This window comes from Cupressus sempervirens, chromosome 11, assembly GCF_028749045.1.
Source record: "Cupressus sempervirens isolate cs-2001-9-10 chromosome 11, ASM2874904v1, whole genome shotgun sequence".
Classification (NCBI taxonomy): domain Eukaryota; kingdom Viridiplantae; phylum Streptophyta; class Pinopsida; order Cupressales; family Cupressaceae; genus Cupressus; species Cupressus sempervirens.
Window position 1 is genome coordinate 614570931 of NC_143128.1, and position 72089 is coordinate 614643019.

Genomic DNA, 72089 nt, shown 5'->3' on the forward strand with positions numbered 1-72089 from the left:
AGGTATCATCTCCATTTTGTCTATCATGATAAGTTGTCATAGGTTTTTTGAATGAATTTATTTTCTTATGTGTATTTCTTCTCATAGAATGAACTTAGCCGAATCAAGCTGAACATGTGAATGCTTGATGACCCGGTTCAAGAATATTGTGTATATAGAGGCCTTGTACATTCTAGTATAATTTCTCCCTCATATAAGGTCACTTATGGATTCAGGAAATGCAAGATGCATTTTCAAAGGGTGTCTTTTGTTAGTTTTGAGACACCAATAATTTTTGAAATAAATAATTTATCCTCAGCAAGATATTACTTCAAATTGTCATAATCTGTGACTTTTGTTGACAGGTTTAGACATCTCTCTCACAAGTAGATCATTGAAGCTAATTACAGATGATACCAATCCAGATAATACATGCTCAAAGGAATTGTCTACTATTAACATTAAGAGTGGATAAGAATAGGTAGTTATTAAAACCATTTCAAATGACGTGGTGATGTATGAATTCCCATTAAATTTCTCACATAAGAATTATTAAGATGTTGAATTGAGATCTCCAATCGAACATGTTCATGGTAGTGAAGCTTGCAGCTCTAACAAGACTTGTCATACTGATGAATTAGGAGTACATCTAGAAAATCATCCTAGGTGGAAGGGGAGACATAATGAGAGTGAATCACAAGGGAATTTAATGGTGGATTCTACCAAACAAAGAGATCATAATCAACTTCTTTCTAGAATCAGTAGTAAGACTCTTGATCATGTACATGTGAGAAACAAAAGATCAATTTTCCCTTAAGGAGATCATGTTTTCTTAGATACTTACCCTCAATTCTTTTTGATCTTTTATTTAGGGTATTTTGAATTACAATTATGCTAATAAAATTGAATTTGTATTGGAGATGCAAGAACTAGTAAATAAAGGCATATTTGTTAAGGTTGTTAAAAATATCAAGCAGTGGAATTCAAACTTCTTTCAGGAAAATCTTGTGTTTCTATTTCAACTAAAGAAAGTATTGAGATGTTCTCATTGATTATAATTTTTAGTATATTTGATATAAAAGGATGGTCAATTATGTCTATGTTCACAATCATGACATTTTTAGACTACTAGTTATGATATACAAGTTGAGTTTCTTAAACTTGTAAGAGATAGGGATTATACGGGGACTCTTAGAGTTTCACGATCTGGCATGGGTCCTTTTTCTTAAAGATATTCAAAAATTTTGAAACCTTTGAAAGAGATAATACTGACATTGACAAAGCTAGATGATAGTGCATCAATAAATTAGTGCATTTTGTTAATTTTTCTTGCGACTTCGCTTCAGGTATGATCTAGAATTTTAATGATACAACTATTAGTGATGTTATGACATGAAGGACTTGATATTTTGGTGCATCATTTTCTTATTAATAAACTTGTGCTATATCAGAAATGCTATCATAGTACAGCATGATTATTTTATCTCTAGCTTAAATAGTTCAGATTTCACTAAGTTAACAGACTAAATTACTGTGATGAGGTCTTCAAATTAAATGATAGCGTATAATTTCTTGAACAAGACCTGAATATCATATTCAACTCATTTTCTTGATGTTGTTACACCGAAGGGAGATTTAAATGCCTAGAGCTTGATGACTAGAAAAAGTCAAAAATTGGCCATTAATGTATTATTGCGACACTAAAATATTTAAAATGAGATAACATTTATTCTATATGTCATTTTAGCAATCCAACTTCCCATTACAACTTAGTCCATTCTTATTCCTACAACCTAGTAATGCCTTTGATATATAGTGGGCATATACAAATATGCATGTCATCTTGACATGATAGCTATGTGTGTTGTATATTATAACAATTTATCTGTGGTATGTCAATATTATTATACTCTAAACAATGGAATTCATCTCTAATATAACCTATGTGAATATACTTTTAGTATAATGTTGTGTTTGACTAATATTTATTGTACCTACACTAATGATTGACAAAGGCAATACAAGCTCTAAATAGATCAATCCACAAATGATACAATTTTTATTATATTATCCTATTCAATAATGTCTTTGACAAATGGTGTCATCTATAATATATGCATGGTGAAGAGAAGAGATGCATTTGAAAGAAGTCACCTCTTATTCTAGTAATAATCATAATGATTATTATGATAATCACATATTATTGATTACCTTATTGGTCATGCTTTAGTTATATAATATATGTATGATAGTAATGCATGACATAGCCTCTTAACTTCTTTGTGATGATATTTTGTAGGTGGGGAAAGGTGTGTACATGAAAAATATCAGAGGCATGATCACTCAGGGTTTCCATTTCCTACTCATAGAATGGTTGATCTAAGGAATTATAACCATGAATTAGCTAGTAGGGTGAGAAGGAGTCCTACTGACACTAGTACTTTTCACCAGTTATTTTGTTTATATCTTATGTGGTCTGTCAAGGAAATTGTTGTTTGTATTAGTCTTAGTTACCATCTGAGGTTTTTGGCCTATATTGTGTTGTATGAAGTCACCAATGCTGGGCTGTACATTGTGTTTTTCGAATTTTTGAATTATGATTGATCAAATCTTCAATAGAACAATTTATTACTTAGAGATATATTTACTTTCATTATATACACCAAGTTTGTTGTGATTCATTTTCACTAGCTTTTAATAATGAAAAGGCAGTTGATTTCTTGATAACTGATTAACTTCACAAGGGAATAAGTTTTCTTTGATGATATTGAATGTCTTCTTTTCATTCATCAAATTTTAATACCAAATTGTAGATTGATCCATTTAGAAGAATGATCATTGATGTGAACTTATTCTGAGCTTATGTTCACAATCTCATCTCTATTTTAATGCTCTGTAGTTTATCTATATATTGGGTGACATATTGAGCTTATAGAAATGTATGAATATTTAATTTATCTGATAAGATCAAATTTTAAATGGTTTGTTCATACATTGAATATATAAAATAGTGTGAAAGTATATCCTTCTATAGAGTTCCCTGTTGTACTAGAGGATGTAGAATTGACTGGATTGAGCTGAAAGAATGGTACTAACTAAATTAAGCCTTACGAATTTTAATCAATTCAATGGATCAGTCACAATGGACAATGGGGAGGGTGATTTCATTCCAATTAAAAGGTTAAGGTAGATTGGAAGATGGTTTGAGATTCTAGCAAGTGCAGAATGATATATATACACACACTTTTGAAGTTTTCATCCTTAAGAGAAAGTGATTTCATTTTTGAAGTTTTTTATCCTTACTATGATACCTTGCAACAGGGATATGCAAAATCTTTGAATGCTCAACTATGAGGAAGATTTTACAAAATAATTAGATTATAGGCTAACCTCACAAGTTTGCATACTTAGAAATGACCCAAAAAAAGGAACACAACAATATAGATTGATTTGATTTCTATCCCAAAGGGTGTGGCTGGTCTAGAGACTAATGTAGCAGGATTTACAAGTCCCAAAAAGCTTTCAAAGAAGTAGAGAAAACTACAACTTGGGATATTATGACCAGGTGTGTACTTATATGTCCTTCAAAGTCTCATTCCTTGCTCAATTTTGTACCAAGAAGTTAAATGATTATATTCTGACAAAATATATGTTTTTGTTGTTAACAATTGAAACTTTTTTACTTGCTTTAGTTGTCATAACTACTGTGAAGTACCCTTTATTCTTTACTGATTCCTTCTATGGTCAAGCTCTTCCCTGTATTGGTTGCATTCCTCTACCCCAACTTGGCTAGAAAAATGAAGAGAACTTTTTAATACAATTTAGAAAATTTTGATTGACAATCATGAGACTCATTTTCAAAGGCAATGCATGGATCTTCTCAAGAGAAGTCATATCTATCTATGAATAATCCCTGTTGAAGAGCTTTTGACTGTTACCATGTAATATGTCTCCATGCTCCTAATTATGGCTTTTAGCTCCTTGGCTACTACTTTTCCTTTCCTAAGAGCAAAACCATGCCTATTGTGACAGTCAATCTCACTCTGTCATGGTGCATCAAAATCCAATGTACTTCTTCATATCCACTCTCTTAATATTTTCTCTCTGATTGATGTTCTTGATGATTGTTCATCACCTTCATGTCATTTTCATGACTACAAACACATTACCATTTGTAATGCTTTTTGTTCATTGGTTTCTTTGTGTTGACAGTGAATACCACTATTTTAATCCTTTGCATCTTAGACTCTCCTTGTATTAGGAGTCTATTTTCATGCATTGTGCTACTATCATTTATCTACTTGTAAACATTTATCCTCTTTAGTTCACTACCAACACCATGGCCATCTTTGGTATACAATTGCATCTTATACCTTAAAGCTCAAATACTTTCAAATGGAGCCTAGGATCTCTTGACTGCTCTTCTTCTTGTGATATTGCTATCAGGATTCAAGTGTGTAATCTTGAGACAAACTCATCAACCCATATTTTAAGAGTAGGAGTTCATAAGAATCCATCTTTGATGAGAATGAATGGAACACTTAACACTAATTGCATCTAGGTACTTCACTGATTGATAGCTCAAATACAACATGTGCTTGCTGCTTTTTGTTTGGTTAATCTACAGGTCATTAAAAGATAAAATTGATAAAAGAAAATAATGATCCATGCTAATGCTCAAAAAATTAGTAAATGGGTTAATACAAGAAGATTTTGCATGGAAGATTTCATGAATGATCCATACATTGTCTTGAGTCATTATGTCCTATTTGAAATATATGAAAGGGCTACTTGTTATTTAAAATATAATCACAATTTGTTTTTCAGCAATGAAATTCTTTTATACTATTTTGAAAATAGTTTTGCGTTAGCATGCCATATGTGTAATGAACTCCTTTGTTTAAACTGAAGTGATCTCATACTCTGATTTTCCTTGCAAAGAAGTTTAGTATTATGAGTATATTTTGAGGATTCACCTATAGTGATCTCATACTCTGATTTTCCTTGTAGAGAAGTTCAGTATTATGAATATATTTTGAAATATTATTTAATCTAGTTTTACAGTTTTTTGAAATACACATGTCTTCTCTATTCAACCTGTATATATTTCTCTCTTCACCGTGAGACTCTCTTCTCATTGTCCTTCACATATACCAAATTTGCGATGGCTCCTCTACATATATTACTAGTTTTTAATCCTCAAAATTATTATCTCATATTTATGATTATCATTGTGATTCATTCCTAATGAGTTTCCTCGAAGACAAAACATATACTCCATATTATTTATCATCCGCTGCTTTGTATTAATGATGGTATTGTGACATTCTTATCATCGTCTAAAGTTTCTCTAAATATTTCCGTCAAACATGCCAATATATAGCTTTAATATGTTTCTCCACACTGTGCTCGATGTTTCCTATATGTTAATCTTCAAACTCGATGGCACTTTAAATGGTTGTTTCTTTCTAGACACACATATTATATTCCATTTGAATGCTGATGGTTGTATACTATTCCTCCTCTATTTCTAATCACTTTTTTATATTCAACCACTCCACTTTCTATTGGGAAGATTATATCAATTGCACTCTTCTGATGGTATATGTGTTGCTTCCTAAATATTTATTTTTCTTTTAATCTCTAAGATGGACATGTGTATGATTTGGCACTGTCTAACTCATATGCTGAAAACAAGTTATGTTTTAGTTAGGTTAGTCTCTTATCTGTGACTGTATGACTGAATAATATATTGTTTCAAGTTTCAAGGTTGCAACATCAACCTACTCAACTAGGTTTCAACAAGGCTCTTTACTTGGATCAATGAAAAATCTCACACAATAACCAAGGCAATAAGAAAAAGGTATTCCCAAAACAATGCTCAAGGTTCAAAAACCCCTACCCACTCCTTGGGTTTACAAACTTTACACAAAACTCAGTTTTTACTGTCTTAGGACAGTCAAATGCATAAAGTCAACTTTGTTTCAAATAACTACTCAACCCACACCATAGGTTCTATCAACTCTAAAGGCATTAAGGAAAACTTAGCATTTACCCTAGGCTCTTTTCACCATCACCACCTTCATTGGTTTCACCAAAACATAACTCTTTGATTAAATAAAATCAAAACTAGCTTCTTGCTGTCCTCTTGGACCAGTTTCTAGAAATCTCATCGGCTGACCCCTTAGATGTACAAATTAATTTTTTTGGAAAGATAAAACATTGTAGGTAACTTCAATATCTATCATCTCCCAAAATTTTAGCATCCTATTCTTTCATTTGACCCCTCAATCATAAATACTTCAGATTGGGTTTGCTGTCCTAAATGGTAGTCACTGCACATTGCTGCACCTCAATGGTTTTATCCTTGTTCTAGGGCTTCCTCTACACACCAACAGCATGGAAAGGTTTTCCAACACACCCTACCATCTCCCTTCTTGTCTTATTTCCTATAGAAACACCAAACATGTGAACAAAGCCAAAAACCCATTGTCACTATTATTCTCTGCCACTGTCATATTCAGAAAATGACTGTCATTTCAGTCACAAAACTCCTTCAAACCACATGCTTATGAGTACATGGAAACCTGCACAAAAAATGGCAAGGTAATATACATAATCCCCCATCCCCTTTCCAAACATGGGGTCTTGAATGCATTAAAACAAAAAGATATTACATTTCTTTGCCCACTATTTGCCCTACCCAGGGTTTATGACAGTTTTTAAACAAACAATGATATCTTCTTCAAATGAAAACCAAATCGAGTGCCACAAAGATAAAAATATTCTTAATTCATTATAATTTCATTCTATAACTTTTACAACTAAGAAGGAATGCATTTGATGATGGAAAACTTATCAAAAAATGACTGTAATACGTGAAATCTAGAAATAACAGTGAAAGAACAAAGGTTTTACAGATCCAATGAAAGGTATTATCTATGATATATGTGAGGTGCTCTAGAGATGTATCTGTCTATATTTATGGATATCAGTAGAGAAAATTTAACATATGTGCAACATAAAATACAATCTAACTTTCTTTTCTTTGAGGGTGTCAACAAGAAGTGAGCCTAATGTTGCTGAAGAAATTGGTTGTAGTTGGTATTGGGGAACGACCTACCGTATTTATCACTCACACGTTGTCTTGAAGTCTCATTTTTAGTATATAGATATTCTCCTGATTTATGTTCTCATTGTATTTTTAATTTGCATTCTTGTTGCATCAGGTGGTGCTTTATATCTACTAGAATGTGATAGTAATGCTTGCTTGGCCTCAGCTCTTGATTAGCTCTTTTTCTGGTTACTCACAAATAGGTAATCTGCAAAAAAAATGTAGAAAGTTCAAAACAGAGTAGGTTGCTGGGCAAAACTTGTTTGAGTGGCAATTATAAGTGCATATTTGAAAGAAATATACAAAGGTTAAAGACACTTTTTAGAGTGTTACTATTAATTGTCGTGGACAAGTATACTGTATGTAAATTCTAGTATGGTAATGTTGATTTTGTAATTCTCAGTCCTGGCAGTATGCTTCTGCTGCGTATATGACTTAATATGGTAATGAGTAGACTTTCCAACATTTATATTACACTCAATATTAGAATTTTGCACACCTTTAAGATTTGATTTTGTTCTCAAGATCGGGAGTAAACTGAACCTAGTGATCCACCTAAACCATGAAAGCCATTGTTGGTCAGTCTTCCTATTTCTTGAAGGATAATGGGAAGGTCCAATGCTGGTAACACAAGATGTAAAAGTAGAACTTTGTAAATAGAAAATTATTAATGTAGAATGTTTAATGAATGTTTATGGGAAGGTCCAATCCTAGAAATAACACAAGTTGTAAAAGTAGAACTTTGTAAACAAAAAACAATTAATATAGAATTATAATTTGGAATTGTAGGTTCATATTTATTTAGTTTTCTCTTTGGAATGAGACAGAAGAAGATTCAAAATATATTATTTTTTAACATTATTTGGATAAAACGTTGGGATGACTGATATGTGCTTAAGTTCAAGTTTAATGAAACTTTGTCAATGACATACCCATAACATACAGTTATCATTACGAATCCAATGCCATCATATTGATATGAGCAGATACTGATGTCAATGTGTTAAAGATTTCCAACATATTTTGTCTCATAAAAGCTTGAAAAGTGCTCAAGTGCAAGATGTTGCACATTGATGTTTTGACTCTTAAATATAAGTTTTATGTGATTTTTTGGTTATCAATTTCTTTGGAATTCTAATTGAAAATTTGGATGGCTTCTAGCTAAATCAGTGAGCTTGAGTTGAATCTATGAAACCATGTTGATTTGATTTATTTCAAAATCACATAAATCAAATCAACTCAAATACGAGTTGATTTTCAAATATAGGTCTTCCTTGTCCTGTAGGTCTTCCTTGTCAACTTAAATAGAGACAATTTTGCATCTAATTCTAATTCAAATCATATCAGGACTGAAATTTGCATCTACTTCTATTGTGATAATTTGATTTCCTTTGCCCATTTAAAGAGCTAGAATTGGCAAATTGGTCTTTACTATAGTACACAACACACGGTGACACCAAAATACTATCATGAATCTTGTGTCTCATTTGTATAGCTTTAAGGTACAATTATGGACTTCAACCATAATGTGCATTGAAGGTTTTAAATTTAGTTATTTTTGCAGTATCTTGATTTTTCAACATTTTGTTTCTTGACTATTCACATTTTGGGTTGACTCTACATTTTTCTCTTTTCTCATTCATATTAACTCTTTGTTTCGTATGATGATGCTTTGCCCATTAATGCTCGTTACTTGGAGACAATCAAAACATACGAGAACAAGCCAGCTGACAGTATTCTAGAGCATACTGACAATGACTATCTATCACGAGTATTCTTCATACCTCTATTGAATAAAATTTGTTCACTGTTCATGTAGATTTAATAAAATGATTTTTGTTTTAAGTTCAAATTTTCAAACATATAACGGTCATTTAGATTTTGGAGGGAAGTATTAGTTTTAGACTTGAACCTTTCAACCCAATGATGGTTGAATTGGTTATATTGTGAAGTCTTATATATGTAAGAGGGAGTCGATGTTATAGATATAGAAGAGGGAGTTGGGTGTATGGATTGGTGTAATACCACAAGCAATGAAACTTCAATTTCTGCAAGATTTCCTTGATCCTTTGGAGTCTCAAATCAAGTTGGTTTTCTTTATTAATGCATTGATAGGAGTCTCAAATCAAGTTGTTTTGCTTTATTAATGCATTGGTTTTCCACATTGTGTTAAACTTGCTGCTGCACTAGTTGCAGAACCAGTGACTTCTTTTAACTATTTACTTTATGCAATAGAATTTAAGAATAATGGAAATCATTCCATGAGTATGGGGGCTCGATATTCATGGAATGATCAGAATTGACTGCATGTATTATAAGTTACTAACCAGGCACATGTAGGATTAAACAAGATAAGAGTGATCTCAGTTAAACAATAGCATGACAATTGAACTATTCGTCTAGGACTCCACATTTTGCATGCATGTCTACCAGGGTAGTTGCAACTTAAACAAATATATTCTCTCAATATATCTATTTTGTGCATATCTAGCAACCATGGCTTTTGATGACCACATTACGTTTAGGCATCATGTCAAACAGTTCACATGACTTATCTATGCTTCCATTTTGCAAGCATCTCTCCCAAGGCAAATGCTACTACTTCATCTACACCGTCTAACAGAATCCTTTATGCTTTCATGGATGCCTATAGCATATCCCAAAGCTCTCATTCAATAGTTATGAGATGATCAATCAAGAGGAAATAGTTGAGAGCTTAGAGTGACACAATTTTCAGATGATCATATGAAATGAAATGGGCGTGCGAGTAGATAGAAACTAGAAAGACATTGTGTATAGATGAAGGCATGAAATGGATGGTTTTCAAGCACTCAAAATAGACACTCAGCATTCAGTATGTATCATCATTCGAGATCAAATGGATGTGTGGGATTATATGCATAGTGAATAATAAAGGAGGGAATTGAACCCTCCCTAAGGCTCACACTTGTTGAGGTCCACTTCAGTAATGGCCCTTCCTGTGAAATTGCTATCGAAAACCTTTCTAATGAGATAATGTGTTATGAGCTCTTCATCGGTGGGATGGAACGTGAATCTAGGAGGTAGTTATGCATCACCCATATCATGACTGTAACTAAAGTTAAGAGCCTCTATTATTGAATTCTCTTCCCTATCACCCATATTCATTTCCTTTGCAATTCATTCTTCACATGAGAGTCTTTTTATATGATGATTTATTGTCAGTCATGTCCATTCACTACCAAACAATTCATATTCTACAAATTTGAGACGCTAGAACTTTTGTGGATGTGCAGGCCATCGGAACATACTGTAGGGAGGATGACAAACTTATTCTCAACTATCAGACTCAGGCAAGTGATACAAATTGTAGAATCTTAACATATGGTTGTTCAAATTCTGTATCTCCTAAATGATTTCCTTTTATCATATAACTTGTTGTGCATAGTACCAAGTTTTCTTATTGTATCGGGCATATTAATGAAGAAGCATATTAGTTACTGTCAATGTTTACGACAGTTTGATTAGTTACTGTCGATGTTTTTCAGGCATTCTATAAAATAGTTCACATCCCTGCGTATGATATAACATTTTTCATGCATCTTGCACTCTCTCATCCGGCTGATGATGAATTACGGAGAGTGATTTGAAACGATGATGCTAAAAAAAACACACAATCAAATCCAAAACAAACTTGCATTACAAATGGATTGTGGAAATCTGATATTGTTAATTTTGCATGCATGTCTACCAGGACAATCACAACTTAAACATATAAATTATGCATGTCTACCAGGACAATCACAACTTAAACATATAATTTATATGTTTCAGTTGTGATTGTCCTGTAGACATGCATGCAAAATTAACAATATCAGATTTCGTAAATCCATTTGTAATGCAAGTTCGTTTTGGATTTGATTGTGTGTGTTTTTTAGCATCATCATTTCAGATCACTCTCCGTAATCCATCATCAGCCGGATGAGAGAGTGCATGATGCATGCAAAATGTCATATCATACATGAGGCATGTGAACTATTTTATAAAATGCCTGAAAATAATTTACACCTAGGCGTTGGTAGAAATTTCTACCTTCATTGGTTGAAATTTCTACCTTCATTGGTCAAAATTTCTACCTTCATTAGTCAAAATTTTCGACCGTCATTGGTCGAAATTTCTACCTTCATTGGTCAAAATTTCTACCTTTATTGGTCAAAATTTTCTTCCTTCATTAGTCAAAATTTTCTACCTTTATTGGTCAAAATTTCGACCAATTCCTAGCAAAACTTGCACCATGGCTATGGAAGTTTTTCAACCAACATATTGGTCAAAATTTCGACCAGAAAATTTTCAACCAATGGGTTGGTCGAATTTGGTCGAAGTTTGGTTGAAAATTAGGTCAAAATTTTGACCAATAATGGTCAAAAAATGGTCTCAAATGTACTAGTGACCCCATCCTAATTTGTACTAGCACTCAAGGCATGGGAGAGAACATACAATTATCTTATTAGGTTCATTGTAATCCCCATTTAATGTAAATGTTATCACTTATTAAAAACAAATTACAATGGGTTTCTCCAGGCAGCCTCTTAGGGCCCCGACCCCCATTGCAAGACACTTCCCAACACTACACATAGATAACCTACCCTAGGCTCATGAAATCACAAATCAAAAATCATAATAAAATCACCTCAATCCTATACAAGCAATTGAAAACATCATAAGATAATCCACAATAATCACATCAATTCTCAATGAGCAATTGGAAAACATCCAAAAGATAATCATCATAACCACAACAGTTCTCCATGAGCAATTGAAGGACATCAAATGATAAATCACAATATCCATCAGTCCTCAATGAGCAACCATAAAGCATCCCAAAATAATATTGATTGAAGACTCCAAAATGGTCAAGTCAAACATGTCACAATATGACATCATCAAGAACAAATCATCCAAAACATCTCGGTCCTCTCAAAGCGACTAGAAAGTAAATCAAATATAACTGATTGATGACTCAAAAATGGTTAAGTCAGGTATCTCATATACATACACCTCAGCTTCACACAAGAAGACTAGAAAGCAATTACAATAGTAAATACAACCATAACATAGAGCATACCATCACATCACCGTGGTTAGGTTTAGAAAGATCGAGAACAAATCATCATAACATCACAATCGCATAAACCCCAAGCCTCTGGTAACATCCTATGACTGGTCAAAGCTAAAACAACCCCAAAACATAGACAATACATTGAAAAACATCATAGTCTCACAATTGTTTTGAATTGAAAGCACATAGTTTTGAGTTAGACAATAAGGTTTAAGTTTTCCAATTTTCATATATGTGAGTTTCAAGCTTAAAAGATTACATTTTAATTCTTATAGGTTAACCCATTTCCCGTACTTGAATAAAAGGTACTATTACCCAAATTCGATTTAAGTAATTTTTTACTTTTTTTCCAAAATAATCAAAGATAATTATTTATTTAACACATATCAATTTTCAAGTAGAAGAATTTACAATTTATTAAAATTGGTATTATCAATAATTAAATAAATTAAAATCCAATTGAATAACTTAATTATCAATTAGACTTAATTAATAATATTATAAATATCCAAATTAATTTCTCAATAATTATCAATCATAAAAATTAATAAAATTAACAATAATTTTATTAATTAAAATTCACTATATTGACATGCATTAATATTTAAATTAACAAATAATAATAAAATCTATCAATAAATATTATTAAATAATAATAAAGTTTACATTATAAAACTTATTAATAAATTATTATTAATAAATAATAAATTTAATAATAAAATCTATTAATAAAAAATTATTAAATAATAATAATAAAATTTATTTATAAATCATATTAATTAAAAAGTTATCTAATAATAATAACTTTATATTATATAACTTTTGAAACATTAATAGTACGTAACAATGTAATAAGTTTATAAATTTTTTAAAAACTTAAAACACATTCCTTTATGAAATAAGGCCGCCGGTTTTATCATAGCTGTGCGGCAGTTTTAAAAGCAAATCGAAGGTACATTGCGAGTAACGCAGTGCAGACCTGCGTTGGGAGCCGCGTCAGCAACCTAGGTAAGTGGTGAAAATAAAATGGTAAGTGGTGGGGGTAAAACCCTCCCACTTATATTATATTTTTATATTTTTATTTTTGTAATTTATATTTATATTTAATTAAAGCATTTAAACAATACCTCTCCAAATTACATGAGAGAATATGCATTATTTTATTTTATTTTAAATTTTTAATAATAATAATATTTTAAATAGATAAATAATTTTAATTAACTTTATTTTAAATTTTAATACGAATTAATTATATCTCTTTTTCATATTTATATTTTATTAAAACTCAATAAAATAAAATTCAAATATTATTATAATTATTATTTTTTATAACAATTGCAACTATAGCTTAATAGGAAAAATTCATTTAACCATCTGAATTTTCAATCTAAGATTTCCAATTTCAAATTCAATCTCTTTTCAATTTTAAATTTCTTAATTTCATTTAATTCAAACTCCAAATCCCGATTTAATTCTATTTTTTTTTTTTTTTTTTTTAAATTGTAGAACGAGGTTCTCCTAAATAGGTTTCAATCTAGATTTACAGATGAAAATGAATAGCAAAAGATCCAGAACAAACGATGGCAAGATTAATGCAACAAGATTTGAAAAAAACAATTTTCTTACAAGCACGAAGTAGACAGAACATATTAAATTTCAAGAATCATTTAGTGGTCAAAACACAAGACCCTACCTGATCCTGATGCTAACACAAAATCAACCGAGAATTGTGAGAAGATTCGCTTCCAAAATTCACTTCCAAATTCCTCTCCAAAATTTGTATCTAAAATTCGTGTCCAAAATTTCATTCCCAAAATTCACGTGTTTCAAAAATGAACCTTCTCATTGTGATAAAGGGTTCTCTCTCCTTAAATCGGGGAACTAACTATATGTTCACCAACAAGACTCAACTCTAAAACTAGTTTTTATTAATCTTTCTTTTATCTTTTCATGCACGTTAAGTGAATAATCAAATAACTTTATTTAATTTTCAATTGACTTCTATTTTTAATTAATTTATTACTTTAATCTCATGCACACTTTATTAAAAAAAAATCTTTATTAAGTACACATGTTCTATCTTTTTAATTAATTTCTTTTATTTTCAACTCATGCACGCATCATGCGAACTTGAATCCTTTTAACAATTTAATATCTTTTTACACTTTTAAATTTTATTTTCGAATGTTAAATTTGATAAATATTTATTAACTTAAATAACAATAATATTTAGCATTTATTTAAAATGAACTCTAAATATATTATTATTAAATTAAATAAATATTATCACGTTCTAAATTTATACTTATAACTTTTGTCTCCAAATTTAATTCTTTCTTATTTAATTAATTTTTCAATTAATTAAATATAATTAAACATTAAAATCTCATAATAATTTTTCATTAAGTTAAATCATTAATTTAATCTTTTAATTAGACTTAATTAATAGAAAATACACCAAAGACTCATAAAGCAACATACGAAAACCCATCATAGCAAAACACATACTAAATCAAACAAAAAGGATTATAATCATGAATTAATGTCATTCGATGCATTCAGAGGGTACACGACTCAAATACTTGTCCTAATTGTCAATTAGGACAAATAGCTTAAGGGTTTAGTATTTGGACTTAAGAATTTATCTCCCCTCTCTTACCATTGAGATAATGTGATAGGGTATGCTCATCCTGGCAATTTAGGGAAGTTGATATCCGGTACCTACAACCTACATAAAATCCATGCATGTACAAACACAATATTCTAAGCTAAACAGGCAATGGCAGGAAGTGGTGCATCGTGTAGATTCTAACTAGCAGGTGACTACAACTCCCTTCCTGAACCACATCAAAAATGCCATACATAAAGAAAACAAACATGCACACCATACACATGCAAGTATGGGGTAAGTATCCATAAGAAAACACATGTGATAATTACCATTAATAATTGAAATCACTGAATAATCATCATGCATCCATGAAATATAGAGTACCAAGTAATCTCATCATAAAGTCAACTGAATCTAAAACAATGTCCAATAATCTCAAAACCATACTACTAGTAATCTAGCATAAAACCAATCTAATAGAGTTTGGCAATGATAACAAAAATGTGAACTAGGGGCAAGCACTACACTTCAACCCTTTATAATAATTTGATGGAAAGTTACAAACGACTATTCATATTCTTGTGGGTTACATGACTCTTTGGATTCTATTCTATTTGGTAAAACAAGATTCCATTTACATCTGGTACAACTTCATTAATTTCCTAATTTTATGATTTAAAATCCATGTGGATTTAAGAAGGCTTACATATTAATCAAATAATATTATCACATAATGAATAATATTTTCAGGTCATTGCCTTCCTATAGCTTTAAAACTTTTTCTAGATGAGGTGTTCATGCTCCATAATATCTCCATTTCCAATAAACATCTATGTCTCCAACCTTTTGAATAAAATAAATTTCGTATTTGTATGTTTCATCAAATTCATAACTATAAGACTAGTAAATGCTATTATTGGCAATATAAAATTCAAGGATTCATTTCTTGTGGTATGTTTCAAATGGATTTTAATGATGGATTTTATCATTTCCACTATCTTTATAGGTTCATTGTCATAATTTATGATCAACATAATAGTCATTTTTGTTGTCTCCTCACTTAGGGAAAGGGGCCTATTTCACTCTTCTATCTATCTCACATGATCTATTTTCTCCATTTGTTGGCTTGATTTCCTTTTATATGATGGCATCCTTTCTTGCACACATTTATTATGTTACATAATGATTATCATCCTAAGTGCAATCTAATGCTTACTTAAATCATATGTCGAGGATAAATAAAAATAACTTCAGGATTCTATAAAAGAATAAAAGTTCATAAGGAATTGTTGTTTTGATCAGGATTCTATCTTGTACAAAAGTTTTATGTCCTTGATCATGACCTCTTCTTTATTTGTAAAACTATATTCATAATAACCATTTTCCCTTACTACGTAATTTAGAGTTTCTCATCCTTCGTCAAGAATACCTATTTCACTCGGAAACATGGAGCTAAATGGGTGCATTCTTGTTCTCTTTTACCTCTTTTGTCTTGAGGTTTGCATCTTTGTTAGATACACCTCTTGAAGGTAGATATCTTGCAAAAAAGATATCTTCTTTTCAAAGATCTCTTCTCATAAGATAAATATCCTTTCATGGTGAGCTATTTTCTTATCTTATAGAACTTCATGCCCTTAGATAAAATTGTGGCATCAATTGTTGTTTAAGGGTATCTCCTTGTTGATGGAATTTGGTATCCTTGATTCTCTTCCTTATGATTCCTATTCATATATAGTCCTCATAAGGAGGGGGACATGTATACAACCTCCTTGTAATATACATATGCATTTTAACTTTTATTTTTGTTGCAATTGATCCCTAATGGGTTAAGTGGCCTTCGTCCATCCCTAAGATTCATATTTATATGCACTTATCTCTAAGGATAATGAACCCTTATCCATCCACAAAGAGAAAAAATATAGGAAAGCCATATCATGACATACATATCAATCCATGGGGTGCACATGAGAACATTTTTTCATGACTAGAAAATCACAATACATTCATAAGGAGCACACATATGGATGCATGCAAAGCCACTAGAAGGTGCAATTTTTTATATATGATTGACTACCAAGCACACAAATCTATTAGACTATTAAATTCTATCTTTTATGATTCACATTAAGCAATGAAAATATTACCAAGTGAGGTAATCATCTCTCTCTCTCTCTCTCTCTCTCTCTCTCTCTCTCTCTCTCTCTCATGGTAGTATATTAGATCATGGTGTTTATTTCATCATGGATGGTGCTATTATATATCCTATGTGATTATTAAAGCTCTTGCAATAGATTTTCAAACATGATATTGGGATCTTTAGTTTAGGGGTTCGTCTCCTTAGACTTAGTGATGTCTTATCTCTTTGAAATTTTCCTTGCTCTCTCTCTCTCTCTCTCTCTCTCTCTCTCTCTTCCTCCCTTTAATGTGAGTATGAATAAAGTGAAGGCTAAATGTATCATGTTAAAAAATTGTATGTACTCTCTTTGTAAAACCTTTTAGCCATTCTTAGTGTGCTAGTTTAATATATTAGGACCTCTTATTACATTTAATTACTTAAATTAATTTTTGTTTTCTTCCTATAATCTTACTCAAAACTCTAAGTTCGCATAAATTTATTTTCTTGTCTTTCCATTATTCATCCAATCATGAAAATCATGTTTTAAATGCATTTCTAACCACTTTCCTTGCATATTTTATTGTATTTCCCCTAATTTATGCAATATTTCTTAGATCCAAGAATTTTTATTGGAAGTTAACAACTTGGACTTGAGGTTGAGGTTGAACTCAACTCATTAGGTAATCTTTGATTGGTTAACAGGCCCGATGCAAAATATTGTCATTTTCTCACACCTTGTGCAATTGACCCTTTCAATTTTCATCACAAAATTGATATGAAAGAGGGTTTTCTCACTTCATTTGGGATCCATTATTAGACATGTAATCAATTATATAGGAAATCTATTCATCCATTATTCATATGATTTATCTACACTTGGACAATCATTCAAGTGCATTCAATGAGTTTTCAAGAAAGTGAGGCATCCATCCATCAAGCATTCAAGATCTACATTTTTTATCATGCATTTCTTGTTCTAGATAGAGCTTATTTCTTTATTGGAGATAATGGATTTTGACCATGAAGGAGGAGATCTACTTTCATTCATTAAATTTCTTCAATCTATCATTGAGGCAAAAATCACAAGAATCCACATCGATGAGGTTTTGTCTTACATAATTTCCTTTTCATTTTTGTGTTGATTCAAGGTTATTGTATTAACATAATTGACCACATATGAAACATAATTTAATCAATAATCATATGATATTCTACATTGTTACATATAGTTATACTGTATGTTAGCATTCCTTCATTATTTTTTCCCTTTATTGTGTGTAGGTGCATGTTCATAAGATTTTGGATCAAATTCACGAATCTAGGGTTTTAATTTTTGACAAACTTTTCATATTTTTAGTTTTTGTATAGAGTAGATTGAGGTAAACCTAGGCCTATGCCTTAAGTCAACCTATACCTTTAGTTGACCTAGGACTTCCAAATTTTCTAGGGTTTGCAAATTTCAGCATGTAGGTTGTCAGTTTGATTTAGTTTTAATTTTCACATTAGTTTGAAAGTCCATTTGCAGGTTTATATTTTGGTAAGAATATCTTCCCCCTTTTTCATTTCATATATCTTGCTTTCATCATAGTATTATAATTCCTTCTCTTAGGGAAATAGGGAAAAAACCCCAATAGACTTCAACATTGAGAATATTATGCATTGGTACTTCCCTTTATACTAATCAAATCTCCCTTGTGGAGGAATCTTCGTATTCCTTCTATATTTGTGTGTGTTCTAATATTTACATATTACAATAAGTAGGTTCTTGAATGCTTGAAGGAAGAATACTTGAGTGCTTGAGTGATCTAGATGAATGTAGATATTCTTCCTTGATGGCTAACTACACTATATCCTATCAAGAAAGAAGTGTGATCTTGAGAAGGAAATTCATGATTGATGACATGGAAAAAGGGTCTTAAATGAATCTTTTCTTTCTTAGCTTAAACTCATTGAACGCACCTTGAAGTCTAACTTGTAAATGATGACTTGAATGTATGCTTGACCATGAAAATATGGATTTCTTGTCTGTGATATGAATCAATATCTTGCCTATATAATTTATCTTATTTATTAAAAAAAATTATAGAATGAATGGATCATGAATGTGTGTGGTCACCAAATGAAGTGATTAAGCCTCCTTTTAAAGAGATTTTAGGATAAAAATTAAAAGGGTTGACTACATATTTAAGCAAAAAAATATTGAAAAGCTTGAAATAAGCCTAGTGTACAAGGATAACCATTTGGGATGAAGGATGATCTTGATCCTTATCCAAGGGATAAGGGTGACCTCACCCCTTACTTGGAGTACAAGACAACCCTGACCCTTACCTAGGGGATTTTTCACATCAAAGTTTCTTCTGGAATCTTGGGGTAGAGAAAAAAAACTTGGAAAAAGTCAAAAAATCAAGAAAAAAGTGTAATTTGATCATAAATGTATCCATATTCTAGGAGATTGTTAAAATGGGCCTAATAAAGAGGGATAAAAGGTCTTACAAAGCAAGTGTACACTTCTTAAGACAGTACATAATGGTATCTTTTCATAATAATTCTACCTAGTACATCTACATTCCTATTATGTTTCTCCTTCCTCACTATGAGACATTGCTAGCTTGATCTTTGTGAGATCATCATCGCCATCATGTGCAAGAAACATAATAGTCCTTTTCCTTATTTACTCACATGGGGGAAAGGACCCTATTTCATTGTCTTATCTATCTCATAGGATCTATTTTCTCCTTGACCAGTTTGTTTTCTTTTTATATGATGCCATCCTCTCTTGCATACATTTATTTTTTTATAGAAGAATTAACATCATGAGAGAAATCTTATGTTTACTTAAAACCACATCTAGTATAAACAGAAACCACTTATGAAAGCATAATGTGTCCTTGTCTTCTTTTCTTATTTAATGCATCTAATATATCCCCTATGAACATGTATTCCTTTATAGTTTGGTATTCTTTCTTGCATGGATTTGTTATTAATACAAAGATATTTATATTCCATGTTGCAACCTTATGCTTTCTTGAAAGTGCATCTTTATAATAAAATATCTATCACTTAGGGCATATATTGGATATTATTTCTCATTTCTCTCAAGGATTCATTATCTATTTGTTGTTCTTGTATTTTATACTATGATGTCCTTCTTAATTGGAAGTTAATATCTTGTATATGCTTGAGATGACCACTAAGTAAGTCTAACATGGAATCCTTCCATCTTTCTTTTCATCTATTTATGGATTTTTATTATTTTATGATACATCCTTCTTTTTGGCATGTGATACTTTGTTTCATGCAAGACATGAATGTTTCTACTTAACAAATTCTTTACTTTTCTTGAAGGGTCATGTTTATCATTCATGATCATCCATAACTTATCCTTATTCTCTTTCTTTCCTTGATGCCTTGTTTACTTTATATGTGATATTTTTTCTAACATATATGCATGTTTTAGGAAATATCTCTTGTTACAATTTATGTTGCTTGGAATTATGTATCTATTACAAGGTAACTATTATTCAAGGTATATTATATTTGTCTACTTTCCTTAGTACTATGATATTTTTTTATCATGTGATATTCTATAAGAAATTTTGTTTTGATTGAGATTCTCTCTTACACAAGAGGTGACAATCCTTAATCATTGTCTCTTATTTATTTTTAAAACTATGTTCATCATTAACATATTCCCTTACTTTATGATTCCAAGAATCCTTATTTTACCTAGAAATAAAGGGCTAATTGGGTGCATCCCCTCCCCTACCCCCTTTTGTCTTGAAGCTATTAGATCTTTGTTTATGTTGGTGTAAATACATATTTAATATTTACACTTACTTAAGTTTACTTAGGTTAATGCATTATTTTATTATTTTATTTTGTGAGACACTTAGGAGTTTGCGTACCTTTTTGAGTTGTCATGTTGATAACATAGAAGTACGCAACTCTATTTTAGCACATGGTGTCTACAACACTAGAGTTTGCATCATTCACTGAGTTGTCATCTAGACAACACAGTTATTCACACTCCCTTTTTAGCACATGTTGTCTGCAACACTGATTTGTGTGTTACACCCTTGTAGGCTTATCCTCTCATCATCGCACTTACTTTCATGCTTAATCAAGGATAACCCATATCTAGTGGACATGTGCATGGTTGTATGACTTATCATGATGCTAATTCTAAGGCATTCTAGATGCATCTCAGAGGCCTTTATATACAGGCACTCCTAGTGTACTCTTAATGCATACATTGAATTCAATACATTGTTATTATGATCATACTCCTTTCTAGTCTATAGTTGTGCTTGTGTTTGAGTTCTTAGTTCTTGGGTGAATTTTTCCCTAAGGGAAATTCTCATAGTTTAGATGCTCCTCTTGAAGGTAAATGTCTTGTAAAAAAGATCTCTTCTTTTCAAGGGTATCTTCTTATAAGTGGCATATCCTTTTACAGTTACCTATTTTCTCAACATATAAGCTTAGATAACATTGTGGCATACATTTTTTTAAGGATATTTTCTTGTTAAAAGAAGTAACTCTATCCTTGATTATCTTCTTTATAATGTCTACTATATAGCCATCATAAAGAGGTGGGCTTACATACAACCTCCCTTGTACAGTACTTATACATTTTGATTTTTAATTTTATTACAATCAATCCCTAATGGGTTTAAGTGATCTTTATGTGTCATTTGTTTTAACTTTCACATTTCTCCTTTTTTCTTTGTTTCCATTCCCTTATGCACGAATGTGGAGTTGAGATCCTTAGTTTGGAGGCTTATGCCTTAAAACTTGGTGACATCTTATCTCTTTATAATTTATTACTATCATAACTCTCTTCTTCTTTCTCTTCATTTATTGTGAGTATGACTTGTCTTGCACTCCCCCCAAAGTGGGGGCTAAATATATTGTCTTAAAATGACACTTCCCTTGTGAGATCATTTTAACCCTCATTAATTTATGTTGCATTTAATTACTTAAATCAAGGTCATTTTCCCTCTTCTAAACTTGCTTGAAAAACTCTAAGTTAACATTAATTCTTATGCCTCCAATCACAAGAATCATAATTTAAATGCTTTTCCTAGAAGTTAACACCTCTTGGTTTGTCTAAGTTTTAATTAATTTCATGTGTTGTATAATCAGGCCTTTCATTTTTGAGAGTCTTCAAGAAAGAAATAGTTTGTCTAAGTTTTAATTAGTTTCATGTGTTGTATAATTAGCCCTTTCATTTTCAAGAGTATTCAAGAAAGAAAACAACCAAGTGGATTTAGCCATGAAAGAGGAGATCACTTTCATGCACTATTCTTCATTTGTTATAGTTTCTACCTCAACCTCCCAACTCGACTTCGACCTCCCAAGTCTATCTTGACTGAAGACTTCCAAATTTTTAGAGTTTGTAGATTCCATCTTACAAGTTCCTATCACTCAATTTCTATTTCTTTCATAACACTATTGTAATTCCTTCTCTAAAGGGAAATGAGAAGCAAAATCTTAAGAACTTTTACATTAAAAAGTTCCCAAATTTATTTTGTTATGGAATCTTGATATTCCTTCTATATTTGTGTGTACTCCAATTTCAAGACTATTACATTTTGGTGAGTCTTGAATAATAGAAACTAAGATCAAAACTATATAGTGTCAATATTCTAACAACAACAAGGCAATGAATACCATTTTAGAGGGTATCTCACCGACATTTTTTTATTTAAAAAATTGAAGTCTCAATACCTAATTTTATTATGTTAGTCACCCATAATATTTAAACCATAATACTAAATAACATTTTCATTCTCTAACCCTCGCCATAGTCTGGTTTCCCCCCCGAGCTCCAATACGGGGACGAAAATCTATACTCCTAGGCCATCTCCTAGCAAGGATACTAAGAAAAAGAAAAAACTTGACATAGCCCTAAAACAAAAGGGAAACAAGAAAATTAAAGTTGATAAGGTGGTGGAGGTTGTTGGAGAGGATTTTGGTGAGGATATTGGGGGAAAAGCAAGAAGAAGGTATGGTAGGTTAGCTCAGTCCTAGGCTAGGGTTAAGCAGAAGTCCATCAGATACCCTGTTGAGGAAGTTGAAGAAGATAGCTTAGGCAATAACAATGATAGAAGGGAGGAGGAAAATATTTCCAACTCCAAAAAGGATGAAGATAATGAGGAGGGGGAAAAAAGTTTCAATTTTGGGAACATTTTGATGGATGATACTCAAACTCAAGTGTAGACGACAAAGAAATGAATACTAAGACAACCCATGTTTCAGCCAGCTTCTCACTTAAACCTATTACTTTTTGTGATGAGATGAGCAAAAAGGATAATTCTCCAATTACCATTTCTTCCCCTGTTAAGGAAAATTCGAAGATCTCCTCTAACCCACAGGTGCTGCAGGATAAACCACAGGGACAGAAAATGAAGGAGGTTGCTGCAAAGAAGGTCGAGGAGCATAAAGAGGAGACTGAGGCGGTGGAGGAGCATTTCATGAACCTGAAGGAAAGGGTCAAAGCTTTGGAGGAGGGATTTTTCACCTTCTCCAAATTTGGACTTAAAATTACCCATGCTACTGCTACTACCCTCCAATTGCTGGCACAAGAGAAGGAGGAAGCTGGCTTGGACATGAAGGACAACAAATTACTCTTCAAGTTTCTTGCCGATGACTGGGCCCAAATTCTACTTCATGCAAGGGGAAAAGAGAAAAAAGAAATCTAAGTCTTTCTTTGTTCTGTTCAGTTATGGGGATCTAAGGATCAAAAGACTTTATATACTTTTATGGCAGTTATGGTTTTGCTGGTAATCAGCTGTATTTAAGATTTTATTAGGCTTGGGTGCCTTTATGGACTATGTGGTTAGTAGCTAGGTTGTTTCTTTTCTGGTTCTAGCTTTCTGGTAGCTTTCTGGTTTAGGGTATAAGTCTTTGCCTGCTGGTACTCCTGTTACCAGCCTTTTAACTGTTAAGGGCCGACCCCCTTGTTTTTGGTCGCTTTTAATTTCAAAAACATTTTCATTCTCTATATATAAAAATAGTATTTCCCTATTATTAATGGAAACTGACACATATGATATCTTGGATTAAAGACAATATTCCTTTATTCACAAACGATCATTTCGTAGTTTCTTCCACTCAATCCGTTCAAAGTAGCTCAACAGTATATTACAAAAAGCCAGTGCCACAGCAGAATTGATTACAAAATCAACAACCACTTGACATCACAACAGGGCGTTCACAAGCAAAAGGAAGCAAGCAATATTTTACCTCCATGCCATACAAAAATCAGAAGATCAATGATTTGTTGTTCTAAACCTGAACGTACAGATGTTGAATTCCGTTATCCTGATACACAGACATGGCTTGTGTAGCAGTTTTCCCGTTAAGAGAGACGAACAAGTCATAATCCCCATAAAATCCTTGAAAGTTGAAGGAACCATTTTTATCAGTCTCACCTTCCACATTGGTCATCCAATCCTGGAATAGTAATCTGTCAATTATTTCTCCTGCTGGCAAATTCCTCATGTTGTAGTCAGTCAAACACATTCTATAACACCCATTCGGGTGAAGAGCACTCCACATTATTATTCCTTCCACCGCTGGATGACCAAATCCTTCTCTCAATATCTGTTCTAGATATGTGGCCTGCAAAATTGAAAACCCTTATTCTTATAAATGCATTTTATCAAAATTTCAAAATCTGAAAACACAACAATACAATTCACACAGATCATACCTGTGTTTTATGATCAAAATTGCTGTTAACATCAACTTCAGTGAGCCAAATGGGTAGGCCAAGAGTGCCCAATTTGTCCAAAACTGCTCTCATGTATGGCAAATTTGGCTTGCCGAAATGGCTTTCGAGTCCAATTCCTTCCATAACTCTTCCAGAGTGTTTGATTTTCCTAAGCTTTTCAATGTAGGCATCGACAGTCGACTGAGAGTCGTGACTGGTCTCGATGATATTATAGTCGTTCATGAACATGGGCGTGCAAGGATCGAGTCTCTGGGCTGCCAGATAGAAGGCGTCTGAAGCGTTGGGGCCAAGTTTGTCCTCGTAAAATGAGAAATGCAGCATTTCATTGCTGACGTCCCAGTTGATGAACTTGCCTGCATATCTGCTCAGCACAGAATTTATTCTGCAATTGACTGCTTTCTGCAATTCCTCATTGTTCAGTTTGGTAACCCACAATGGGACATATTTTGGGTCCTCCCAGAATATATTGTGCCCTCGAACAGGAATGCCATTTGCATTGCACCAGCCTAACATCTGGTCTGCAACTCTGTAATTGAGATTCCCCTGTTTGGGCTCTGTGAAGTACCATTTTAACTCGTTTTCAAATACACCAGTATTGAATCTCTTCAGAAACCATCTCTGTAATGAATTAATCCAACAATACTTAACTCATCAGATTTTACAATCAGGTAATGTAAATTTAATGAATCTTAATCATGAATAGTATACTTCATTATTTACACATTTAATGGATTAGACAATATATCATTTGAAATAATATCTAAACGAAACTGTTTTTAGAACTTACTAAAAACTGCATACCCATGATCTTGAGAATTTATGAAAACCCACACACCCATGATTTTAGAATTTATCAAAACCTATGAATCCATGCAAATAAATATTGGTAAAGTTTGAATTTTCAATAAATTCTTACTTCCCAATTTCTCATGTCCAATACCTAAAATTCTTCCTAAATAATATAGAATCCTCCACCCACCCAAAAGAAAATACATTTCAACTGACAATAATGTATATACACTGCGCAAAATCTATGAGTGGATATGATGACATCAGAGCGCATAATTAATAATGACCTGGTACAGTTCATTTCCAAGAATGGTCTGAGCTATGGCAGAACCCAACGGAAACTTCCTTGATTTCTGCTTCACAGCCACGTTTGCTTTTTCCAGCCTGTTGCCCTGAACGTCTGTGACATGAACAACCACCCTTCCCATCCTTTTCTGTTGTTGGAATCGATAGAATCAAGATAAATCAGATAAAATTTTGAGTCATTATGAAATAAATTTTGAATTAATAGAAGTGGCCATCTAATGGAAACATTAAAGAGAAAGTAACTACCGTTCTAATTCTTTCTTCTTGCTGTAGAAGCCACTCTTCATCTGTAAATGGTTGGAGGGAGACGCTATCAACTAAAATATCAACATCTTTATTGCTACTCTGCAAATTAACAAAAAGTAAGGACATGATTAATATAACAATACATATATCCACTGTCCCATGAGAGTGGAACAGACCAGCAGACTGAATTTTCTTTATAATATCTATCTAGATATGTAGAAACTTTGTGCAAATCATCTTTTTTTAATAGTTGTTTTTTGGAGGCAGGGCCGTAGTCCTGAAACTTGCTCCATTGAAAGTGTGTTTTGAACTGCTTTCCCACTCATTGATGGATTAGTTACCGGGAGGAAAACCAAATTACATAGGCTCATAGAATTAAAGATCATTTTTTTTGGATTGACTTGGCTCAGCAAAACCTAATGTTTTAACCAAATAATTTCTTCCACTTGTACATGATAGATAAGAGAGGCATGATAAGTAAATAACCTCAAAGTAGAGCCTAGAATGAGTAGGAGACCATTCAGGAACGAAACCACCCTTTAAGAAAGACCAGCATCCATTTCTAGCAATGACATTTCCAGCACTAATGAAATTTCTACCATCCATAGACACAATTGCTTTCACCAATGCAGAGTTTTCAGCTCCTCTGATCTGCACCCATGCTGTTCACTGAATCCCTCAATTTATGGAGATATCAATTAATGCAAAGCTTCTGGTTAAACTGTATATTTTATGTGGACATTTGATATCACATTCAATGTTCCAATGTCCCATAATCAAAAAGAAAAAATAGCATAATGCACAATTTAAACAATAAACTTGTGCATTTTCATTGCCAATGAATCAAGAATTAATAGCATGGTACTACTGATTACCTACCAGAGAGAGTGTACTTTGCATCTTGGCTTAAATTTTGCAGTCGCTGTGATGGGGAATGATATGTCAATTGGCGGTTAGATGCCACAATATATTTGTTGCCATTATTTTGGGTTTCTATTTGTAACTTTGCGTTCCCAATTAATTCAGTCCAACCATGGATTCCATCTTCAAAACCGGGATTGACAAGTATGCCTCCATTGTACAGAGGTGCTGCTGGGTATATCTCGCACTATTAAAAAATTACTCTGAATCAAACTACGGACTATTGAACCCAAAAAGTTATCATCAGACTAAATGAATGCCTTAGCAGAGGATTTCACATACATACCTGTGTATAACCAGAGGTATCATAATCATAGGCCCCTGTAAGTGGAGATTCCAGATATCAAAAATCTTATCAAATGATCAAGATCTGAATAAATGAAAAGATAATACACATTGAATTCCCCTACCATTTGAACTGACCGCCATGTTCCAACAGAAATACAGTAAAAATGCTGTCAGTGAAAGGACCGCCATGTTTGAATGCTCCACCCACCTAAGAAATAATGCTCTCTCTAATATATATTTACAATTTTACTTTTTGCGTTTTCTGTAGAGGGCGACCAACCATTTTGTTTATAATTTTTTTTTTAAACAAATAATCAAAATGCGTCCAATTTGAATAGATATGTGGTCGAATCAGTTAAGCACAAGAACGCTTCAATGAAAGGAAGTAGTGGGTTTTAAAGCAAAAGGAAAACGGTGTTCTCACGTTACATGAGCATAAACGCAGGAAAAGTAAATGCAGCAGAAAAATGTGCAGAATTTATCTTGTGGTTGCAGGATTAAATGTTTGAGGATGGTGGAAGCAGTTATCAGTTATAACTACTTATTTAGGCATTGGGTTTATCACCACGTAGCAACTAAAAACCCCGCCATGACAAATTCTATTTTGAACGGTTGAACGTCTGAATGAAATAGAATCACTCCAATTTGACAAATCCAAAGTCCAATTTTTTATTATTGAAGTATAATCTCACCAAATGAGGTTTTTTCACCTATACTTGACAGACCTTTTTCAAAATTTCTATTTAGTAAAAATTTATTTAGAAAATTTGAAATAATGAGATACCAATATAGAAAAGTTGCAATTTTGTGCTCAATTTGGAACTTCATACATACAATTTGTTTAAATGTGTTTACTAATTTTAGATTTTTGCATGTATTACTAATTTATTAGAAAGTTTAGAGATGGGGCACATAACAGTAACTCCATGTTTCTATGTGACTGCTTAAATGTATATAAATTCAGATTGCAAAATCTATAAGCAAAAAAAAATTATTTATAATAATTTATGTACATAAATTGGAAATGTGATATTGAAGAGAAGAAGCAATGTGAAGATAGTTGACCATTTCATTAGTATGCAATGTTATTTAACTTCACAATCTCTTTTTAATTGTTAAGAAGATAAGCATACAAAAATATTCCACATAAGATATGGGGTTATATCAAGCACACAAGGGTCATTCAAGTATAATCTTAAATAGTTATTTCCAAAGATTGAACTTGACAAGTTCTATACCAATTTTTGTGTCCCTTTGGAGTTTATTGATTAATAACCAACTCTTTCACATATTCTTCATTATCTTCCATTTCGCGGGCCTTGCTTGAAGTGTTTGATCTAATTCCATCAATGGAGGTTGCACTTCCCTTCATTTGGCATGTAAGTATTCTTACATTTTTCATTTTAAAAAAGAAAGAGGATAAATTAGAATTCTTTTCTATTTTAGTAGACCATATATTTTTTAAGAATTTAAAATTAGTTGTAAAAAAAAGAGAGTTAGAAATAAGTTCATTTAAAAATATCATTTAGTAGTTTAAATAAGAAGTAAATTTTCTTAGCATGTTGAACAAAATAAGTCTAATAGCTACATGAGATCATTTTTTCCTTGATTCTTTTATCATTTTTAGAGCAATTGTTGCTTAAAAATGAAAAATAAGTTGTGCAAAAAGAGGGTGCTGAAATAAGCAGCAACAACTTATTGAGAAAAAATAGCAAAAAACCAAAAAGGCACCACGAATTGATTTCCCTCTTATTTTTCCTCCCTTTTTGTCTAAGTTTTAGTTTTAGAGTTTATTATGAATATTTTAATTCAAACATTCTATTTACGATGGATGCAAAATATAATGGCCATATATAGAATGTTTGAATTAAATAAGCATAAAAATATCATCACTTCATTGTTAAAGTGAGATAAAAATAAATAGATCACAAACACATACTGAAATACTAAAATCTCATAAATTGAGCATAAAATACCACTATCACTTCATTGTTTAAGTGAGAACAAAGTAAAAAAGTCATTAACACATACTCATATTTAAATAACCTTAAGAAAAAACTCAATAGGTAATGCAAATCTTCCATAGTATTACACTATGTACTTAATTCCATTTTCCTTCATTACAAACACATGATATCATTCAAATTGTTCAACCAATAATGTAAGTCTACAAATTAAAATTATAAGAGTTGAAGCTAAGAACAAGATAATCTAATCACATGACAAAGAATTCCTTATATATTCAATAGTCAAAGGCACATTGAAATGCTTATCAAAGCATTATCTGATATGGTATGATCAAACTAAATAAATAAGAATTTTAGTTGAATAATGTATCAAGTCTTAATACAAACACTAAAAACATTACTATTCTTCTTGCATAAAATTAATAATCTCAAATTTATAAAAATCCATTTCTTAAATAAGGCTAGCCCTCAAATAAATATTTCCCCCATTGCAACAAAAAATTCTTGCCTCTAACAATAAGTAGAACAAATCAAACACAATAAGTTGTAACCACTAGGTTGTACAACATATTTATCATATAATTGAGTCCTCACTATGCATGAAAAGGTAACCTATTAGCATTGATCTTCATCATTGCATATTAATGACTTCAAACCCAAAAAATCTTCTTTTGTAATCTTTTGAACAAAGCATGTGTCAAATAAGATGGTGGGGAAAACTCCCATGGGTTGTGACCCTTGGCATCTTTTGCAAGCAAGATATAAGGTCATGTGGGAATCCAACAAAGAAATAATCATTGACATATACTAGCTTCATGCACTCTTCAAGGACTTTGGAGAGTGATAATCACTAACACGTACTAACTAAACCTATATTAACTATAGGTTTGGTCTTTTTTTATCTATGTTAGAAATCCATGTCACTAATAACAAAGGGGATAATTTTCTTTTCTTTTCAAAAAAGTTGCAACTTAGTCAAGGTTTGTGAATTGCATTAATCTTTATTAATGCAATTCATTAAGTTCATGTATTAAAAAAAAAAAAAAGGTTTGTAATTGTTATTATGCTTAAGGTCCAAGATTATCGGGGTGGGGAGGGGTGGTGAATTAGTAATCCACTAACTTCAAACTTTAACCACAACTTAACAACATTGATAAACCAATATTAGATATAACATCTAATCATCTATCCATTCATTTCGCAAATATTTAACTTGTGAAACTAACACTAAGATAGCTAATAAAAGAATTCAGACAAGTAACACAATAACTCTAAGATTTCTATCATGGAAACCCTTGGTGAGAGGGAAAAATTACAATGGGGATCAATACCCATGAAAGTATTTTGCACTCTTCTGAAATGCCCCATGTTAAAGGCTTGGCCATGTTAGGAACTCAAAATGATGCCTAGTTAAGAGAAAACCATGTTAGGAGTTACTCAGTTAAGGGATTTAACTTGAACCTATTAAGATCTTTACCATGTTAGGAGTAACCTTGTAAAAGTATTTTGCAACTAATTAATGAGTCACCCTATAGTAAAGGAACTAAAGTGAGACTTTTTAAGATCTTTCTCACCCTATTAAAAGTGAGCTTGTTAGAGGCTTTAAACTTGATAACCTCTTTGTATCACCTAAGATGTAGTACTTTAAAGAATACTAAGACTAAGCAAAGAAACAATAACAACTAGGTTGACACTTATGAGGAGACCTTCAAAATAGAACTAAGAACAAACAAAGAAAAACCTTACTCCTTCAAGTAGCTCCAAGATGAAAAAGCTTTGTCCAAGTGATGGAGGTACATGTTCTCAAAGTATGCTTCAAATATTTAAATGGATTCAAAAATTGAGTGTAAAATGAGTAGGAATTTGAGCATGATAAGGGTATGGTTGATGGGTTTATTCTTCAAAAGAGCATTATAACACTAGCATAAAGAGTGGATATGAATGTGAAGGGAGAGGGATTCATTTTATAGGCCAAGGGGTAGTGGAATGGAGCTTCAAGATGCAAAGTGAAGGAAGGATGAGGGAGGGTAGGATGCAAGGAGAGAGAAGCACATGGATTATGCTTTCTCAAATCCATAGCCTTGCCAAAAGTGTCACAAGGAGAGAGGATGAGAAAAATGGAAGGAAAGAGGGGGGAAAAGGAATTATTAGGGGTTTGGAACTTTGGAGTGTGTAAGAGGTGTTTAAGAAGCCTTTAAGTTTTTGTAAGAGCATTCAATGCATGTGGGTGGGGATGTAAGAGGGGATTTGACTTTCGTGTGGTTTAGGATTTCATAATCCATACTTAAAGTTGTGCAAATGGTTAGGCTAATGATTAGGATTATATTAGAGGGGGACCAGGAGGCAAGTGAGCATGAGAGAAGTGCAAGTGGGTTGGATAATTAAATGGTTTAATTAGTTAATTAAATGGGTTAGCATGTGTCAATGAGTCAGATTGAGTTAGAACTAAGGATTTAGGATTGGGTTAAGTGTGTGTTAGGGGTTGAAGATTTAATTTAAAAATAATTATTTAATCAAAGGTAAATTTGGGATTAAATTAAATAAACATTATGCATTTACTTAATTCAATAGAAGAATAGGGATTTAATTAATAATTATAATTTTGGTTGTCATTTAATTTATCAATTGAACTATAGTCAATTAAATTAATTAATTAACCAAGGAATAGCATACATTTATTTAATATTTAATATTTAATCAACAATGCCTGTAGGAGATGACAAAATAGAATTACTTAAATGATGTAATCATATTTAGGTGTGTATATTTTACCCCTCTTTGACATAGTTTTGTGACAATACTACTTCAAAGAAAATTTGAAGATAGATGATGTGAAGAATATTTTTAGAGAAAAAAAGTTACCCTAGTTTTGAGTAGAAAGATAAGAGACTTGGCTATGTGATGCCCCCTCGATAAGGTAGTAGGGAGAGAAAACAAGGCCCAATGAGTTCTTGAGAAGGAAGAAAACTAAGACAAGTAGGAGGACTCAGACAGGAGAAAAGAGGGTTAGAAGGGGCTCATACGCTCACTGCATATGAGAGAGAATCCCAGTGAAATTATCCCCGATATGAGAAAAATTAATAAAAATGATATTATTTTCAGCCAAAAAAATCTCACCTTGAATTAGAAAGTTATTCCAAAAGACCACCACACCTTCTAAGGCTCCTTTAGAATAACACCCAGCCACTTTTCCATTCTTGAAAAGAGAAATGAATTCAACTTTATCCTTAGACATTTTGGTTTCTTGGATTAACATCACATCCAATTTATGACCCCTAATCACATTCCTCACTACATATTTCTTATGAAGGGCATTCAATCCCCTTATATTCTAGGACATGATCTTCATTTAGAACAGGGGCAGCAAACCTCTTGGATGGTCCTATCTACAATCTTCTTTGCTAGATGACTCCCAAGCCTCCTTTTTTAATTTTTCTTATTAGGGCCTAATTTCTTGCCCCCATGTCTGATTTTATGAGATTCTTGGTCACTTTATTGATAAAAATTGGAATTTGCTACTTAAAATCTTTCTTATGGTTCACAAACTGCCATGGTTGATCAGAAGAAGAGATCAAAGAGTCCAACTTTACCAAAGCTTCAAACTCTTGACCCAAAAATGATAAAAACATTTTAGGAACCTAAGAAAGGACCTTTGAAGGATTAGAGGACCTCCAAGACTAGACACCTACCTCCACAAAGTTCACTGCTACCTTCAGACTGGTGATTGGTGATCCAAGTAACACCACTTGGAAATTCTAGATCATCTCATTCGAAGAAGGGTATCCTACCATCTCAACCTCAACCATCCCATGGGGCCCTATAGATACATTCATTTCCTCACCTACTACTTCCTTAGAACTCCCATTATTGAACTTTTCTCCATGAAGAACATGATTCTCATGAAAGTCTTCCCTCTTCGATTACAATACCTCAATCTTCTTATTAGAATCAAAAGAATCATCCACAACCAAAGAGGATGCATTGTCATCTTCCAAGGGACTCCCATGCTTCTCTTCAATGGCATTATTGGGACCTTCAATGGAATTCAACACTACCAAGTTCTACTGGGGAGGGATAACTTGTACTTGTCTCATTAACTCCTTTGTACTCACCTTGACTTGATAACCACAAGATCTCTTATTTAATATTCATCAAAGTCCATTCAATTCAAGTTGATTCCAAACAAGTCATTATGATTCAAGATAATTTTGTTTCTTTCTTGGTGAGAAGCAGTTTTATTTTTATCATATTATCTCTCTTGTTATTGTATTTTTTATTCCCTCTAAATCTTGGGTGGCTACCTTCATAGCCAAATATTACATTTATTCACATTTATACTTGTAAATAAAAATAGAAATATTAAAAATATATTATTTAATCTAAAATTATATTTATATTCGTAAGAAAAATTACACTGAAGAAATATTCTTTCTCATTTTATAGTACTATACATTACAAATAAGTCATTTTATTATTTTAAAGAAAATATGCATTACCAATATAAATTCAATCACTATAAGTACTTTTATAGATTGAATTATATTTCAACATAAGTACTAGATAAATATACTTTAATCTTTAACAACTTATTGATTAATATGAATGTCGTCATAGATAGATTGAATTGTACTTGCTAGTTTATTCAAAGTCTTTCTCAAGTCCATTTGAACATAATCAATAGTATAAAAACAAACCAAAATATAGATAAATATGCTTTAGAATATTTATAGCTTATTTATTAGAATGGGGAAAGAGGTTTAGAGGTAGTCCATGGGCAGGTCGAGGTATGGGATCAACAATAATTTTTTCATCTACATCCACCAAATTCCATTCAAAATGTTTTGCTAAATTGTGAAGGAACACAAGTATGAGCATTCGAGCATATTCATTCCCAGGGCACATGCATGGTCCACCTCCAAATGGCACAAAAGTATAGGGAGGTGGTCCACTTCCTTCAAACCTTGATGGATCAAACTTGCTTGGATTAGGAAAATGCTCTGGATTGTCATGTGTTGAGAATGCTATCCAACATACCTGCATAGTAGAATTATTTATTAGAAATTTAACTAAAATAAAAGAATAATATTTGAAGACTATTAGATTTTAATTATATTTATCTATTTGAATCAACATTTTGGATCATATAACATAATCCGTCATCAAAATCAAGAACAAGAAAATAGAAAATAATAAAGCTTGTATAAAGACAATATTCTAACTAAAACATAAGTACATAATTTATTGATATGTGTAAGACTATTGTTTTCATGTAAGACTCCTTATTTTCTATTCTCTAGTTATTTATCCTAACTATAGATTATAGAATGTGATTAGAAATATTGATTTTTAAAAATATACCTAGATTATAAGCTAAATGCCTTCAATGTTGGCTTAAATTATAAAAACCTAACACCTACCTTCCATCCCTTGGGAATGATGTATCCACAATAGGAGATATCCTGAATGCACTTCCGCCATGAGACTGGAGCTGGAGGCTGAAGTCGCAATGTCTCTTGGGCTGCTCTCCATGAGTATTTCATTTTTTGAATGTCTTCCCACTTTAGTTCATGCCCTTTTCTTGCCCTAAAAATCTCCATTTGCTCTGTTATAGGTAGTTTAAACAAAAGTATTAAGGCATTTAAGATAAGAAATATCTCCAATTCATGATAATACGATTTAGTTTTATTAGGCTATCCTTAAACATCACACACTAAGAGAAAAATTAATATAGGAAAAAATAAGTCAACTTTAACTATTTAACACTTTTAGTCTAGAAATAAACCTTAAGGGCATGTTTGCCAATGGGAATACAAGGGGAATAGACATATGTAAATTCTTAAAATTTTGAATTTTTCGTTTGGATGCACCAAATTGGAATTGGAATACGAAGTAAAATGAGAATACGTATTCCAATTTTGGCCCAAAAATGAGGTTTTGCAATTCCACCCAAATAGGTGTTATTGGAATACGTATTCCTATTCTAGTTTTATTTATTTTAGAAAACATAAATTTTGGGGTCCGCAAATTCTCCATCAAATATTGGCTGAACCAAACAGAGAATAGGAATACGTAGCCCCATTTTCTATTCCAAAATAAGTATTCCAAAATAGCTATTCCTATTCCCACAACCAAACAGACCCTAAGAATGAGAAATAAACTTTAATGTATGATGTTTAAACCCTTTCATTTTGTTGGGTTGATTTCAGATCATATTTTATAACCATCGTCAATCTACCATCACACAAAACAAAACAAAACAAAATACGATTCTGTACTCATATGAGCCTTTTCCCACAGCTTATCAATCTTGAAAATTGAAAGAGAAAGATTGATAAATTTATGAAGAAAATCATGGTTTACCTTGGTAAAGTTGAGTGTAGCAGTGAGGATTAAGAGCCAGATTTCTGAGCAGAAACGCTACAGTGGCAACACTTGTGTCTTGACCGCCCTCTAAGAGTAGTATGATGTTATTCTTAATGTCTTCGTCCGTAAGTGTATTTCCATTGTAGAGAAGGAAGGATAATAGATCTTCTGCTCCCGAAGCGGACCCATTCGCCAGATCAATTCTCCTCCGTTGGATGTGCTTTCCGAGTACTCGGCCAAGATGACGCCTTGCATTCATGGCTTTCCGATATGGTGTTCCCGGCAGATCAACGGGAATTCGCATCATTCCCTTCACCAATTCTTCAAAGTGGGTATACAATTCTAATATTTCAGTGTCATCATCCAAGCTGATGAAGAGACTGCAAGCCACAGCGAAAATGCAGCGCCTGATGAGAGGAAAGGCCTCCACTTGCTGCTTTTCAAGCCACTCGCTCTTCACATGCTTCTCAACAATGGTGTCTGCTCTGCAGACAAAATTTTGCAGAGCTTGTGGCCTCAAAAATGTCATCAACATCTTCCTTACATCTTTCGCCTCCTCCCCAACTTTGCCAAGCAAAGAGTTCCCAAACAACATTTTAACCGAATCGGGCCAGTAGTGTTCAAAGAGCTTGTTTTCATTGTTGAAGAGAAATCGATTGCCCTCAGCACTGTATAAGACGGCCGTCCGGTGTCCAAACATGAAAGTCTTGAAGATATCTCCTCCATATCTCTTCATTCTCTGCTCAAAAAAGTCTCGATGCCTGTTCATTTTGGCAGAGAGAATAAGCTCGGGCATCTCTCCCAGCAGAGGCCATCCAAAGCTCCCCGGAGGAAGATTAGCATGCGAAGCCTTTGAGAGCAAACATTTCCTAATCATAACAAAGAGGACCACAAAAGCTGCAGCAATGATTAAGCCATTGCTACTTAGGATATCCATGCCTTTTTTTCTGTAGAAAGATGGTATACAATGGTGATGATTATATAGACAAGGGCTATCCTTAAACATCATAATTGTCTCTCAATTTGCCAAACGAAAAAACATTCTAGTTTAAATATAGCACGTTCTACCATGTTTGACTCGCCACTTACATTATGCAAGTCATTGTGGTTAATAGAGCAGACAATTGAAAATACATTGAGTTGCCACTTGCAGTGCAGTTTCTGCTAAGCACGAGTTTTCCCATGTTTGAAGTCAATACACTAAACAACGATTAATACGTCCAATCAAAGTATTATACAGCCTAGAGATCACTTCCTTCAAGGTATTACAGCAAGCAATGATAAATCTCTCCAATCAAAATATAGTCAACTTCCTTCAAGTTCTCAAATAATATTTTGGAAACTTCCTTCAAGTTCTCAAATAATATTTTGGATGAGATTGCGAGACTTTAAGCAAAGTTTTTCAGATAGTTTTTTAATGTGGCAATCCCAACTCAGCATTCTCACATATTCTATTACCAAGGCCCTATAATACTACCTAGTCTCTCCAATCAAAATATAGTCAATTTCCTTCAAGTTCTCAAATAATATTTTGGATGAGATTGCGAGACTTTAAACAAAGTTTTCCAGATAGTTTTTTTTAATGTGGCAATCCCAACTCGGCATTCTCACATATTCTATTACCAAGGCCCCATTATACTACCTAGTGTATTTCATGTCTTTCTAGGGTCTCTTTCCTATGACCACCGCCTCATTAGAGCATGTATTAACACAAATGGATCAATATAATGAATCCCACATTAGTGTCTTAATTATATAAAATAAAAATGTTCTTCAATCATTTCAAAATTATTTGCAAGTTGAATTTGAAGCCTTCTTATTTTCTTCATAATGTTGTGCATTATACTACCTCAAATTTTGAAAATAACCTTACCATTTATTAGTATTGGTCGGCACATTTCATATGCATGTCTTGATGACAATTGTGGCTCTACAAAATATAGGGTTGAAATTTCATAGGATTGATCTTTTTCTTTATGTAGTGTTTATGGCTCCCACATACGAATATACATCTCATTCTATAACACTAGTAATGTTGAGTCTCCTTATCTTTGATCTAAATATATATTATGGTCGTTGAATCAAAATTCTTTTTAAACACAAATTCAACAAAAATGTTCTTTGATCTAAATATATATTACGGTCATTGAATCAAAATTCTCTTTAAACACAAATTCAACAAAAATGTTCTATGATCTAAATATATATTATGGTCATTGAATCAAAATTCTCTTTAAACACAAATTCAACAAAAATGTTGTTTGACACATGGAACAAGGAGTTCCATGGAGTTCAATCATTATGAAATCCACACCATAAATTTATTTACTGAACTGAGATTTTCAACTTTCTCCTCTGTTATATTCCCTCCAAGGTTGTCTAACATGATGGGTAAGTGCACTCAGAGGGTGAATAAAAATGGGGTATAAGTGCACACCTTTTTTCTGAAATTAGGTACACCTAAACTTTGAAGAGACATTTGAGGGCTACCCACTCAAAATGCCAAGTATTTTAAAAAGTAAAAATTCTAGTACTATGAATGTAGTTTCTAAACTACTATAAAAATTTAAAACATATAATATTAAATGGGTCAAACCCTGTTTGCATGAAAAACTATTCCTAATTTTTTTAGAAAATTATAACATAGTTGTTTTTGTGGGTTGCACAAAATACATAGTTATTTTAGTATTTTTAAAAATCTATTTGGTATGATGATAGGTAAGAGTGATATCTAGAAGATGTGTATTATTTATAATTTTTTGATAAGTATTTTTATTTTAATAATATTTTGAAATGACCATATCCCAAAATTGCAATGCATGTTCGTGTGTTAAGCATAATTTACACCAAAATAATCAAAGATGAAAACACTTTTTTTCAAACTTGTGTAGAGTCAAGTATAGAACACTAAAATATGTAATTTATTTTGAATTTTATTAAGTATATCAATAGTTATAAAAAAAAGGTGGACATGGGCATATGCATCGAGTTGTGGTGCCAAAAAGATGACAAGTTATTTTATTTATTTTTTTCTAATTTTCAATAGCGCGTACGCGCTATTCTGATGTCCAAAAAGTTATATGATGGGTTGCAGACCCGCGGCCCATCATTTTCATTTTGTTTTTTGGCTCTCCAACAGCGCGTACGTGGGTTTGGCAGCAAAAATTTACCACCATTTTCCAAAATGCCTCCTCACCAACGAAATCCAAGACAACGAGCACACCCACGACGATGAGGTAAGTTATATAAACTTAACTTTGCATTGTTTAATATGTTTTCCATATTGTTTTATTGGTTTTTGATATTTTTTTGTAGGGTTTTTACAAATTTCATTTAGATTTGTTTATTTAGTTGGATTTCAATTGATTTTTTATCAGGAAATGTCCATAATCAACCGAAAAATCCACAAAACCCTCAAGAACCTCAAAATCAAAACCCTCCTTAAGAAGAACAACAAATTCCAAAGCCCGAACCAATTGCAAGAACTCTGCCAGGCACACAAGAAAATATAAGAAATGAAATACAGAGAGGCAAAACTGAATTAGAAAGACTCATTGCTCGGTTGAAAGAATTCGGACAAACCAATCCAATGAGGGCTCAATTGGCATCATCCCTCGAATCCATTAACACTCAGATAGCCTCAGCTAGTGGTCAGTTAGATATTTGGTGGGCTAAGAGGGATGAACAAAAAAGATTTTATACAAATAAATTGTCATATGAAGATGTTAAAAAAAAAGAAATATCAAAAGGTAGTATATGTGCATTATTTAGAAAACCCGGTGAGCCAAATACTATTAGAGAGGGTGCTAAACGATTCCCCATCCATTGGTGCATACACGATGCTATTAGAAATAATTTTTGGGATAGATGGTGGATGGTTTTTGATGCCCCTCCTTGCAACAATCACGAGGTCCCCATGTATTTTTTGAAGAAATTATATTGTGAGTTTATCCTTGGGGAGATCCCCAATTATTTTGATATGTTAGACTCCCAGGGTAGAGGTGGGGGGTCATCATTTGAGAGGCCAGGAGCACGTCGTGACCCTAATGTAGTTAGGGCACCTGTGGTCCATCCACAGCACTAGCATGTGATTGTTCCTTTAGTTGTGAAGGAACATGTAGAGGCCAACACTCTAGGGACCATTAATGCTTTGACATAGACCCTCATCCATTCCACCAGCCCATTAGTTGAGGGGGAGCCTTCTATGCGTCATGGTCACATGTGCACTTCATGCGGATCCCTATGCACATTTGGCACTCATGCCAGAGATGGTGTGGATGATGGGCTTGTCATCGATGAGTTCCTGAACGAGACATTTGGCATTGACACACAGGTAAATTAATAATTTGATCACATTTCATATGTATAGTGAATGATTAATTAATTAGCATTTATTGACATTGTTCAAAATTTAGGGTCAAAGTGTTGCTAGGCCTAGCAGCGATCCTCTAGGCCCATTTTTTGTCCCTTCGACGAGTCCTGAGGTATGTATCAATTTAATCATTTTAATTAATACATATATTTATTACGTAATCATATTAAGGATTGACAAAAAAAATTATGCATGTGCATCAGTTCTCCACAGGACCCTCAACCTTTACCACAGACACAGAGCAGAGACATCATACAAGCTTCACACAAGTACAATTGTTTAATGTTAATTTAATTCATTTGATTATATTTATTCCATGTTTCATGTTAGATATAACATGTATTGTATTACATGCATCTCATGATGTCGGACACACCTCCTCATCTGCAACAGTCTGTTGATAGTGGAGTGGCCGCAGCTGTGGCTAGCTCACAACCACTGACGGAGGTATGAAAGAATTTTCTTTGTTTTAGTTGTTGTTTATAATAGTTAATCTCAAAATTTCTAATGTTATTTATAAGTGATTATATTTATTGAATTGCTGTAGGGTCTTGTCACGCTTGATCGTCCACGAGCATTTGAGGTGGACTTACAGAGTGACTATTTGTTGGCGGTAAGAAAATAATTGATTTTGTGTGTACATATATTTGATTTCAACATATAATAAATATTGATTCATATCTACTTTCTTTGTATCAATTGAACCTGGAGAAGAGCCTCAACAAGAGGTCAAGTGAGCGTGTCAGGAGGGCCCCGTCATCTCCACTGTCTCCCTCCACACGACGATAGAGGACGTCGAGAGACTTGTTTCCTTTCCCTCGTGGGAAGGAAAAGATGTAGTTGAGATATTCGATACATACATATAGAGAGAGACTTGTTTCCTTCCCCATGTATATATAGGCATTAGAGAGACATATTCGACATACATTTGATGTACATATGACATTCTATATTTGATGTATGACATTTATTTGATGTATGACATTATTGGTTAATATATTATATGTTTGTTCATATACAACATTATTGGTTATCATAATATATTATGTGTTTGTTAATGTATATGACATTACTGGTTATCATTTTATATTATATGTTTGTTCATGTATGACGTTAAATTAGATATGTTCGTGTATGACATTAAATTAGATATGTGCATGTATGAAATTAAATTCAATTGCTAGAGAGTTGCCATTATGTCTACCAACTAGTAGATGTTATTTTTTGCTTTATTAGTATTTCTCAAAAACTGCAAAGAAGCTATTTCTGGTGAATAGTTGTAAACAATTGTGATCATTGACTTCATGTACTCATTGCTTTGGCTGCGAACACTCATAACTTTGGCTATAAGCATCCATGGCTTTGGCTATGTGCACTAGTGGCTTTGGCTGTGAGCATTTATGGCTTTGGTTGTAGGCACAATATAGCCTTGGCTGTAGGTTGTCTTTCTTGCTGCATGTCAAAGTTACCTTCAAGAATATCATTAGTCTAAGATCATTACAATTAAAATACTATGACATAATATCTTGGAAATAATAGTCTTTAACCCATTACTTTATTTGTTAAAACATCATGTAGTATCTACTATAGTGCTTCTACTCAAATATGTTTTCAAAAATAATTAGTATGGCAAAGAAATGTCTATGGAAAGCTTGTCAAATAGGATATTGAAGAACTAAATGTGGACAGTCATTAGTACCTATCAATAAGAACACGGACATCTTTCTCAAGCAAGCCATATGACATTAGCTTAATTTATAAATTTCCTTTGCAGATAACTAGAAGATGCTATGAATCTTAATATAGAGTTAATCACGAACTCATTATTCCATCCAAGAAGCATATATCACCCTAAGCCAATTAACTGACAGGATAAAAATTAATTCAATTTCAACAAAATTTTGAGTATAACAAGCATCTTAGGGATTCTTACAAGAATTAACACGATGTTCACAAGAGCATTACAAGTTCTCGTAATGCTATTTCACATATTGTAATCATATTCAATTTTGAATGGCCATTTGTGTTACAAGCATAAATTTTCTTTAAGGTCTTTTAATTCTAGACATGAATTTTATTCTGAAGCTTTTCTATGACAACCCACTCAATGCATATATTGTTGTTCCACATTATGCTGATTTGACTTTCATTGGTTGATTTGGGTCTAGACATGACGTTATTCACTACCTTTTTTATATATTATTTTTTTGTAGTGAGGTTCTAGCCTAAATGAATGTATTAATCATCGAAGTTGTGAACCTTGGTCGAGATCCTTACAAATATATTTAATTGGACCTCAAATAGTTTTCTCAGTCACCCCCTGTACACAGATATTGAAATTGTAGTTAATTACAAAATTAATATTGAATTAACACAAGTTTAATTGAGAAGTATTATGTACCTCAATAGGCTAGATTATTATTGACCAGGAAGCTTTATCTTAGAGCAGTTGGTTTCCTAATTCTTTAGCACAATGACACTCTTATGGAATGTGGAATTAGGTATGCTAGCTAAGGAATGTTCTTTAAAAGGAAGAGGAAACTCAAGACTCACATGTTTCCAATCAATACAAATGTTTAAATCGCTTCTCTAATTTTTTCTATTTATGATCTTCTTAAAACTTAACTTTCTAAATGCATTGATGGGGAAATAAAGATCTTCTAGGAACTAAAGGCTAATCATGTTTAATACTTACAATTCTTTGTTTTTATCTAATAATTTAAAAAAGATTGTACAAGTGTTTTCAAAGAGCAACACTTGTCACTAACATCATAAGAAGGAATATCCAAGGAGAATTACCACTGATCCCCCACCACCAAATTCAAGAGAAAACAAAAATCCACTACTAAAGAGATAGTAACAATGATCATCCCTAGTCTCTCCCTTATCACAAAATGATTACCATCAAAATTTGCATTTCCAATTGTGTCATGTGTGTTGAAGCGATAGTAACATTTTTACTCTCTTACCTAATGTCTCCCATTTCTGAAACTCCTAGGGAAGGGCAAGGCCATCTTCTCAATACTTCGAAATACAACAAGTTCCATTTTTTCCCATATTGATAATCATTGACTTAAAGTATAGTCAAAGTATTGATAGCCCATAGGAACCCAACCTTTGAACATCCCATATGTAAATGACCTCATAAAGAAAGTTCAATAAACCCGCATGAAATAGTGAAACAAAAGTTGCATACTTGTGAAGATGATCAGACTGCAGGTGATCAATATGTCTCAAATCTATATTCGGTTCTTTTACTATGCATATAAATGGCTTGTTATATAAAAGACTTATATCCACCAGATAAATAATCATTTTCTTACTATGCTATCCTTATCCTTGGCTGATCTTTGGTAGACCATTTCTTAACCATCCTCCTTCGATCTATAGGTCACTGTATTAATCTGGTTCATCTTGTCTCTACTCGAATTAATAAGAATTGGCAATCTCAGGGATTGCCAAAAGAGGAATGGGTCCAAGTGGAAGATAGGATTTAGAAGAGAGTTTAATTAAAACATAATAAATAGTGTATTACAAAAAGGAGAATGGTATGTTCTTTGCAATCTAATCCCTTATACATTCTATCAATGTTTCACATTGAACCTAATAGAGAACATCACAACACATAACTAGCAACATAGAACATACCTCCTAGCCACCTCAAGAACATAAAATTTCAAAAACCAAAGTGCACAAGTTTAAATTCAAAGCTTCAAAGGTCAAGAGCACAACAAATAAAATAAAATAAATAAATATGAACAAAACCCACATTTGATGGAATCACAGAAAATCTAGTGGCTAGATAGTTACAAGCTGATTCAAGCTAATCCTTCATCACCATTAAGGTTGAAAATAACATACCCAATTGAAAACCAATTTACATATACAAAGTGACTAACATTACTCACAAAGAGGGAGTAGAAGCTACACACTACCTTGCGTCCAAGGTGCGCTAAAGAACATAACCAAACTCTTGGAGATCATATAATCCTAAGTTTACATAATTTGGTAGCAACACATTTCATTAACTTATGAAACATTTACCAAGTTCCATGATTTTTCTTTCCAAAAATGACATGCTTGATGCGCTTTCCAACAATATAATTAAGATATGCATCACCCGAGATGGCATTGTAGAATGAAAACAAAATGGGATCTCCAAAAAGTGAGAGAGTTTATTTTAGGTCTCTACAACATGGTCCTTTAGGAACTAGAATCTCATCCATATCTCGCACAAGCTCTGAGATATGCCCCGTCAAAGATTGCAGCCCTGTGGCATTTAGTGACCCTTAGGGACATTCTGGTTGACCATGCCTGAGAACATTCGAGCACTGAAGGGGACAAGATGAGGTTGGGGATAGGGTTTACCTGGCCACCTGGAGCTAATGGAGTAGACATTTTGATCCCACGACGAAAGATGAGAGAGATTTGGCAGTTGGCAACTTTGTATTGGCCAACACTGCAAGTTTCAGCATCACCCGAGATGGCGTTGTAGAATGAAAATAGAATGTGATATCCAAAAAGTGAGAGAGGTTATTGTAGGTATCTGCAACACAGTCTTGTAGGAACTAGAATCTCATCCATATCTTGTACGAGCTTCAAGATATGCCCCGTCAAAGATTGTAGCCCTGTGGCATTTAGTGACCCTTAGGGACATTTCGGTTGAGCGTGCCTGAGAATGTTTGAGTACTGAAGGGGACAAGACGAGGTTGGGGATAGGGTTTACCCAACCACCCAGAGCTAATGGAGCAAACAGTTTGATCCCACGACGAAAGATGAGAGAGATTTGGCAGTTGGCAACTTTGTACAGGCCAACACTGCAAGTTTCAGTATCAACCGAGATGGCATTGTAGAATGAAAACGGAATGCGATCTCCAAAAAGCGAGAAAGGTTATTGTAGGTCTCTACAACATAGTCTTATAGGAACTAGAATCTCATCCATATCTCGCACGAGCTCTGAGATATGCCTCGTCAAAGATTGCAGCCCTGTGGCATTTAGTGACCCTTAGGGACATTCTGGTTGAGCGTGCCTGAGAACATTTGAGCACTGAAGGGGAGAAGATGAGGTTGGGGATAGGGTTTACTTGGCCACCCAGAGCTAATGGAGTAGACAGTTTGATCCCACGATGAAAGATGAGAGAGATTTGGCAGTTGGCAACTTTGTACTGGCCATCACCCGAGATGGCATTGTAGAATGAAAACAGAATGCAATCTCAAAAAAGTGAGAGAGGTTATTGTAGGTCTCTACAACATAGTTTTTTAGGAACTAGAATCTCATCCATATCTCACACGAGCTCTGAGATATGCCCCGTCAAAGATTGCAGCCCTGTAGCATCTAGTGACCCTTAGGGACATTCCAGTTTAGCGTTCCTAAGAACGTTTGAGCACTGAAGGGGACAAGATGAGGTTGGGTATAGGGTTTACCCGGCCACCCAGAGCTAATGGAGAAGACAGTTTGATCCCATGACGAAAGATGAGAGAGATTTGGCAGTTGGAAACTTTGTATTGGCCAACATTGCAAATTTCAACATCACCTGAGATGGCATTGTAGAATGAAAATGGAATACGATCTCCAGAAAGAGAGAGAGTTTATTGTAGGTCTCTGCAACATGGTCCTATAGGAACTAGAATCTCATCCAAATCTTGCACGAGCTCCAAGATATGCCTCGTCAAAGATTGCAACCCTTGGGATTTAGTGACCCTTAGGGACATTCCAGTTCAGCGTGCCTGAGAACTTTCAAGCACTGAAGGGGACAAGACAAGGTTGGGGATAGGGTTTACCCGGCCACCCGGAGCTAATGGATCAGACAGTTTGATCCCATGACGAAAGATGAGAGAGATTTGTCAGTTGGCAACTTTGTACTGGCCAACACTGCAAATTTCAACATCACCCGAGATGGCATTGTAGAATGAAAATGGAATGCGATCTCCAAAAAGAGAGAGAGGTTATTGTAGGTCTCTACAACACGGTCTTGTAGGAATTGGAATCTCATTCATATCTCACACGAGCTCTGAGATATGCCCCATCAAAGATTGCAGCCCTGTGGGATTTAGTGACCCTTAGGGACATTCCAGTTCAGCGTGCCTGAGAACGTTCGAGCACTGAAGGGGACAAGACAAGGTTGGGGATAGGGTTTACCCGGCCACTCAGAGCTAATGGAGTAGACAATTTGATCCCACAACGAAAGATATGGTGCAATGTTAGTATTATCTATCAACCAAAAAAATCTATGAATTGTAGACTCACCTTCCTTACCTGGACCCATTGTAGCATTACACCATTGGACGATGGATTTTGCATCTATCAATATTGCTCCATCTTTGTACTTTAGTTCTTCACGAGCCAGGGCTCTTTTAATGCATGCACCTGCACCATCGTGCTCTCCCTTACCATGACCAGCCTCTATGAAATTCCACATATATTGAATTCTACACAACCTGTGCATCCTGCTCAACTAATAGAACATCCGTGCATTCTTGAATTGAGATGCACAATTTTCTGACCAAATAATGTGTTGACGATATGATATGCCCCTATTAGCCAAATCTCCATAAAATAGTTGAAAACAACCATGTACAAACTCCGTAGAATGTGATCGATCATCGCTGATTGTAAAAATGGTACTCCCTCAAAATCTTCCTGTCATCCTCTGTACTTGTAGGTGAATGCATGAATGTTATGTGAACAAATATAGAAACCTGTTGAGATGTATAATACTTTGCTTGCACCTCATTTTGTGGTTGTAGTGTGTAGATCTCTACAAAATCTACAACCAAAACAATGGTATCCAATGGAAACGTATCCTTGCACAACTTGAATTGCAAATCCAACCATCGAGCTCTATGGGTATGCCTTACATACTCGTCCATAATCTTTTCATGAAAAATCTTCATGAACTCATACACTGGAATCTTTTCAATAATTAGATCACATCTTTTACCATGTTTCCCATCTTTTAGAGCATATGTCACTGTCTTGAATTTTTTGTAATCTACTATTTCATTTCCAATTGCATGTGTACTATCCATATGTTGACAAGTTGATAAAAGTTGCAAAGAACCACAAAATAAGCACGTACCATCCAAGCATGATGTCTTGTAAAATTGTTGGCCGTCCCCTATTTCACATAAAATGTTGGATATGAATTCCCTTGAAGATCTTGGTGGCTCTTTTATGTCACAATCCTGCAAAACAAACTAAGAATGCAAAACTACGCATATGTGCCTAAAAACATCAAAATGGTTAAAAAATTCAATATATATCCTACAACAACAAGTTGTGCATGTGTGATTTATTTTCACATAAAAAGGTTTACCCATCTCAAAAAATCTTTTACTTATTTGAATTTGAGGATACATACTAATAAATTTTGCAAAAAATTGCGTATGAGTTGAGTCCAAAAAATGTTTTGCATGTGGCTCGTGATTTTAGCTACCAATCCTCCTTCTTACAACATCTCTTTGATTAGGAGAAACATGTGTGTTATTTTTCCAAAAATCTTCGATCAATGATTTCAAGGCTTCACTAATTTCTTTATCCTTTCGTGGTAGTCTACTGCTAAATGTCCATAACTCATTTTTTGTTGGATCTTCTAATCTCTCACGCCTTAGCATGGCTCTCCTTAAGGTACCTCTACCAATTTTTAATGTTTTTCTTGTCTTTCTCATGAGTTGAGCTTTGTTTATTTGGCTACTTACTATTGTCGATGTGAGTACTCGTCTTGTGATATTACTATCTTTGGTGCATGATTTAGAACCCACTTTGTCATAAGCACTCATTAGATTCTTTACAATATTTCTTTCATTTGAATCATCCATCGTTCTTAGCCCAAGAATCTTCATGATAGGCCTAAATTTCAAATTCCTCATCATTTCAACAAATAATTGGCATTGACCTATAATATTTAATTCTTCAAAAAATAATCTCCATATATGATTAAATTTTCTTTGACAAGTACGCTTGCTAATCTTGTTAGGCATTGATTTCAAAATGTTAGTATCAATATCAATTAAATATTTTGGTTTTCCAAAATGAATTCTAGAAGGTGTTCTAATCTCTTCAATTCTCTCAACATTTTGAACGTCAATATAAGGTTGAGTGTATTGCGTACCTTGAACTGAAGATGATGTGCCTTGGCAATAAGATGTAAAAGATAGAATATCACTTACTTGATGTGTTGATGTTGTGCTTTCAACATGACATGATGGAGTGTGTATATCGTCGGATCTATAAATCAATGTCTCTTCAGCATGAGAGGATGATATGACTTCAACATTGGAAGATGGTGTAGTGGATGATATGACTCCAACATTCGAAGATGGTGTAGCAGATGATATGACTCCAACATTGGAGGATGGTGTAGCTTCACAATTCAATTGTCTTCTTGAGCATAACAATCTCATTCGTTCTCTTTGTCTTTCTAATTCTTCCTCCTTGTTTCTTTGTACTGGTGGTTCTTGATCCTCTTCGAAAGTTAATTCTTCATCATTGCTTTGCAATTTTCTTTGTTCACGTAGTAATTTCATTTTATCTCTTTTAATTTTCAAATCTCTCTCCCTATCTGCATTTGTTTGAATCTTTGGTTTCTTCCTTGGCATGATGATGATTCCTACATGTCAAATTATTCAAACATCCGAATTACTTAAAATGTGTAAATTACAAATTATTCAATTACATATAAAAATTATAATTATTTGAATGAATACATAATATATATCAAACGACTTGTCAAATTTCTAACCATTTCGAAATAACATTTCATTCAAACATACAATTTTTAATGAATTCACTATATATTACATAACATATCAAATTATAATTAAATTTGTATCTATATATTGACAAACAATATTTAAAATGGATTGCACTAACCTTTTCTATTAAAAGAATATTCAAAAATTCTTCAAATCACGTATCCAATGATTGAATTTGGTGTTTGCTAGCTTCCAAAAGTGTTGAAATAGTGTTTGCTAGATGTTGAAACCTGTATTTTCTATCGGAATAACAGAGAGCATAACAGACCAAAAGTTAAAAATGGATGAAATGGGCCCCAAGGTTGGTTTTTAACCATTTTTTGGTGATTTGAGATAGTGCGTACGCACTATAGCACGTACGCACTATAAAGCGCATACGCACTATCTCAAAACACATCACTCCCCATCCTCCCTACTCTCTCCCCCATCCCCTCCCTCTCTCTCTTCATACTCTCTCCCATCCTTTACTCTCTCTCATCCTCCCTCTCCCACCACCTACTCTCTCTACCTCTCTCACCCCCTCTCCTCTCCCATCCCCGACTCTTTAGATCTCTCACACACACTCTTATCCCCCCTATCTCTCTCCCTCTCCCTCTCCTACCACCTAATTTCTCTCCCCCATCCCCTACTCTCTCTCTTCTCTCCCATCCCCTACTTTGTCTCTCTTACACACATTCCATTCCCCCTCTCTCTCCCTCTCCTGCCACCTACTTTCTCTCCCCCATCGTCATACTCTCTCTACCACCTCCTACTCTCTCTCACCCTCACACTAATACTACCTACTATCTCTCTCTCTCAAGTTCTCTCTCTCCCTCTCTACTCTCTCTCCCCCATCTTGTACAAGCTCTCTCTGCCTCTCCCACTCTCTCTCCCATCGCCTACTTTCTCTCCCCCATCCCCTGCTCTCTCTCTCTTGTCTCCCATCCCCTACTCTCTCACACTCTCATACTCTCCCCCATCCCCTACTCTCTCTCTTCTCTCCCATCCCCTACTCTCTCACACTCTCACTCTCTCCTATCCCCTACTCTATCTCTCTTACACATACACCCCCATCCCCCCTCTCTCTTTCCCTCTCCCACTGCCTACTTCCTCTCCCCCATCATCGTACTCTCTCTCTCTGCCACCCCCTACTCTCACACTCTCACACTCTATCCCATCCCTTGCTCTGTCTCTCTTACACACACACTCCCATCCCCCCTCTCTCTTTTCCTCTCCCACTGCCTTCTTTCTCTCCCCCGTCATCATACTCTCTCTCTGCCACCCCCTACTTTCTCAAAACACATCACTCCCCATCCTCCCTACTCTCTCTCCCATCCCCTCCCTCTCTCTCTTCCTATTCTCTCCCATCCTTTACTCTCTCTCACTCTCCCTCTCCCACTACCTACTCTCTCTACCTCTCTCACCCCCTCTCCTCTCCCATCCCCAGCTCTTTAGATCTCTCACACACATTCTTATCCCCCTATCTCTCTCCCTCTCCTACCACCTAATTTCTCTCCCCCATCCCCTATTCTCTCTCTTATCTTCCATCCCCTAATTTTTCACTCTTACACATATTCCCATTCCCCCTCTCTCTCCCTCTCCCACTGCCTACTTTCTCTCCCCCATCATCGTACTCTCTCTACCACCCCCTACTCTCTCTCACACTCACACTACTACTACCTACTATCTCTCTCTCTCAAGTTCTCTCTCTCCCTCTCTACTCTCTCTCTCTCTCTCTCCCATCTTGTACAAGCTTTCTCTGCCTCTCCCACTCTCTCTCCCACCGCCTACTTTCTCTTCCCCATCCCTTGCTCTCTCTCGTCTCCCATCCCCTACTCTCTCACACTCTCCCCCATCCCCTACTCTCTCTCTCCTCTCCCATCCCCTACTCTATCTCTCTTACACATACACCCCCATCCCCCTCTCTCTTTCCCTTTCTCACTACCTACTTTCTCTCCCCCATCGTTTTACTCTCTCTCTCATCCACCCCCTACTCTCACACTCTCACACTCTCTCCCATCCCCTACTCTATCTCTCTTACAGACACACTCCCATCCCCCCTCTCTCTTTTCCTCTCCCATTGCCTACTTTCTCTCCCCCATTGCCGTACTCTCTCTTTGCCACCCCCTAGTTTCACACTTTCACACTCTCTCCCATCCCCTACTCTCTCACTTTTATAGATACACACACTCTTATCCCCCCACTCTTCTTCTTCTCTCCCATCCCCTACTCTCTACATCTTCCACACACACTCTCATCCCCCCTATTTCTCTCCCTCTCCCTCTCCCTCTCCCACTCCCACTCCCTCTCCTACTACCTACTGTCTATCTCTCTCAAGTTCTCTTTCTTCCTCTCTCTCTCTCTCTCTCTCTCTCTCTCTCTCTCTCTCTCTCTCTCTCTCTCTCTCTATCTCTATCTCTCTCTCTCTCTCTCTCTCTCTCTCTCTCTCTCTCTCTCTCTCTCTCTCGCCCATCCCTTACTCTCACTCTGTCTCCCATCCCCTACTACTTTCTCTCAAACTCTCACACTCTCTCCCATCCTTTACTCTATCTCTCTTATAAATAAATACACATTCCCATTCCCCCCCTCTCTCTCTCTCTCGCAGTCCTTGTCCCACTGCCTACTCTCTCACATCCCCTACTCTATCTTTCTTAAATTCTTCCATTCCACCTCTCTCTCCCTCTCTCTCTCTCTCTCTCTCTCTCTCTCTCTCTCTCTCTCTCTCTCTCTCTCTCTCTCTCTCCCTCCCCTCTCTCCTCTTCCATCCCCTACTTTTTCTCTCACTTGCTCTCCCTCTCCCACTCCCTCTCCCATTGCCTACTCTCTCTCTCTCACTCTCACTCTTACTCTCTCCCTCTCCACACTCTCTCTCTCTCTCTGCTACCCTCTAGTCTCTCTTAAATTTTCACACTCTCTCCTATCCTCTCTCTCTCTCTCTCTCTCTCTCACACACACACACACACACACACATTTCTATTCCCCCCTATCTCCCCCTCTCCCACTCCCTCTCCCATCGCCTACTCTCTCTTCCATCCCCTACTCTCTCTTGAGCTACTTTGTCTTCCCCCTCTCCCATTCCATACTCTCTCTCTTTCACACGAATCCACTCCCATCCTCCTCTCTCTCAAGTTCTTCCTCTCCCACTCTGTCTCCCATCACCTACTCTCTCTCTTCTCCATCCCCTACTCTTAATCTCTCTCTCCCATCCCCTACTTTAAATCTATTTCCCCCATCTCGCACTCTCTCTTTTCCACCCGTACTCTCTCTCACACTTCCTCTCTTTGCCACCCCTACTCTCTCTCTCTCATCCTATACTCTCTTTGCCACCCCTACTCTTTCTCACTTTCTCTCTCCCATCTTGTACTCTCTCCCCTCTCCTATCCCCTACTTTCTCTCTATCTCTTTCATGCACACACATAGCCATTCCCCTATCCCCCCCCCACCTAGTTCTCTTTTGCAACTTGCATCTTAATAGTGTGTGCGCACTATAGTGCTTGTGCCCTATAGTGTGCACGCGTTATTTAGAACTGAGGTTTAAATAGCGCATGCACGCTATAGCGTGTGCGTGCTATAGGGCGCACGCACTATTTAAACCTTAATCAAACCCAAGCCTAAGGCTTAGTTTTTCCTTGGAGATCCAACCCAAAGGTTTGGATTTGATGAATAGGCCTGAGATGTGTTTTCCAGCAAACATACAAAAAATGATTATTTTTTCTTTTGTGCTCCCCTTCAAGATTTCTCGCGGTTGGGTATCGATAAGATTAGGTTACATAGCATTATAGGTCTCTATGTTAGCTATCTAACCATATAATTTATTTTTAATTTGAACTATTTCAAGCCTTTCATCTATAATTTCTTTTGAATGTATGTTCATTTTTTGTCAAAAACCACCACGTACTAATTGGGCTATAGATTTTAGCTCGTTCATCGAATTTTGTAACAACTTAGTTTTTTAGAAACTAGACTCCATTCTACACACTTTGAAAAAATAAATTTGATTTTAGATTAGTTTTCAATTATTTCTAGGGGGAGCACACAGATATTTCACGTTTTTGGGATGTGTTTAGTTAAAAAATTCGTTAAAAAAAAAAAGACATTATAAAATTACTCAAAAAATCTGGGATAAACTACATAGTGTTAAGTAACTTTTGACTAGAGCGATTAAAAAATTTCAAAAAAAAAGTTAAAATTTTAGGGGGGCCACACTTTGTACTGTGCTATGTTTTTTTGGAATAAACAGTACCACTTTTTGTGGCCCCCTTTTTTGAGGACCTAAAACTAAACCATTTTGAAAAAAAATTAGTAGTTTAGAAACTAGATTCAAAGGACTACGACTCTTTTTTTGTGATATCTAAAAATTTTGAGCTTAACTATCGTCAAATTCTTGTTGAAGTTCAAAATTTTAAGATTTCAGGAAAAAGGTGTCCACTTATACCCCCCTTTTGGCACCACAACTTTGTGCACTTACCCACATATGTCCATGAGGATTATCAAGACACTGGTAAAAGTAATTAAATTTTACGATGATAATGTTGGCAAAAAATAGAAAAAAATTATATGGTTAGAAAACTAAGAACAAGGACTTTGGATGTGAGAGTTATGGCTTTTAGAGTACAACCTATTTTAATTTTTTTTATAACTTGATCAGATTTTGGACTAGTAAAAATTATTTCTTCATAACACAATCGAGTTTTAAAGAAGCAAAAATTATTTATTCATAACATACTTTTTTCTTTCATAACTTGATCGGGTTATTTGAATCTTAGAAACATGAATAGATTATGGCTTGGTAACAACCTAGGAAAATGGCCCAAAGGCTCAGGAGTTTGTTTTCCCTCCATTTTTTAATCCTTTAGACATTTTTTATCCTCTAAGATGAATCCTCGTCTTTTCCTTTATTAGGTTTAAAAAGGTGAAGTGGGAATATCTAAAATTTCTATGATAATCTTACACTATTAGGTTTATCGAAAGTTTGTAGAAGATACATTTGGTTATAAAAATGCACCTCCCACTAGATGAAGTCAGTTCATTTCATCTATTTTATGTGACAAAATAGATGATCATGTTGGTCAAATTAATTTCAATAAAGGAACATGTGACACATGTGCTAATTTGGCTCTTTTTCCTTTGAAAAATGATGATATTGATGTCACAAAAATGATAAATTGTGAGTGTTACAGTATGTAAGGAATGAAACTAAAATTGGGAAAGAAACAAAAAGATTGGAAGATGTTGAAGAGGAGATATTTGTTGGAGCTTTTATGGATAGATTTAAAAGTTTGATCCAATTGTATATTAAGTGGCAAGCACAAAAATTTCAAACACTTAGAGATAATTTTCCACTTGGAATTATTTTATCAGTTGTTGACTTTGCAAAAAACTATTTGTTCATTCATCAAAAGGCTATTCAATCATACTACTATTTTTTAATTAGGTTACTATTATGGTACAGGTGTGAAAAATCATCATGCACCGTTATATTTAGATGGTATTCAAAGCACAGATGAAGTACACATCATCAAGAAGAATATTACTTCTACATAAGTGATGATAAAGAACATGATATTCATTATGTAGAATATTGTTTCCAGAAATGTTTTGCATATATGAAAGAAAGGGGCATAAGTATTGATAAACATTATGTATGGTCAGATGGGTGTCATATCCATCATATGTGTACTCCCACTAGTAGTAGGTTTCAAATTGATTATTCATTGACAAATATCAGTCCATGTATATGTACACTTGTGTATAGAATTGAACTATTGTATAAAAACAAAATTTTAAAAGAGGCACTTGGGTCTAAGGAGCAAGAGGATCATCCATGACACATGTTGTAGTGTCATCAACATAAAATTCATCTCTAATTGTGTCAATCATCTTTAATAATGAAGAGTGCAAAGGGGTGACCAACTGAGATGTAAGTGGTGTAGAGTCACTAGAATTATGACCAAATATCATCTCCATATATGATCCCACTCCAATGCCAACCTCAGTTTGACTCAACTCTAGGAGCTTCTCCTCAAGAATGTCTAGTCCATCAATAGTAACAGTAACATCTACAACTCGTATCCCCTCAACTAGATCTATAGTAGATTGTTGTGCATTTGGGTGTTGTGTTGAGTTCTAAGCTGAGCTAAGTGCTAAGCTAACATACATGTTGGGTTTTGTGTTGATTTTTGATCACCAATGTCCTATGCATCCTATTGTGTATATCAAATCCTATATGCAACCTCCTATAAAGGTATCCTCTGAATATCAACAATGTATGAATAGGCCTTTAATAGATCATTAAAAAATATAATGCCATATCCATATGTATGGTCTCCCCACTAAGGTCGCGTATATCTCCCAGAGTAGGAAGATGTTCAGTTTTGTAAACCTCATCACTCGACATGATAGATGTAGTACTAGATGATGCCTTTGAAGATGATATGGGTTGACTCGATCTTCTCATAATATATCTACCCAGAGTGTCAGATATAATAATACTAGTTGCAGCTCCAATGTGTCCTATCCTATCAATTTCTTCCCTTTGGGAAGAAATAACAACTCTATCTGTAGTAGTGGCCTTCACTAGGGTCATAGCTAGAATCTACTAATCCACTAACTATTTGACAATCATGTCAAGGTCAACTAGCCAAATGGTACTCATCATGATTTGCAACTTTTTCATGTCCCTAACCCTAATATCTTAGAAGATCTAAATAGTTGACATTGTGCCTCGAATGAAACTCTACGTACAATTGCTATGCAAAATATAATGGTATTTGGTTGTTATTAGGATAACGACCATGTGATGCAAGAACTTAAGGGTATATCATGCATGCAATCTATGTCACAATGCATCTCGTAACCTTATAGGCTTTTACATGAGACTGACCATCATAAAATGGGAAAACCTCTCATTTGATAATGTCCTTAGGGACCATGGTCTGAACCTAGGCAAAGGACATATCACCTGAGACCTCTTGTTTGAGCTCTGCAAACATCTTATCGATATACTATGTAGTGAATGTAGTCTATGAGTAATATCTCAAAGACTTGTATAGATATACTCACAAATACCTCTATATAAATGATTGACATATCTATCATTAATCGACTGTTTAAGTCATGCCATCTCTATAGCCACAAAATAGAATATATTATCCATATTAGAAGTGTGAGGGTGAATATGTAGTCCCTCTCCCTCTCCCTCTCCTTGCCCATGCCCTTATCCCAGTCCTTGACCCTAAGGCTTCCCATGATCCTATCTACATCCCTAATCTTTAGGTTGCCCATGATCTAGTCCCTAACCCTCATCTCTACCATGTGATGCCATCTACATGTGTAACATGTGAAAATTAAATGTTAACTAGGTCCTTTTAAATGCTGATACTTATCATATTGCAAAACTTTGAAGGTGGACTATTAGGTGTTAATTGGTTATATTAAAGACATGTTAATATGGTATTCAAATTAAGAGGTCCTGTTAGGCCCTAAGAGGGACCTATCATATTAAGATCTACAATAGGTATATTATGTCTTAATTTACATCTTATTACAGGTTAATAGGTCAAATTAGGTGCTAATGTGCATATAAAAATAAATTAAATGTCACCAAAAAATGAGAAGAGAGTGAGAGGAGAGAGAGAGAGAGAGAGAGAGAGAGAGAGAGAGAGAGAGAGAGAGAGAGAGAGAGAGAGAGAGAGAGAGAGAGAGAGAGAGAGAGAGTGAGAAGAGAGAGATATGAGAGAGATGGTGAGGAGAGGGAAAGTGAGAGGAGAGAGAAGTGAAAGTGAGGAGAGAGATAGTAAGGAGAGAGAAAGTGAGGAGAGAGAAAATGAGGAGAGAGAAAGTAAAAGGAGAGAGTAGAGATATAGTGAGGAGAGAGAAAGTGAGAGGAGAAAGATAGGAGAGAGATAGTGAGGAGAAAGAAAGTTAGAGGAGAGAGTAGAGATATAGTGAGGAGAGATATAATGAGGAGAGAGAATGAGGAGAAAAAGAGAAGAGAGAGAGTGATAGGGAATAAAGTAAGAAGATAGAGACATTGAAGAGAAAATGAGGAGAGAGATGGTGAGGAGAAATTGAGATGGCGAGGGGAGAGAGAGTGAGAGGAGAGCTCAATAGTGAGGAGAAAGAAAGTTAGAGGAGAGAGAGTGAGAGAAGAGATATAGGAGAGACTAAGGAGAAGAGAGAGCTAGGAGAGAGAGAAAGAGAGAGAGAGGAGAGGGGAGAGGAGAGGAGAGAGAAATTGAAGAGAAAGTGTGTGAGGAGAGAGAGTGAGGATAGGAGATTGAGTGAGAAGAGAGAGATAATGAGGAGAGAGAAAAGTGACTTAATAGAGACTAGGGAGAGAGAAAGTGAGAGTGAGAGGAGAGAGATAGTGAGGAGAGAGAAAGTGAGAGGAGAAAGATAGGAGAGAGAGATAGTGAGGAGAGAAGAATCAGGGAGAGAGTGAAGAGAGAAAGTGAGGAGAGTGAGTGAGGTGTGAGAAAGTGAGAGAGAGAGAGAAAGGAGAGAGAAAGTAAGAGGAGAGAAATTGAGGAGAAAGAGTGAGGAGAGAGACACTATATAGAGAGAGTGGATATTCAAGTGAGGCGAGTGAGAAGAGAGAGAATGAGGGGAGATTAGAGAAAACTTAAGGAGAGGGAAAGTCCTCAGAGAGAGAAACTAAGGAGAGAGAAAGTGCTCAAAGAAAGAAATTGAGAGGAGAGAGTCAGTTAAATTATTTTTTGTTTAAATTCTATCCACCTAGTACTAGATTTTTTTTTTTTCGTTTTCTATCTAGTCTAGAGTTTTTCCTTTTCTAAAACTATTATTTTTTGCAACTATAGTTTTAACTATGTTTTTTCAACTATAGTTTAGATAACTATTTTTTTTCAACTATAGTTAAAATAACTATGTTTTTTCAACTATAGTTTAAAAATAACTATGTTTTTTCAACTATAGTTTATATTTTTCCAATATTTTCTATCCACCTAGTACTAGATTTTTGTTTTCCATTTTTTATTTTCTATCTTGATCTAGAGTTTTTCATTTTTTTTATGTATTATTTTTTTCCAACTATAGTTTTAACTATGTTTTTCCAATATTTGCTAACTATTGTTATGTTTTAAAACTATCTAACATAATAATAAAATACTATTTTATGTACATAAAACTAACTACAACATGTAAACATAAAACTAATTAAGATACCTTACAAAATAACTAAAATTTCATTAAAAATAACTAAACATTCATTAAAAATAATTAAATATTCGTAAAAAAAACACAAAATGAAGAAAATGCATACCTAAATGCTCAAAAGAAGTAAAAAATGTAGATGGAAACATTGGTGCAACCTATGACATCACTAGCTTATCTCTAAGCCCCTTGGTCCACTGATTCAAACAAGTAAAAATGACAAAATGAATAGGGAAATTGGAATTTAAACTATCAACAGTTATAGGGCTTCAATCGAATCCCACTACTGACGTGTCATGTGGGACTTCGAATGAAACCCAAGGATTTGATTGAAGACCCTAGTAGATGGGATTCGATCAAAGCCCATAGGGGCCTTCATTCAAAGTCTTGACTTCATTCAAAGCCCATTAGTATTTGCAACCCAACTTTCTATCTGATTTTGTGGTGATGGAAAATTGGAAGAATTATTGTGGCTTGACCTCCAAGTAGCCATTATTTCCCAAACATGAAATGCATAGTTAGATAAGAATGCTAACATGTCTCTCTCTCTCTCTCTCTCTCTCTCTCTCTCTCTCTCTCTCTCTCTCTCTCTCTCTCTCTCTCTCTCTCTCTCTCTCTCTCTCTCTCTCTCTCTTAGAATTGGAAATTACTTCATTATGAGTTTCCTTTAATGGTACAATAAACAATAGAACTTTTATGGGGAAATATTTATAACAACTTGACATGTTAGATGAATAATGAATTAATAGTCTTAAACATATAAAAGTGTTTTATAAATCTCTTCGAAGGAGGTACAAAAATAAAGTGACTAAACATTATTTCTAGTTGGAAACATGATTCTATATAATAATTAATATAATATCAATGCCCTTCTTGGATAGAAATGAAAATTTATTCCTAATTGGCTCGATTCTCACATTATCAAAAAAGTATATGACTTCAGTGCATATAAAATAGAGGATATTTATGGTGTCTCTTTTAAGGATCCTATAAATACTGTGCACTTGCATCAATATTATTCTTAGTGTTGTTCTATTCTCTCTCTCTCTCTCTCTCTCTCTCTCTCTCTCTCTCTCTCTCTCTCTCTCTCTCTCTCTCTCTCTCTCTCTCTCTCTCTCTCTCTCTCTCTCTCTCGCTCTCTACCTCCATCCATCTAAAATTATCCCTCCCTGATTAGGTTATGGAGAAGAAAAGACATTTTTTTTACTTCTCCAAAGCTCGATCGAGTTATGACAAAATAAAAAGGACTCTACTCTAGAAGCTATAAATTTTACATTGTGTGTGTGTGTGTGTGTGTGTGTGTGTGTGTGTGTGTGTGTGTGTGAGAGAGAGAGAGAGAGAGAGAGAGAGAGAGAGAGAGCTTAGATTCTCAAAACCTTAATTAGGTTATGAAGAATAAAAGGCATTGTTTTTACTTCTTCAAATCCTTGTTGAGCTAAAAAGAGCTTCTCTCTCGAAGTTAGAGCTTTCACATCCATATTTTGAGAGAGAGAGAGAGAGAGAGAGGACAGGGAGAGGATAGGGGAGAGGATAGGGGAGAGGAATGGAGGGATGAAGGAAGAATGTGTATGTGTGGAGGGAGGGAGAGAGAGAGAGAGAGAGAGAGAGAGAGAGAGAGAGAGAGAGAGAGAGAGAGAGAGAGAGAGAGAGAGAGAATTCATGTAGGAGTTGATAAAATCCAACTCCGCAGTGCACCAAGATCACCTACATGCAAATAGCTTGCTGAAGTGAAATTGAAGAAGCAAGAGCTTGAAGCACAGTACAAGAGAAAATATTTCATAATAGGAAAATGAAATTCTATGTGAATGAATTTAGAATAAGAGAGAGACCGAATATAAAGGCTTCAACGAAGCTTGTAGAACAAGCTAGAATGTGGTAGAAGATAAGGTTAACAACTAAGCACACTTCCGCAAAAAGGTGGAATACACTAGAAGGGAACAAACTCTCGCATTGTCAACAACTCATCACTACAACTAATAACTACATGCATTAACCTAAGTAAGCTTAAGGTTATGTGTAGGATCATGGTCAACCAAACTATGGCCTTAAGTGGCAGTGAAAAACTAGCAAATCAGGGTTATGTCAACTTGACACATAATTTTAAAGTGCTTTTGTACTTTATATCGAAAAGTTGAAAGAAAATAATCTTTAGGAAATTGAATGTAGTTTCTAAACTACCAGGCCTTATCTGGAGAAAAAAAAATTGATTGGTCAAAATTTTGGATTTTAATGCAATACTACAAAAATTTTAGGGCAAAAATAAAAAGTAGGTGTATGTCTAACCACCTTAATCAAAATCAAATGATAATATTTTTTTAATATAATTATAGATATAAAAATTAGACTCATGACTCGATGTGATGCATATTTTTGAGTATTTTTATTCTAAATAAATAATTAAATACGAATTTTCTACTATAACTTTTTTGAAAAAAAAAATCCAATGTCTAACCACCTTAACTAATAGAAAACTTTATCAAATTTTATTTTTATTTTATTTTTCTTATACTAAGCGAAGCATATAATTGACGCAACTTTTGGATTTAAAAAATGTTATACCATTTGAAAGCTATTGCTACTTTTCAATTAGTATGTCAATTAGCACTTTACAATTATCTTCATTGAAAATTAACTAATAAATACTTATCGAACTAAGAATTTGATAGATATTATACCAATGGAATCTCGAGAGTGTTATAAATTTTTTTTTTTCGTTTCATTCAATTTCGATGAAAATAACATTGTCAGATGGTTACCAGAAGTCTAAGTGTTAGTGAAACTCTTCTCAAAAATGTTTTTTGGGTTGACCAAATAGGCTGGGTATGTAATGACCCTTTTTAGGTCATTCATTTATTTACGATTTTTTCTTTTCCTTTCAATGATAATCCTTCGATGAACGTGAAGTTATTTCCCAATGATTAAAATGAATTTTTGATTCTTTATCAGTTATTCATTCTTCCTCCATATTTCCTTCCTGACATGAATGTTCCCCTTTTCTCCAATGAAAGAATTCACCTTTTATACCTTATGCTAGGTCATGCTCAAAAGGAACGTGTCTCTAGAGAATCAACATTATATTCCTCCTTATTTTCTCTTAATATTTTACCAATTAAAATAATATCTCTATTATTATTTTATTGTTCGTATTATAATGTAATGTCATATATTATATTATAATAATATTTTATCTAATTTTATTATTATATTGCTTTGTGCATGTATTTGTAATTATATTGATAACAACATTATAACATATAATATATTATATTAATAATAATATTAGTAATATTATTATTCTTAATACTATTATGTAGTATATTTTCTTTATATATTATTTATAATTAATTCTCAATTATATTATAATAGTATGTCTTGAATATGTCCATTTCATAATATAATATCATTAATCGTTTATTTATATATTTTTATACTATCAATATTATATAATAATGCTTGATGCACAATTATTAATATTTATATATTCAATAATTATTTAATAATAGTGTACATAATTTATTAATAACATTATTATTATTATTTTAGTTATTAATAATGATTTGACCTTTAATATTACCTTATTACCTTAGTAATGTATTATTATTATATCAAATATATATTATTATTTATTCTCTAATAATATATTATACCATTAATAATATATCAATATTTCTTTTATTATATTAGAACATTAAGAAATAATATATTTATTTATTCATAATAATTTACTTATATTACTCAAATTAGGAGACATGACAGGGTAAATACCGAGCCTAATCAAATACCTGAAATAAAATCGAGCATCTGATTTGAAATCGGATACCCGATATGAAATCGAGTATCTGATTAGGCTCATGATTTTTCAATTGAAAATTTGGAGGGAAATTTGAGAGGAAATATATTCCAATTGTAATTTTGCAAGGAGGCAAATTTGAGAGGGAAACTTTAGAGTATTTCACAGGGTAATTTATTTGGGGGAAGTGTGGACATTGATATTATCATTATTATATATGATTATAATAATTATTATATTATAGTAATATGTATGATTATTATTATTAAATATAATATAGCTATAAATATAATTATTATTATTATAACTAAATATAATATAGTAATATATATGATAAATATTAATATTATTAAATATATATATAGTAATATTATATGACTATTATTATATATAATAATATATATGGTTATAATTATTATTAAATCCATAATCTAGAAACATATATGATTATTATTGTTATATAATCTAATACTATACTATTATTATATTAAAATATACAATATTATATTATTATTAAATATAATATTGTCATAAAATGCATCGAAAGGGGCCCTTTCAATGCATTTCATGACAACATATGTCCCTAGGGGTCCTAGGGACATAAATTGTCATGAAATGCATCGAGAGGGGTCATAGGTTAACCTATGACCCCACTCGATGCATTAGAACTAACCTAATGCATCCCTAGGGGTCGTAGGAACCCTAGGGACATTGGTTGTGATGAAATGCATGGAGAGGGATCATAGGTTATCCTATCGCCCCTTTTGACCCATATAAATTATTATAATATGTTCCTAGGGGTCTTAGGACCCCTATGGATATATGTCATCATGAAATGTGTCGAAAGGGGTCATAGGTCATCTTATGACCCCTTTCAACCCATATAAAAAATTATAATATGTCCCTAGGGGTCCTAGCACCCCTAGAGACATATGTTGTAATAAAATATTTTGAAAGGGGTCATAGGTCATCTTATGGCCCCTTTTGACCTATATAAACGATTCTAAAGTGTTCCTAGGGGTCCTAGGACCCTTAAAGACATATGTAGTCATGGAATGTGTTGAAAGGGGTCATAAGTCATCACATGACCCCTTTCGGCCCATATAAACAATTCTAATATGTCCCTAGGGGTCCTAGGACCCTTAAAGACATATGTCATCATGGAATGTGTTGAAAGGGGTCATAGGTCAGCCCATTTCGACCCATATAAATGATTATAATATGTCCCTAGGGGTCCTAGGACCCCTAGAGACATATGTCGTCATGGAATGTGTCGAAAGGGGTCATAGGTCATCTTATGGCCCCTTTCGACCCATATAAATGATTGTAATATGTCTCTAGGGGTTCTAGGACCCCCTAGCAACATATGTTGTAATAAAATGTGTCGAAAGGGGTCATAGGTCATCCTAGAGCCCCTTTTGACCCATATAAATGATTCTAATATGTCCCTAGGAGTCTTAGGACTCCTAGAGACATATGTCATCATGGATGACCTATGGCCCCTTTTGACCCATATAAATGATTCTATTATATCCCTAGGGGTCCTAGGACCCCTAGAGACATATGTCATCATGTAATGTGTTGAAAGGGGTCATAGGTCATCCTATGGCCCCTTTCGATTGATATAAATGATTGTAATATGTCCCTAGCAACATATGTCATCATGAAATGTGTCGAAAGGGGTCATAGGTCATCTTATGGCCCCTTTCAACTCATATAAATGATTGTAATATGTTCCTAGGGGTCATAGGACTCTTAGCGACATATGTTGTAATATCCCTTTCGACCCTAATAAATGATTCTAATATGTTCCTAGGACTCCTAAGACCCCTAGAGACATATATCATCATGGAATGTGTCGAAAGGGGTCATAGGTCATCCTATGGCCCCTTTCGACCCATATAAATGATTCTAATATGTCTCTAGGGGTCCTAGGATCCCTAGAGACATATGTCATCATGAAATGTGTTGAAAGGGGTCATAGGTCATCCTATGACCCCTTTCGACCCATATAAATGATTATAATATGTCCCTAGGGGTCCTAGGACCCCTAGAGACATATTTCATCATGGAATGTGTCAAAATGGGTCATAGGTCATCCTATGGCCCCTTTCGACTCATATAAATGATTATAATATGTCCCTAGGGGTCCTAAGACCCCTAGAGACATATCTCACATGGAATGTGTCGAAAGGGGTCATAGGTCCTCCTATGGCCCCTTTTGACCCATATAAATGATTCTAATAAGTCCCTAGGGGTCCTAGAGACATATGTTGTAATAAAATGTGTCAAAATGGATCATAGGTCATCCTATGGCCCCTTTCGACCCATATAAATGATTCTAATATGTCCCTAGGGGTCCTAGGACCCCTAGAGACATATGTCATCATGGAATGTGTCAAAAGGGGTCATAGGTCATCCTATGGCCCCTTTTGACCCATATAAACAATTATAATATGTCCCTAGGGGTCCTAGGACCCCTAGAGACATATGTCTTCATGAAATGTGTCAAGAGGGGTCATAGGTCATCCTATGGCCCCTTTCAACCCATATAAATGATTGTAATATGTCCCTAAGGGTACTAGGACCCCTACTGACATATGTTGTAATAAAATGTGTCGAAAGGGGTCATAGGTCATCCTATGGCCCCTTTAAACCCATATAAACGATTATAATATGTCCCTAAGGGTCCTAGGACCCCTAAAGACATGTTGTAATAAAATGTCTCGAATGGGGTCATAGGTCATCCTATGGTCCTTTTTGACCCATATAAATGATTCTAATATGTCCCTAGGGGTCCTAGGACCCCTAAAGACATATGTCATCATGGAATGTGTTGAAGGGGTCATAAGTCATCTTATGGCCCCTTTCGACCTATATAAATGATTCTAATATGTCTCTAGGGGTCCTAAGACCCCTTGAGACATATGTTGTCATGAAATGTGTCGAAAGGGGTCATAGGTCATCCTATGGCCCCTTTCGATCTATATAAACAATTCTAATATGTCCCTAGGGGTCCTAGGGGCCCTAGGACCCCTAGAGACATATGTCATCATGGAATGTGTCCAAAGGGGTCATAGGTCATCCTATGGCCCCTTTCGACCCATATAAACGATTATAATATGTTCTTAGGGGTCCTAGGACCCCTAGCGATAGATGTTGTAATAAAATGTATCGAAAGGGGCCATAGGTCATCCTATGGCCCCTTTTGACCCATATAAATGATTCTAATATGTCCCTAGGGGTCCTAGGACCCCTAGAGACATAGGTCGTTATGAAATGTGTCAAAAGGGGTCATAGGTCATCCTATGGCCCCTTTTGACCCATATAAATGATTCTAATATGTCCCTAGGGGCCCTAGGACCTCTAAAGACATATGTCATCATGGAGAGTGTCCAAAGGGGTCATAAGTCATCTTATGACCCCTTTCGACCCATATAAATGATTATAGTATATCCCTAGGGGTCGTAGGACCCCTAGCGACATATGTTGTCATGGAATGTGTCAAAAGGGGTCATAGGTCATCCTATGGCTCCTTTCAACTAATATAAACAATTCTAATATGTCCTAAGACCCCTAAAGACATATGTTGTAATAAAATGTGTTGAAAGGTGGCATAGGTCATCCTATGGCTCCTTTCGACCCATATAAATGATTCTAATATGTTCCTAGCGGTTCTAAGACCCGTAGAAACATGTCATCATGGAATGTGTCAAAAGGGGTCATAGGTCATCCTATGGCCCCTTTCGACTCATATAAACGATTCTAATATGTCCCTAGGGGTCCTAAGACCCTTAGAGACATATGTTGTTATGAAATGTGTCGACAAGGGTCATAGCTCATACTATGACCTCTTTTGACCCATATAAACAATTCTAATATGCCCCTAGGGGTCCTAGGACCCCTAGAGATATATTTCGTCATGGAATGTGTCAAAAGGGGTCATAGGTCATCCTATGGCCCCTTTCGACCCATATAAATGATTCTAATATGTCCCTAGGGGTCCTAGAACCCCTAGAGACATATGTTGTAATAAAATGTGTCTAAAGGGGTCATAGGTCATTATATGGCCTTTTTCAACCCATATAAATGATTCTAAAATGTCCCTAGGGGTCCTAGGACTCCTAGAGACATATTTCCTCATGAAATGTGTCGAAAGGGGTCATAGGTCATCCTATGGCCCCTTTCAACCCATATAAATGATTCTAATAATAATAATGTAACAATATTATATGTTGTTATAGTAACAAATAAAAATAATATAGTAAAAATATAATAATTATATATAAATATATATATATATATATATATTATATTCATAGATTATAATTATAATACTAATATAATATATTATTATATATTAATAGTTAACATAGGTCATAATAATAATAATATAATATAATAATTTCATATATATATATATATATATATATATTGAAATATATATATATTTATACATTATAATAATAATAACATATATTATTATATTTAATAATATAATATAATAATACATTATAAGATAATAGATAACTCATAACTCATTTATTTTGGTAATTTATAACTCATTACTCACTAATAATCAATAGTAATTTCTTTTTCCCTCCAATATTTGGGTGGCAATATTAGGTATCCGATTTCAAATTGGATATCTGATTTCAAATTGGATATCCGATTTAAAATTGGGTATCTCATTTGAAATCAGATACCCAATATTTACTGGCATGATTTTCCTAAAATATTCCATGTCCCTACAAACCCAACATCTTTTTTTGTGGGCCATTTTCATGGGTTTTTGGAAAAGTCACATTTTCGGACCCAAACCATCAAAAAAAGTTTAATAGTATACCCCTAGGTGTCCGATATTATCATCTGAATGGAGAGCACTAGTCGTCGAAAGGATAAACACAAAAGGAAGGTATCTAATGAAGACATTGCAGCATATAGGGAAATAGACAAAGTAAATCATCGAAGGAAAATATAAGGTATGTTAAATGTGAGTCAAGTTGACGATGAATTAGTCGAAGGTGAAATAATAGAGTCCAGTAATGAATATGTGCAATTGGGGAATGAAAATGTACCAATTGAAAATGATGATGCTAGGATTGAAAATTTAGAGAATGAAAATTTGGAGGATGAAATGCTACCAGGTCATAATGTAAATTGCATGATTGACCATGTTGAAGATGATAATGCATAGGAACCTAATGCACAGGAACCTTACATATCTCCTAATTATAATCAACATGAAGGTTCTAGAACACCAAAATGGATAATTGAAATTGATGAAACAATTATTACCAATTTAGAAGGGAAAAAATTAGAAAGAACCATTTGGTTATGGGCTTCAAGACTATATAAGATTTTTTTCGGCAACAAGACAATGATGGAGCAATGTCAACTTTTCATGCACTTATTAAAGATGCAAAAGATGAGACCTATGCTTTCCAAATTGAAGATTCATGTAAATAAAAAATTAGAAATAAATGCCATTATTGTGAAGAATCATTTCAATGCTCTCAATAGCATTGGAAAAAATAGCAGGGAGAAGGATAAGAGAGCTACTCAAAGGGTTATTACAACCTCTTGGGTAAGTCATCATTTGAGAAAGGGTAGATATATTGGACAAACTTGTATTGACTTGAACCTAAATCGTACTACTTTGAGAAGAGCACTTAGTAGACGAGAGAGAATTGATGATCCTTTTCAAAATGAAACATGGGCTTTTGGTAGGAGACTTTCATGTTTTCATAAGAAGCTATCTGATGATGTGAAGGAAGAAATTACACAATTTTGGCACTTTAGCTCACTAGTATCACCCAATGCTAAAGATGTGTTAAAGTTGAGAATTGGCATCAAAGACTGCACGCCACATCCTAAACACTATTTGGAAGTAAGTCAAACTATATTGTTCAAACAATTTAGAGAGAGTCATCCAAGTCTTCATATATCACAAAGGGCTTTTGAATCTTTGAAGCCATTTTATTGTGTGCCCCTTAAAATTTGAAATACCTGTTGTTGCAAATATCATGTCAAGTTTTCTATGCACCTTGAACTATTATGCTCCATCCATTCTACTTTGCATAGTAAAGAAATGTTGGAGAACTGTGGTGCTAATGGGCTTCCAAAATCATCAAGAGACTTGCTAGATCATTTTTTATGTCGTAGAGTTGATGGTTTTTTCCTTTATAGAAATGCTTGCTTAAATGAGAAGTGTTTAGAATGTGGTGGCTTATCCAAGTTTGAAACATGTTTCCATGAGGGGTGTGAACAAGATCTTGGAAAGAAAATAGTTTTAAAAAAAGGTATATAAAATAGTGAAATACACATTGAAAAGTGGGGGTGAGGGCTATGGATGTGAATTGGTTGCAAAAGAAATTAGTGTGGCTAGTTTTATTTCAAATTTCAAAGAAAATCTTTTCTACAAGTATGAAATACATAGTCACAGGTCTTAGTGGTTGGATCAACAATTTAGAATGTGTAAGGAGACTCTTTTCATTGGCACTATTATATCAGTTGTTGATTTTGCTGAGAACTACACATTGCAACCTCAAAATGAGACACAATCTCAGTATTACAACTCCATTCAGATTTATATTTTCATCCACCTAACATATAGACATACTCTTGATAGTGCAGAAAATAATCAAAAGATTATTAGAGAGTATAATTTTTATATGAGGGATGACAGATCTCACTCTCACAAGTTTCTGCAACATTGTTTCGAGAATTATTTTGATTTTTTATAGAAGCATGTAATTGTTATGGATAGACATATCATTTGGTCAGATAACTGTATAGGTCAATTCAAGAATGCTAGCATGTTTTACTGGTTGTGTAGAATGCATGTAGAGAGGGGGGTGCCTCATATTTGGAGTTTTTTTATTCTGGCCATGGTAAAGGGGAACATGATGGAGTAGGGGCATGTGTGAAGAGAGCTTTAGTTAAGGAGTAATTGAAGATTTCAGCAGTAGAGCTTCTTGATGCTCGTAGCATTGTTGATTGGTGTAATTTAGCATTATCACAGGGGGGGACTCTTCATTCAGTGGTACGCAGGTTCTTTTGGTTGGTTGAGGAAGGGTCCATAGGTGATAGATCAAATTGTGCTATAGTGAGAGACTCATCAAAAATGCATTCATTTCGGAGCTCTAATTCTAGTACATGGACCATTTGGACACAACAACTAGCTTTTTTTTTTCCTAGTTGTTTTCAGTGTGATTGGGATCACTGTGAGTCAAGTGAGTGTGTGGACACATGGGCTCCACATTATCTTACTCCATTGTCTATCATACCCTCTATCAGAAATGATGACATGGAAAGTTCACTTGAGCATAACCATCTATCAGATCTTCTTCAGCTAGGACATGTCTTTGTATTGGTTGCACCACAAGGGAATGATGAGAAATCATATTATTGGTTAGCACATTGTGTAAGAGGTAAACAAAAGCTTGCACAACCGATCACAGATGATGATGGATTAACATATCCTACTAGTTCAGTGGTTGTTGCTGGAACATGGCTACAAACATACATGCTTAGAAGGAATGGAATTCCTTCATTCAAAGACTATCAGAAGCACAAAATAATTCTCATATATTTACATCTTATTATTGCAACAAATGTAAAGTTATTGAAGCATCAAGGAAGAACAAAAGTAAAAGAACTTTTTACTATTACTAATGTTGATCATAAAGCCCTCATGGAGACCCTAAATTAGAGAGAGGACCCTACTAGAACACTTGACTAGGTATATTTACTTCTTATGTTATTTTCTTCATAATGATTCAATGAACCAATGATCATCTTATTTAATACAATAAGTTACTCATATTTTTTATGATATTGGAATGTAGATACATCATGAAGAGTAGGGGGGCAGGATGTTAGGGAGAATTCCTAAGATTTATGATGTAAAATGTGAAGTTTTTTTATATATGGTTTTTGTAATAATGAAGAAGACAGGTTAAATTAATTACATATCATAATTTGTATTTTTGTAGGTTCTTTAATAGGAATTATAAGAGGAAGATATTGAACAAGTTCTTGCAAATCATATTTGCATGTGATACAAGGCTATAAGGACAATTTTAAGAGCATTTATAGCTATATGAGTATTGAAGCAAGGAGACAATGAAAGATAATTGCTTGTGGATATCTTATTACAAGTTTGGGCTTTTTCTTATTTGACATAGAGATGACATTTTGTTATTAAAACCATTATGACATAGAGGTGTCAATAAGTTTGAATACTCATTCATAATGAAGCATTGAGACAAGAAGTGGTTTTATGATGCTAATATTGTGTAAGCCTTTTACTACAAGTCTTATCAATGCATTTCATTTCTTTTTATGGTGTGAGGTTTCCATCTTTAGGTTATTATAAACAAAGATTCATGGTGCAAGAAGAGCAATGGGTGGAAGAAATACTTGATTTGGATAATGTTTTTCTATATCTTGGGAATGCTAGGGTGGTTCTGTTACACTTTATTAAAGTTGGTTGTTATAGTTCAAGTCAAATTTTGAGCTCTATATATTATATAGGCTCTACTTGTGTGACAAAAATCACATAAACTTATTGAAACACTTGTGTGCTTTGCTACATTTATCTAATCTATTTGTATAAACTCAAAGTATTGTTGTCGATATATATCCATTGTATATTTTACTCATTATTTTATTCTAATAATGTGATCTTGTATATTTTCAAAGTTAAACCCTTGTCTTTTTTTCTCTTTACCTATCTGTGACAAGTTCTTGCATACATGTGTTCTTTAGGGTTTCATGAATTTATATTGATCTAATTCTACAATGGTAAAAAACAAAGCAAGCCTACAAGTCACCCAAATTCCAAATTTACAACTCTAAGAAAATAATTGCACTAGGACCCAAAGTCCCTAGGGAATAGGTCAACACGAGTCATCCTATTTTGGAATAGTTGGACCTAGGTTAACATATTCTAGACTCAATCAACCTAGGTTAACCTATTCTAGACTCAGTCAACCTAGGTTAACATATCCCAAAAAGAGAAGACAATGAATTATGATAATAACATTGAAAAATTAATCCTTATTGGTTATTATGACTCTGGTAAAGCCTATCGATTTTATGATCCTAAAGGGGGTGAATTAACATCTCTAAAGATATGTCAAATTAAAATAAGTGTTTCACCTTTCAACCTTTTTCCATGTTGGTTTATTAGAAGAGAGACATGGTAGTGACACATCATCATACTTACCCAAAAATGTTGAGCTCGAATTCAAAATTCCTATTGAATCTATGTACAAGAAACAAAAGATATTAATGAGCCAAATTTAGGCTTAATGTAAACTCCACAATTGACAAGTATTATCCAACGGTAACACTTGTAGCAAGCTTGAAAACTAACCTACTCTACCCTAACTAGTAACAAGATAAATGCTAAATAAATTCATTCACTGGTTGGCTAAAATAGTTGACTTTATTCTTAAAAGTGTCATGATTAACATGCTTAAAGGAAAATACCAAAATATGGATAAATGAACAATATTGAATCGTTTGATGTAACATCTATTGAGGAATGAAAATGGTGTGACTTAATTCACATTGTTGATTGAAAGTATCAGCGTTTGGGACTGAATCAACATGTTGCATTTGATCCTCTCCATAATCATCTTTATGTTCAAGTGCTAGTTTGAATGGTGACTCCTCCCTTGACTTGAGCTGGGAAAAATACCCGATTGCACAACCTCTTGAAAGCACAAACTTTAACCTTGATTTGCTGGTTTCTATAGTGTTTCTCCTTTTTGTTGGTTCATCATGGTTACCATGCATTATTACAACCATGCCAACTCTTCCTCCATGGTCAAGGAGTCCCATCCTTTTGTTAAGGTAGCTCAAAGTTCATAAAAACTATCAACCTACTAAATGCTCTTTAGAAATGGATCCATCTTGCATTCATGCTTAAAATCATTAGGAAAAATGCATATACTTTGAATTTTCAGTAGCGAGGTTCTCATAAAAAACTTTTACAATACTATAAAAATAATCTTTTAAGCTTTGGTTTGCTACCATCTCATTCATATTTTTTATCTTAGCATCGAATCGTTAGTGCGATTAGCTTTGGATGGGCGGGTGAACCTTTGTGACACCCTTGTTTTGGCCATGGAGACCATCCATCGTCCATGACCACACCATACCGAGTAGTCTCCAAGGTGCTCTAAGTGCATTTCAAGGTCGATCTTTTGAGGCTCATAACTTGGAGCTCGTGAGGGCTATCGATGAAACGTCTAATTCTATAGGACAGTGATGCTAAGGCCTAAAATAAACTATCTCATTTTTGAGAGATCACATTTTTTTTGGATTTGGCACAACGATCTTGCTCGATGCCAAAACTCGCAGTGTGCCTTAGTTTATAGGTGCACCACAACGTAACTGTGAAACTATTGATCTTGGCATCAAATTGTTAGTGTCATTAGCTCCAAATGGGTGGGTGAACCTTAGTGACACCCTTGTTC

At 34.1% G+C, this 72089-nt stretch overlaps 2 protein-coding genes across 2 annotated transcripts; both read right to left on the bottom strand.

Annotated features, from left to right (window-relative positions):
• Positions 1-23972: 23972 nt before the first annotated feature.
• LOC149531195 (endo-1,4-beta-xylanase 5-like) lies at positions 23973-27392 on the bottom strand. The gene is made up of 8 exons (XM_089808301.1): positions 27326-27392; positions 27202-27236; positions 26874-27102; positions 26481-26656; positions 25995-26093; positions 25730-25876; positions 24633-25271; positions 23973-24541 (listed from the first exon to the last, which is right to left on the bottom strand). The coding sequence occupies exons 1-8, from the start codon at positions 27390-27392 to the stop codon at positions 24206-24208; spliced, it is 1728 nt and encodes a 575-aa protein (XP_089664427.1). The 3' UTR covers positions 23973-24205.
• A 6509-nt stretch (positions 27393-33901) lies between these two features.
• On the bottom strand, positions 33902-36470 carry LOC149531196 (cytochrome P450 716B2-like). The gene is made up of 3 exons (XM_089811079.1): positions 35531-36470; positions 34588-34772; positions 33902-34204 (listed from the first exon to the last, which is right to left on the bottom strand). Exons 1-3 carry the CDS (start codon positions 36468-36470, stop codon positions 33902-33904), a joined length of 1428 nt encoding a protein of 475 aa, XP_089667205.1.
• Positions 36471-72089: the final 35619 nt, after the last annotated feature.

Coding starts and splice junctions, on each gene's coding strand:
- LOC149531195 (XM_089808301.1), bottom strand. CDS start 27,392: ATGGCGGTCCTTTCACTGACAGCATTTTTACTGTATTTCTGTTGGAAC. Junction 26,094..26,480: donor ATTCTAGGCTCTACTTTGAG/GTTATTTACTTA, acceptor GTTAATTTGCAG/AGTAGCAATAAAGATGTTGA. Junction 24,542..24,632: donor ATTTTGATCATAAAACACAG/GTATGATCTGTG, acceptor TCAATTTTGCAG/GCCACATATCTAGAACAGAT.
- LOC149531196 (XM_089811079.1), bottom strand. CDS start 36,470: ATGGATATCCTAAGTAGCAATGGCTTAATCATTGCTGCAGCTTTTGTG. Junction 34,773..35,530: donor CTACACTCAACTTTACCAAG/GTAAACCATGAT, acceptor TACCTATAACAG/AGCAAATGGAGATTTTTAGG. Junction 34,205..34,587: donor TCATTCCCAAGGGATGGAAG/GTAGGTGTTAGG, acceptor TCTACTATGCAG/GTATGTTGGATAGCATTCTC.